General features: G+C 46.2%; 3 protein-coding genes across 6 annotated transcripts in view; 2 read left to right on the forward strand and 1 right to left on the reverse strand.

Moving 5' to 3' along the window:
- TECTB (tectorin beta) overlaps positions 1-6545 on the forward strand; it is a 14920-nt gene extending 8375 nt beyond the window's left edge. Inside the window, exons 7-10 of the mRNA XM_029200932.1 lie at positions 2475-2637; positions 4140-4212; positions 5324-5356; positions 6459-6545. Coding sequence (XP_029056765.1) covers positions 2475-2637; positions 4140-4212; positions 5324-5356; positions 6459-6508 — 319 coding nt within the window. The 3' untranslated portion in view covers positions 6509-6545. The remainder of the gene's footprint in view (positions 1-2474; positions 2638-4139; positions 4213-5323; positions 5357-6458) is intronic.
- A 4513-nt stretch (positions 6546-11058) lies between these two features.
- On the reverse strand, positions 11059-52563 carry LOC114908575 (guanylate cyclase 2G-like). Its single transcript, XM_029244823.1, is given in 26 exon segments — positions 11059-11122; positions 11124-11161; positions 12444-12467; positions 12470-12543; positions 13829-13927; positions 15084-15258; positions 17019-17214; positions 18120-18257; positions 18999-19161; positions 23847-24041; positions 25601-25769; positions 31923-31994; positions 32745-32849; positions 33479-33529; positions 33531-33563; positions 34131-34268; positions 36367-36530; positions 37245-37342; positions 38428-38563; positions 43934-44078; positions 45045-45104; positions 45571-45670; positions 48141-48290; positions 50408-50723; positions 50726-50741; positions 52180-52563. Coding segments are annotated over 26 exon segments (3303 nt in total).
- A 9198-nt stretch (positions 52564-61761) lies between these two features.
- The window catches only part of ACSL5 (acyl-CoA synthetase long chain family member 5), a 45506-nt gene continuing 35704 nt past the window's right edge, over positions 61762-71563 (forward strand). Inside the window, exon 1 of one of the 4 annotated variants that reach the window (XM_029245655.1) lies at positions 61762-61841. The gene's annotated coding sequence lies outside the window, so the exon portion shown is untranslated. Of the gene's footprint in view, positions 61842-62320; positions 62348-64041; positions 64280-71563 lie in introns of those variants that run through there. The other 3 variants (XM_029245656.1, XM_029245659.1, XM_029245658.1) reach the window with 3 other exon arrangements.

Below are 71563 nucleotides of genomic sequence, written 5' to 3' on the forward strand. Positions count from 1 at the left end.
CAGCAAGGCCCACACCTAAGCAACCCATCTTCCTGCAGAGATGGGAGCTTAGTTTGGGTCCTTATTTCATATCTATCATTGAATGATTCATTTAGGCTCTGTTGATGATGGTGCAAATCAAATGACCTCAGGGAGATTCTGAAATAAATTACTGACCTATAGGGACCTTGAAATTACCAAGAGGCACTGGGAACCTCTCTCAACCAATAGCCACACAAGGGCAAAGCCTTCTGCCACACCATGGAATCATCTCCTCAGATAGTTCTAGTGCCCCTGCACACCTAGTGGATGTGTCATATGGCAGAAAAGGGAATGCTCGTGACTTTGGGGTAGTCACTACAAGTGGTCCTCAAACTCTAGTGTGCACAGGAATTCCTTTGGGTATCTGCTACGCATGCAAACACGTTGTAACCTACAACATCAGAAGGTCCCTAGGTGAACCCTGGGACTCTGCATTTAAGCACAGCCAAATTAAAGACACCCTGACCTAGTTGCAAATACTGCCTAACTGAAATGCCCCCTTGAGGTTGGAGATAATTGCACGAAGACCAGTGTCAAAGGGGAGAATTAGAAAGGCCACTCCCATAACCTCCCAGATGGTTTTGGTTCACACCAGGCCCTTTGGAAGGAAAACCCAGTTTTCAAGAAAGCCTGGAGAGATTAGAATAGGAATTTTGATCTCAGGTGGAGAAGTGATGATGGTGTGAAAGCCTCCCCGTGGGCATTCCACAATCCCGAGATACCTGTCACGGAGGGACAGGTGCCACAGCCAGCGCCAAGAGGCAGCAGTGCCAAGGCATCTAGGCCTGCCTGTCACTTGCCTCCTTCCTGCCACCAGCAAAGCTCTGCTTTATATTGTTCCCACTGTCTGACACCATACCCGGACACTCCAGCAGCCAGGAGCTATTTTAAGGACTTAGTCTTGAGTTCGTACAAGGATCTCGGGTTTAATGACCGAATGATCCTTCAAGAGTCTTGTTTCACAGCTCAGAAAATGCCCCTAGCTCTTGTCACTACTCAGAGGCCACCACAAACAGATCCCAGCTTCTGGCCCTGGTCCAGATATAAGGTGCAGTTTTCATGGCTCGTCTCACTCACTCTTAGAGTTAACATCCCCTCTGTCCTACCTCTGATTTGGCCCCTAATGTCTGGTTCTGACGGACTGGGATGGGGGAGGGTCCACCATGAAGTTTCCCTGGGGCGACTGCACTGCTCCCTAGTGTGTGTGTTGAGTTGGAAGAACGATAGAGTCAGAGAAACACGCCAGGTGGGGCATGAACTTCGGGTTCCACTGAGGTGCTGTCCACTGGTCTTTAGCTTTCGAACCTATAGACCTCTGTTCCGAAGAGGACAGGTTCTGGAGCTCATTGTCACCTGCATACAGGCCCTCACACTCTGTGGGTCTCGCTGTACATTCCCGAGAACCACTGTGTCTGTTCCCAACCTGGCTGAATGTCTGGCACTTAAGTAGGGAATCCATATGTGCTTGGTAAATGAAAAGGTATTGTGCTTAAACCAGGCTTTCCCAATCTCGACACTGTTGACTTTTGGGGGCTGGATCATTCTTTGTTGTGGGGTCTGTCCTGTTCCCTGTAGGGCATTCTGCAGCATCCCTGGTTTCTACCCTCTAGGTGTCAGGAGTATCTTCCCCCCAGTCATGACAGCCACATGTCAAATTTGCCCTGGGGGGCAAAATGGCCCCCAGGCGAGAACAATTGGTTTCGACAAATGCCCATCTATGTCATTATTTTTTCTTTTACTGCAGTTGTACATTTGGGACTTTGAAACTTCCCAAATATTACACTCTCATTATAGAGAATTAAAAAAAAAACAACATAAAGGTGAAAGAAGAAAACAAAAACTGTCCGTAATAGCCAGTGTTAACATTTAAATGGTATCCTTCCAGCCATTTTTTTCTGTGCTCATATTAAAAATATCTTTACAAAGGTAATTATATAATAGAATAGATATAGCGCTTAAATAGTACAATGTAAATTCAAATTCCCGGTGGCAAAACCTCACAATACACACACAGCAATATGTTGGGTGTGACCTGGGCCTAGGTGGCTGTGAGAGCACTTTGGGAAATGCCGTTCCCAGCACCACCATCTTTATTTTGGACATAGGCGGGGAGTCTGTACGTATCCCAGTCCTCCAGAGGACATTGTCTGGGGGATTTCATTTCTTGGGGACAGAGATGTGGTAACTTCCAGATGTGTGGCTTCTCGTAAGTTGCTCCACCCTTGCTATACTCTATCTGTAGAACGGGGATGGTCACAGCCGTCTCATAGCTCCTCTAACTGACCCCAAAGAAATGAGGATAAGTGAGGTGCTGCCACAGTGCTTCAGAAGGATAATGTGCTGTGTAAAAGCCCAGGGGAGGCCATGCGTGACTTTGCCTCAGACGCCCTTGCTAGAGTTCATGAGATGACCTTGTCTCTCCCCCTTCCCTCCCCCGACCGCGTGTGCTCCAGCTGCCCTACGGATGAAACAGTCATCGTGTATGAGAATGGGAAAGACCACAGGGCAACCTTCCAATTCAATGCTTTCCGGTTCCAGAACATCCCCAAATTGTCCAAGGTGTGGTTACACTGTGAGACTTTCATCTGTGACAGTGAGAAGCTCTCCTGCCCAGTGGTGAGCCACCCTTCCCGGAATGAGAATATTACCTGAGGCTGTGAGGGTGAGGGGATGGTATTTGAGAAGCTGTATTTTTACCTGGGAAATTGTCAACAGACCAGTGTAGATATGTGTGAGGACATACTGGAGGAAAGGCTGCTGAGGGTAGGGGCAGACGTTCCAGGCGTGTCTGCCCTGCCACAAACAAGCTACATGGTCTGGCCCAGGTCACTTAACCCCAGAGCCTGGTTTTCTCATCTTTAAAGATAGAGTGGTGATGAGTAATGGCGGCCCTTCTCTTTTCAGAGAGCAATGTTAGGGAAAATGAAAGCAACGACAGACATGGAGATGCTTTGAAAAGGTTAACAGGACAAGGGAGATTCAAAATTCAGCTGGTAGCAATAGGCTCTGAATGGAAGTCGAAGGTAGGTATTTTTAGCTCTTGACTTACCAGCCTGAACGTCCATCTCGGAGACTTAAGATGGACAAGAGAGATGTTGCAGGAATTCGCGACGTGAGGTCACAGCTGTTCCGACCACGTGAGAGGAAGGGCCCAGCTCCCCAGACACGTTTAGTAGCTCATGCAGGAGGGTCAGCTTCTCCTCCGCTTCCTCCACCAAGAAGTAGCTGCAGAATCAGTCAACATGCGTAATGAATTCAGGTGGAAGAAAATTTTCCATTGCGACCAGGTGTGAACCTGGTCCTCAGAGCAGTGGTTCCAAAGTGTGGTCCACACTGCTTCAGTATCACCTGGGAACTTGTTAGGGATGCAAATTCTCAGCGCCCCACCCCACCCCCTGGCCCCAGACCACCTGATTCAGACACTCTGGGCAGACCCAGCAATCTGTGTTTTAACAAGCTCTTCAAGTGGCGTGCATGTTTGAGAACCACTGCTTTGAAGATCTAAAAGTGTTAAATTCCAAACTCTTACCTCCTCCAGTCTGTTTGGACCGGAGACCTCAGTGAGGAAGGACACAGTGTTTCTGAAGAGGGTACCTGCTCGCATTGCCTACAGTAACCAACAGAAATAAGATGATAATCTCTATTTCTGTTGATTCATTTAGCCAGACAGTGGTCACTTATGAGCACAAACAGAGAAAGGGAAGGGAGTAGAGAAACATTTAACTGTTCATGAAAGGATTATTATTGGCACTACATTTAAAAAAGGAAATGAAACAGAACACATTTTGCAGGTATCCACGTCTCAAATCACAGTGATGAGAGTAACTATGGGTAAAAGCCTTACTTCTCATCAAAAGAAACGGAGTCAGTTCCTCCCACATGCAATGCGGATTTGTTCCAGCTTGAAGAGTTAAGGATGGAAAGATCTCTTCCTTTTCTCAAGTTGGAGAAGCAATGAAATACATCTCTCTGGGTTATAAAAACAGTAAGGGAACTAATGTCTGAGGCCTGGGGAATTTTGACTCCGTCAACTTTGTGACTTCTTAAAAAAAATCTCTTTTCTCTCCTGTGTTTTTTTCTCATCCCACCTCTCCCCTCGGCTTCTCCTGGGTCTCCAGACTTGTGACAAACGAAAACGCCTCCTCCGGGACCAGACTGGGGGCGTCCTGGTCGTCGAGCTCTCCCTCCGTAGTAAGCTTCTCTGTTTTCCAAATGGTTGCCCTCACGCTGGGCTGCGTCCACAGGCACGGCCGGTTTGAGCATTTTAACTGAATTGCCAAACCAGTTGTGCCTGTAGACACAACCTTTACCTGCAACGCGTCTCCTCACCTTGGGGGTGGGTAACTCACGCCCGATCAAGGAGGTTTGTTAACTACCCTGAAAAGTTCGGTCTGTGGCCTCAATTCCAATGCCCCCCAGGGACTAGGAAGTGCTGAGCTGCCACACACAGTGTGCAGGTGATAATAATAAAAGAAAATGAAACGTACTGGGGCGTCCAGGGCACGTCAACAAAACTAGTAAAGGAGCTGGGTGGGCCCTGGGGTTTCAGAAATAAAGGAGATCCACACGGGCCCTGTCCTCAAGAATGTGCCATCCAGCAAGGAGGGAGATGCTAAATGCTAAGGGAAAGGGAGATTACTGTCAGTGGGCGTGGAAGAGGTAGGGTCTATGGGAATAGATGGGTAGGCAGCTCAGCGTAGTCAGGCTTAGGGAGGACCTCTGCGAGTCATCTTTAAGTCTGACCTCAAGAGTGCTGTGACATCAAAGCGGGGCAAGGCCTGGGAGCTTTAGAGGACGGTCACCCAACTCTGGTCAGGAGCCCAACCCCATCTGCTGCCTGATTTTATATGACCTGTAAGCTAAGGGCAGTTTTTCCTTTTTATGTGGTTGAAAAAAATCAAAAGAAACAATATTTCATAACACACAAAAATTATATGAAATTCAAACTTCATTGTATATACAGAAAGTTTTGTTGGAACATAGCCACACTGGTTCATTTAGGGCTTGTCTCCAGCTACTTTCGACAGTGTCAAGTAATTGCAATAGAGACCGAGTGGCCTGCGAAGCTGAATAAGTTTACCATCACCCGCCCTTTTCAGAAAGTTTACCAACCGAGATGAAAATGGTGTGAGATGAAGCCTTTGTCAACCCTGCAAGAAACTTTGTGCTAAAGACAATGGGAGCGGGTTGGTTTCATCAGGGGAGAATCCAGTCAGGTTTGTGTTTTAGGAACGCAGCTCTGAGACTTCTCCCTCTGTGATCTTTTCTTAAACCTTCTGTATTCTTTCTTTACTCACTACAGGCAGGGGATCCTCCGGTCTCTATAGCTTCTCAGGTAAGGAAAAGAGACAGCTCTGGGCAATGCTTTTAACAGGCAGATGTGTGTTTTAAAGGAGGCTTACCTTTGGCCCCAGCAAAGCCTTTACCTGAATGAGTTGGAGGGGGATCGGAGGTCAAGAGGTCTCTCTCCAACCAGCCCCTGAGCTCTGAAGGGAGGGAGGAGCTGGGGGCAAGCTGGATGAAGCAGAGCTGGTTCCCCCACCCCCCTACCAAGTCTAAGCAAAGACATCACCAGGTGGTGCCTCTTGGGTTTCTGTGTTCAGAAAACATGATTTTCAATGATCTGTTCATTCAACAAATATTTCTGAGTCCCTTCTATGACCCTGCCCCTCATGAACTGAGTGACCTTGGGCCATGACCCCACTCCTGCATTGCCCAGTTTCCTCTGTGAAATTGGGTTAATAATTGCCCATATCATACACAGAAGTTGTTGTGTGGATTAACTATTACAGCTAAGAGCACTAAACAATGCCCAGAAAGCAACAAACAACCAGTAAGGATCAGCCATGATTACTGACTCTGTACCAGGCACTTTTCTAGGCGGTGTGACTGCTGCAGTGAACAAGGCAGGCAAGGCTCCTGCCCTTCCTAATATGCGTGAAATATGGTGGGTGGGGCCGAATAATGATTTAGACAGCAGTCTGGGAAGCATCTTAGAGGAAGAAGCATTTCAGCTAAGACCCAAGGTCTCACCAAATGATGCGAGAAGATGGGTCAGGCAGTTCTATTTATAAACAAACTCACAGATGTAAGATTTGCTCTCACAATTACAGGAAACCATGCAAGCCAACTGTTTGAGACTCTAAGATGCACCATCTGGAGTCTACAGTGAAACGCACCATCACTGTATTATCGAAGTTCAGGTTCCCATCTGTCAGAGGTCCCTATCCTAGGCTTATCTGTTGGGTTCTTTGGACTGATGAAAGTGAGCTATGGAAACCCCAGAGGACGAACAAAACTATGTACAAAATGTGCAGAGTTTTATGGAAACCTACTTAACGTCTCTGAGTTGACTCATTTATGTTGAGTTGACTCTTTTGTTGAGTTCTCCTTACTCCTTGTCGAACTGTTTGTCTCCTTTCCTGTCTGGTCCACAGATGTTCTCTATCACCTCATCGTGATGCTGGGGATTTGTGCTGTGTTATAAGGGAGAGCCAGGCAGGCAGCTGCAGTTCCTCCACCCAAGACCATCTCCTCCATCAATGACAAACTCACATTTATTGTGCTGCCAAAAAGAACAAACAGAAGACCGTATTGTTGGGAAGCAGAGAACTGCGCTTTGCCAAATATGTGTTCCAGTGATTTTTGTGAATTTCAGCGATTGTTTTTCTTCGGTGCCCCACTTCCTCTTGTGACTTCTTGTGGCTCTTAGGTTCTGCCGTCCCTCCCCTGCAGCCAGCGGAGGAGGCTCCTTTTCCCATAGTCAAGTCGAGACTGCAGCGGACTCCTTTGAAAGCTATTCTAATTTTAAAAGACTAGCACACCCAACCAAGTGCAGCTGAGCATTTTGAGGAGAATGTAGGTCATAAGCACCTTTAAAGTACTGAGGACGGAATGCACAGGAACAACCAACTTTGCCGAAGGAGCCTTTGTCTTTGAGGCTGTGCAATTCCTATCTAAGGACCAGAGCTGAGCCACCAGGCGGGGGTTCTAATATTTCAAATGATGATGTGGGAATCAGAGCAGAAAACATTCGTTTGCTCAAACCTGAATAATATAAAGGAAAGTGATTCTTGAGAGCCCCCAGTGAGTGCTAACCCAACTGGTGTTTTATTATAAGTTTTCTTAAATATGTATAAACAGTATATAGGTATACACTCCTTATTTTTATAGCTGATATATACGTCTAAGATCGAAAGAAAATTACAAATTGAATAGGACTCAGGCTACAAAAGAGTAAAACTCACATTAGCATTCATTGAACATGATAATGTGGCATTGCCTAAATGAAACTGCTACCTGTAACATGCTTCAGAGGGACTGCCACGACACAGTCTCTTCAGCTTGCCAACCCCATCCTACTCGTGATGCCCAAGGCTCTCACTATTTCTATTTGCTCTGCTAAGAAATCTTCATTTGTAGAGAATGGTCTGACCTCATTTAGCCTTTACTTCAACATTCAAGCCCGTATCTTTTTTTGTCTCAGTAACCTACGACCATTCGAATAGAACCAACAAAAACTCGGAAACACAAATGCAAATAAAATGCAAACAAATGGCCAGTGAAATCACGTGGTTATTCATGCTGAGAGCACTGCCACCCCAGTGATCCAGAATATGTTGAGAGTAATGACTTACACGGTCAAGCAAATAAAAACGGAAAGAAGCAGTCCTGGTAGAGAATTGGCAGATCCCTGAAAATGCACTGAGGACCCCGGTTTGAGGCTAGAAGCTGAGATGCGCTAGGAAAAGCCTGAGCTCTAAATTCTGTTCTTTGTCTTGCATAGACTCAACTAGCGGGCTTATCATTGGAAAACATGTCAGTCTGTATCTCTGTATTTAATGTATTTGAGAAGTTTTGAGATCTGTAGTTTGATGGTTCTTTTGCAACCGTGTTAATGAACTCAGAAATTAAGCTAGACACAGAGTGCATGTTTAGCAATAGGCTCGATTAAAATGACACGTAGCTGAAACTGGTCTCAAAGCTGGTGCTCCAACCAGTTTGGGATCTCTTCTTCCTATAAATTCAGAATTTTTGTAGTCAGGAAGGACAGAAGACATATTTCATTGGTTCTAGTCAAAAACTCTTCAATAGCATACTCACAGCCATAATCATAAATCCTCGGCTGTCAGAGTAAAACAAAGCTGTGCTAGTTTTGCTTTGTTTTAGCATAATGTTTAATGATCTTGTATCTCTTGGTGGTGCTATGGAATAAATAAAATGCCTTAAAATAAATAACTTATGACTATAGCTTACAGTGTAAATATATCATGTTGGTAGCCAAATCTTCAACCCTCCCACTGGTTTCTACAACTAGAGCTTCTTAAATTCACATATATTTCACAGGCTTTCAATCATTTTATCCTACAGTTGCATTTCAGAAATTCCAGTATTGTGTTTTATAGGCAAGGAGGCAGAGCCATTTTGCATGATTAATGTCTGGGGGAAAAGTTTTTGTGGTCATCCCTGTCTCTAAGGCCCTCACGTCTGTCACCAGCAACGGCATGTGCTTCAACTCAAAGTTAACAGCCCCATGATGTTTGGTTGCATGTTTCATGTTTCACAACTTCTCTACTAAGGAATTAAGAGAAAGTCACTCTCCAAACAATCTCTCTTGCAAACGCCCATTAGTGGTAAACATAAAACAGACATTTAGAGAAGGAGGAAAGGGTACTTTCTCCTTTAGGTATCCTTGGTTGACATAGAAAAAAACCCTGAATATAGATTTTAGGAAAGTGCTCTTATCAAAATTCCTAATTATGAACCCTAGAGACATCTTCTCTCTCTCTCTCTCTCTCTCTCTCTAAACTTGAGTAATTTAAACAAAATATAGAGAGAGACATGGATATATACACACATATATACTGAGTATACACAGGCACATAAATCTCTACCAATTGATAGAGACAGCTATAGCTATAGCTGTAGAGAGATAGATATAGAGAGATTGATGTCTGTATATACTCAGTATATGTGTATATGTGCATGTATATATGTATAGGTGTGTACATGTGTATGTATATATGTGCATGTGTGTGTGTGAATGTAGGCACATGTGTATATATGTTCTATGTGCATGTGTGTGACTGGATGCCAGATGTTTATGTTACAATGTTTGATGAAAAAGGCAGAAATAACAAAGTTTTTATTATATGAACATAACTGTGTAAGCATGTGGGCTAGGGCTGGAAGGGAACAAACACACACACTCCATACAGATACAAAGATGGGATAATGATAGTTGATTGTCATATCCCACCCTATCCCTACATCTGTGTGTAATTTTCTAATTCTCTCTCAATGTAACAGTATTGGATTTCTCAGTTACTTCTGCTCTTTTGTACATACCTCTGTTAGTCCTCAATATGCTGCATTACTACTATGTTTCCTCTCTCCAGCTAAACTGAGAACTAAAGATCATAGAAAGTTTCACATTTTCTTGTGTCCCCCAGTGTGGTACCTGGCACAGAGTAAGGACTCAATAAATGCTCTTTGAATTAATGAAATGTTCATAAAGATGGATGGATGGATGGATGGATGGATGGATAGATCGGTGGGAACTGGCCAGTCTCTCTAAGGGACCCCATAGCAGAAGTTGCTTTGTTCCCTTTCATAATGGAACAAAGTGCTTAGCACCCAGAAGCCCTGATCCCAAACAAGGGAAGAAGATATGAGGCATGAGAAGATAACTTTTGGCCCACTGTCTCCATGCTAAGGTAACTCCCCTGTCCCCTTCATATAAATGCCTCTACCTTCCCTCCTTCCGAGCATCAGTCAAAAGCTTTCAATCCTTGGGGCTTCCCTGGTGGTCCAGTGGTTAAGAATCCGCCTGCCAATGCAGGGGACACGGGTTCGAGCCCTGGTCTGGGAAGACCCACATGCCGCGGAGAACTAAGCCCGTGCGCCACAACTACTGAGCCTGTGCTCTAGAGCCCGTGAGCCACAACTACTGAGCCTGTGCGCCTAGAGCCCGTGAGCCACAACTACTGAGCCTGTGCGCCTAGAGCCCGTGCGCCACAACTACTGAGCCTGTGCTCTAGAGCCCAAGAGCCACAACTACTGAGCCTGTGCTCTAGAGCCTGTGAGCCACAACTACTGAGCCCATGCGCCACAACTACTGAAGCCCGCACACCATAGAGCCCATGCTCCACAACAAGAGAAGCCACCGCAATGAGAAGCCCGCGCACCTCAATGAAGAGTAGCCCCCGCTCGCCACAACTAGAGAAAGCCCACGTGCAGCAACGAAGACCCAATGCAGCCAAAAATAAATAAATAAATAAATAAGATGAAAATGGAATCGTGTCATAGAAAATGGAGTCTGTGAAGTTCCTAGAATTCAGCTGCCCACCTCTGGGCAGAAGAAGAGTCCTGCCGATGGATAAGAAAGAAATGAAGCAATAAATTGAGAATGGGACATGATCCATTTGGAAGCTGCAGTGCTCACAGGAAGTGAGAGCTCAGGGCCAGGCCTTCCAGCCACTGACTGCAGGGGTTCTGCCTGCCTGGGACGGCCTGAACCTGTTGGATTTCAGTGATTCACCCCTCAGTTAGAGCTTTAGCCCCTGAAAACATTCCTGAGATGCCTTCTGCTGTGGGCCTCTAGGTCCTTGCAGGCCGATTAGCTGATAAAGATAATAAACACCAAAGGTTAGGGAGGAGGCACTTTGCAGAGAAAGGCAGGTCCCTGGCCCCAGGCTTCGTCCTCCAGCTTTCCCCTTTCCCAGAATAAAGTTGGACTCACTGCAAATTCGCAAGCTAATGCGCTGGAAACCTCTGGCGGGGAGGCAGGCTCGCTGGCCAGTCTGGGAGCGGCAGCCCTGGTCTCCCAGGAAATGAGTTCACTGTGTCCAGCTCATCTGACTCCACCTTTGCTCTAGGCCACAGGACTCCAGGGTGGACAGAGGAGGCCAGCTAGATGGCTCCCCCTACTGGGAGACTGACTCAATACCCCGGAACTACAACCCCTGAAGGGGATATTTAAGACACCTCATGGACTTTCCTGGGACCACACAAACACCTTTGAAGAAAATACTCACCTCAGAAGATCTCTGGGACTTCAGCGTCATCCTCAGTAAAGTCGGGGAGTGGGATCGTGAAGCCTCTTGCCCTTCACCCAGAAGGTTGTTTGCTCTCCTTTGCCCTGTGGGAAGCAAAGGAGAGCTGGTGAGTCACAGAGCAGGAGAGGTTGCCTATCAAGTGTGGTCTCTCAGCAGACAACTCAGGTCGCCCTTACTCGCTTCCTGAGAACGTTGTTTGTAGCCAGAACTGCAATCAGGCGGGAGCTGCCTTGGTGAGGGAAAAGCTTCATCATAGATGAAATCGTGATCGTATCCTTGGACTTTGCCGATAAGCCTAGATGGACAGTCAGCGATGGTCTATGGGGTGAGGGCCAGTGGAGGCTAAAGTCTGTTGCAAAGAAAATCTTTTTAAAATAATAATAAAATCTATTGAGCTCTTACTATGAGCAGGGCACCAAGTGAAACACCTCACATACAGGTTCACAACTAATCCTCACAGCCACCTTTTGAGGGCAGTATTATCACCATTCCCATTTTACAGATGATAAAACTAAGCCCCCAAATGAGACAGCTAGGAACAAGTGGGACAGGATTCAAAGCTAGGTCTACACTGCTGACATCGAGAAAAATCTTCCTCTTACCTGAAGTCCATTGATGAAATTCATCATGCCAGAGCCAGACTTAGCAAACTGTGGAATTGAAGGTACCTCCTCCCTTTCACTTCTTTCCCTGGACCCTGACACCCATTCAAACTCCCAATGTCATAGTAACCGCTCACCACTCCCACTGTGAGCATCTCCAAGACACTCCTGAGAACATCTCAAGAGGAGTACCGCCACCCCCAGAAAGGGCAATGCTTATCAGAAAGATGAGAAGGTATCATGGTATGTTTCAGTGATGGACAGGAAGCCAGGATGGAAAGGAAGGCAGAGAGAAAGGGAAGAGATATTTAAATGTGTAGAGATGAGGTCCAAGTGCCCCCAAACCAATGGGCTTCCATCCCCTCCACCTGGGCACTTTAGACTCAGGAGAAGGGAAATAGAAGAATGTGGACATTATAATTCCTGGGCTTATATTTGCTGTTGCTTATGTGGGAGACTAGACTGGGGTGTTCAAGCAGAAGCCAGGAGACCAGTGTAGCAAAGAGAAAGGAGGCATCACACAAGAGGTTGGTCTAGGTTGGAGCCAAAGTCACAGATTCCATGTTTGACCACTTAAGGGAATTGTACAGTCCTCTTTGGAGGAAGATAACCTCACAGTCATGAGAGCCTCCACATGGACCTTAGTGGTCTCCACGAACCACGGCATGGAGATTCACTCATCCCATCAAGTTCCTCAATATCTCCTTCAGGGACCGAAATGGGGTGGGGGGGTGGGGTGGGCACGCATTTGGTCCAGTCTTACCTTGACTGGAATGGTGCCTCTCTTTTTCTCTTTTGCAAATCACACCCTCCCAATGCCAGCAGGGCGCCTGCAGTTCTCTGAGAGACCTGAATCCCGAGAGCTGCCAGAAACCAGTTTTAGCCTAGTCATCACCTTGGTTGTGAATTTCATATGGATGTCAGTGGGGCAAGGGCTGCTGTGGGGAGGGAACACTACACTCATGGCTCAAGTTCTTGGACTGCTAGCACCTCTCACTAAACAAATCACAGACAACCTCTCTCACGTCTAGGACACGTGGACTGGTATCACCAACCATTCAGGCATTGCTCAGATGCTGCTGGGTGTTGCTCAAGCTTTAACACATTCGGTTTAGAAACAGAAGATGGAATGGAGTCCATATGCAAGTTGGTGTTCCTGATGGATGAGGGCAGCTGGGGTCCTCAGGCTCCCTGGGATAGTACCAGAGCTGGGATGTACCACTGAAAATGTCCTCTGTAACCAGAACTGCAGCTAAAGTCAGGTGTGGAGTCTACATCAGCATTTCCAATTTCATATTTTGTCCTTGAGCTCTTTACTTACAAGCTAAGAGAGATGTTTAAATCTGGATTTGAGACTCAGTTGATTAACTTAGACAACAAAGTAATCACAGGGGAAAAGATTTTTTGTGTGTTTTTATATACTGTGGCAGATTTACAAATTCAAAAGAATGTTAACCTAAACTTTTCAAAACTTAAATCACTGAGTAATTATTTTTTCCAGCTGATAAATGTCTCAGCTGATAAATGGCATATATGTGTCTAGTAATAATCAATACAATAAAATTATTGTAATGCAAAAGAATTTGATGTCCCCAGGAGTTCCTGGCCATAGATTTCTTTGGCATCGCCAAAACTATACAGCAGGATTGGCACATTACCACCTACAAGCCAAATCCTGCCCACCACCTGTGTTTGCAAAATAAAGTTTTATTGGAACATAAACACACCCAATATTTTTACATGTTGCAAATTGCTGCTTTCACACAACAACAGCAGTTACATAGTTGCAGCAGAGGCTATAGCCCCCAAAGCCTAAAATATTTACTGTCTGGCCCCGTTTAGAAAAAGCCTGCCAACTGCTGCTCCTTATTTAAATGATCTTACTATATGTGTACCTGACTGTTTAGGATGGAAAGTCTTGGAAGGAGATGTCATGTGTGTTTACATGGCTCCATCGAGAACACAGTGCAAAAACCCATCTACAAAGCTTGTGACCAGTGTTGTCTGAATTGGATAATGATCTTATCTTCCAGATGGAAAAGAGTAGACAAAATGCAAATGGGTCTTCTAAAAATACTCTCTGGTTAAAGATAGGGGACAGGAGGGACAGCGATCGTGTGTTTGCAAAGTGCTGTAAACGATACCCACGCAAACTGCTACTTTCCATTCTGGAGGCCATGTTCACAGAGTCTCCAAACAGACAGTATCTGGGCCTGGTGATTCCTACCACGCCAGCCACCACGGGACCTGCAAAGGGAAGGACAGAGGCGCATGACCAGTCTGCATTTCCCAAGTGTGGGACTCCACAGTGCAAATCAGGTCAACAAAAGCAAGTCAATAAATATTCGTGAAGTAGCCTCTGGGGGCAAAGCCTGGAAATAGACCTCAGGGTTTACAATGAGGCAAACTACAGAACCCATAGAGTTTTGGTGGAAAGCAACATAATCAACTGTTATGGATTGAGTGTTTGTGTGTCCCACCCCAGTTCACATGCTGAAGCTCTAACCTCGATATGATGAGGAGGTGGGGCCTTTAGGAGGTAATTAGGTTTGGAGAGGTCGTGAGAGGGAAGGATCTCATGATAGGACCAGTGTCCTTATAAGAAGAGACAGAGACACGAGAGCTCTCTCTCTTCCTGCACCGTGAGGACGTAGCCGGAGGGCAGCCCTCTGCAAGCAGGGAAGAGGGCTTCCCCAGAATCCCCCAGGGTAGAATCCTGACCTTAGGCTTTCCAGCCCCCAGAACTGTCATAAATGCGGGCTGTTTAAGCCACCCAGTCTATGGTAGTTTGTTACAACAACCAAACTAAGACAGAAATTAATGACAGTGTTATTCATGCACTGGAGATGTAAACAAAGCATCAGTGGCACAAACATGGGAGTAATTCATCCTGGTTAGGAGTCAGGTTTTATTTTAGTTAAGCTGTGGAGGGTAAGTAAGAGCAGGTCTGGCTACATCGTTTGCAGTGCCCAGTCTCAAATGACAATAAGGGATCTTCCACTCAAAAATTATCAAGAATTTCAAGACGGTAACAGAATGGCATTAAACCAAGTACAGGTCACTTCTGCACAAGTCACAAGCCCATGAGTTTGACAAAAACAGAACATATCAAAGGGCATTTGATGCAGAGGCATGGAGGGAAAGCAGCCCAAATAAATGTCCTGGTTCGGGGGCTCCTCCTAATTTGGGTTCAACGCCTTGGAGTCTTTGTTTGTCCTTGTTACCAAGCAATCTGACTAACTAGAAATACACATGCAAAGAGAATTCAATCTTTTCTTTCCCCTGAAGATGCTACCATTTGCTCTCAGGGTTCCTAAATTAAGCTTCAGACCTAGGATGCGAATTTAGAACTACCTGCTGCTGTATCTGGACCACAAGGCCACCTGCCCTCAGTGCTGTCTACCGGTGTGGAGGCCAGTCCAGAGCTTAACCTTATCCTCAGGCATGTGCCCAATCTGGAAGCGGATGGTGGCACTGAGGAAGTGCAAGGACGTCGTGGCAATCTCGTCCACGTGTTGGGTACCATTCCGGACGGGAAGTCCCCTAGCCACCATGTATGCATCTCCAATGGTTTCAACCTGAAAATAAAGCAAGAAAGTGGCCTTGTGTTCATCATGAGGGAGGCTGGGGGTGACGGTGGGGTCAGAGACAAGGCCCCTCATTGCTGATCCTGTTTGAGGCCACATCCTTTGAAGGGTCATACTCCCTGACCTTCATTCCATCCAAGTCCCAGCATTTCCTCGAGTTCCTACTCTTGTCCTGGCTCCTACAAAGCCTTCCTTCCCCCACCCTCTTCCCCATAGTCTCTGCTTTCTTCTCTGAAATCTGAGAGTGCTGGTGATTATATTTCCCCAATCCTAGTTCCAAACCAGTTAGACAGGCAGCAATATACTGATGGAGTAGATCTTGAAGGATCACATGGATCCATCAAGTGCAATCCATCTTATCCAAGATGAACTGTCTTCACTCCACACAAGGGCTCTTAGATACAATTATACATATGCTTATACTATACAAAATATGTATAAATGTATGTACCTGCCTGATCTGTCCTCTTTTTCCCCAATCCTCCTAATAAAATCATCTTTCAGATCCTTCATTCACCACAGAGAATAAACGACAAGTGTAAGCATAAAGTTACAGCCCCTTCCAGATACATTTGCTTTTCAGCAGAATCCAAAGATGATGTGGAAAATGTGGAATTTCAGGCCTTAGCCAGGCAATAAGACCACGTCTGCTTCCTGGTGACCCTAAAATTACCCAAAGCCAACAAGTACACAAGTCTAACTGCTTCTAGGCTACCTCTCCCCACCATGGGTACATCCTTTAGCAATATAAACTGATTTTAGCATTAGTTCATGCAAAACGTAGCTAAGAAGAAAACACTGAGAGGAAATCCCAGAGGAGGCTCGTCTAAGCAGAGCAGCTTCCATTTTTGTTGGGTGAATGTGATCTGCTCTTTGTGATTACCTGTACCATCTTTCCTTCTGCTCTTGACCAGAGGCAACATCTTTGGGGAATTTGGGGGGATAACCATTGAGGATGTGTTGCCAGGGGACATGATTGCACTGTCCCAAGTCTTCCTGATTCCAGGACCACAGGCAGAGTCCTGCAATCATGGTCAGAGCTGGTAAACTAGTGGCTGCCCACCAGGTGCGTGTGAACATGGGCACCTTGGAGTCATGATCTGGCCCCATCTGAACAGCCAGAAAGCACATAAAGTGGCCTCATCGTCACCACCAGTGAACGAAGCCAAATTATTATGTTGCTCTCCTCCCCTGCAAGATTCATTGTTCACTCTAGGTGACCCTGTTCATACATCCCCAGTGTAGCACTAGGCGGGTGGTTGCTGTCTGACCTTTAGCCGTGAGTCTCATAGTCTAAGCTTGGGGGTCTATCTTCACCTGAATTGCTAAGGGCACAGTAACAGAAGTGAGACTCACGACAGATCCAAAGACAATCTTTAAAGGAGAGTAAATGTGAGCCTCTCTGAATGTGGAAAAAATATATTCAGGAGGGAACTGGAGGAATTAGCCAGAAGAAGGTCAATGCCTGTTTTAGAAATGTGTTTACTGTGAGATAAAATAATGGAAGGAAACAGAGGGAACAACTGATGATTCTTGACAAGCACCTACATCTGTGATGAATCAAGCCCTTTTCCAAGAAAACAAACAGGAGTCAAATATTGAGTTTCTGCCATGAATTGAGATAGACTGCCAGCCTGAAATAGAACCTTCCTCCTGGCTGAGGTCTAGGGCTGGATTAATCCTCACTCATGCCCGGAGACAGCCTACAAGGGTCATGTGTGTCTCCACAACCCAGGAACCAGGTGTCTCACCTTATACACATCATAAGTTTTAATGATGTGATCGAATAAACTGTACAGGTCCTTAAGGAGCTGCGCAAGTTGCAGTGGGGAGCTGAGAGAACAGAGTTTTGTGAATCCAACAATGTCAGAGAAAAAGATTGTCATGGACTGTAAATGCTCTGGTTCCACAGCTCTTCCAGCTATGAGCTGTTCTCCAATGAAGCTGAAACCAGAGAATAGGATCGTTTTTGAACAGTAGCATTCATCTTGTCTCCTATAGACCCCTACAAAGTCTCCCTGGTAGATCTTTTTCTTCGGTGGGTTAGATTTTGGGGTCACAAAAATCCATCATCTAGAGGGATTCTTTTGACACTCATTTCTCTGCCTGCATTTTCTCTAAAGAGATATTTGAATTGGTGGGTATAAATTCAGGGAGGGGTGAGAAGCAGTTCACATAAATGCCTTTTCAAAAAGATTTTCTCCCTGAGGGAATTTCATTTGCCCCAATTGGTCATAGAATTTGATTTTAACGACTCAGTCTACAGATGTGGAAGCAAATGTAAACATTCATCGATCCACAAATTAACATTTCTGCTTCTATCAATCAATCTCACATTGACACATTCAAATCCACAACCCCATTTCTTTGTCAAGACAAATAAGAAGGGTGCTGGAATTTTAACAGCAGATGCTCTTCTAAGTGTTTAGAGAGTGCACAGGTGATAACAGAGCCCAAAATAAGCAAGTTTTGAACCTGAAGTTATTGGTGCCTATTGTACTGTGCAAAGCATTTGGGCAGACGTAAAATCTGAATATGCTGAGGGTAGTAATTAATTGGACTCCTGAAACTAGAGCGCCATCTAGTGGTCGCTTCCTCTTGCTGCATCCCCTATATTCCATCTTTTACAGACCTGCCTTCTCTAATTCCTGTGGATTCCAGGGCCTTGCCTCTATCTCCCTTTACAAGGTGTACCAAATTACACACAAAATGCTTGACGCATTTTAGAAGAGACTAACATTCTCTTAGAAAAAGAACACAGGAAATAGTCTCTCCGTGTGAGGTCTCCTTAAATAGCGATGGTGTTGCTTCCTGGTTCTTTTGTCAAGGCCCCTGCTACTTTGGAATCCCTGGGCAGCATTGTACACAGCAGTTGATCCACTTTCCTCTTCTCGGCCATCAGCTAGTTGGTCCTCTCTTCCACCACCTCCTCCAGGTGATTGGTGTACACTCTCAGCTTGCTCACCATACTGTTCAGTACATTCACGCGGCTTTAAAAGAACCCAGAGATTTAAGTCTTTTTCCAAGAACTTTAGGGCCACAGTGGAGCACAACTTCCAAGTATACATTCCAAGACAACATGTCTCGCCCTTAAGGTTTCCTACTTAAGGGTTGCCGATGGACAGCAGTGAAATGACAATGGCCAAAAGGCCGCCTGGCAGGACAGAGCCTGTCCTTTACCAGCCCTGTGAGCTTGAGGGGCACCCTCTGAGCCTCAGTTTCTTCATCTGGGAAATGACGATAATAATACATACCTCACAGGGTCACTCTGTAGATTCAGGGAGATAATGAGTACTAAGGCTGTGTCTGGTACCCAGTGGGCACTCAACAAACAGTAGCCTTCACTGCCCTCCCCATCACCCCCACTTCCCGACATGCTCCATGCCAATCGTCATAGTCATGCAGAAATGTAGATTTCAGGATGGGTCATTCTTTTCTTTTCAGACGGCAACACCAGATGTTTTCTTTTCAGATGACAGATGTAAGGGGCATTTCTAGATCCTATAGGCTCTTGTTTTACATTTTTTTTTTTTTCTTTTTTGCGGTACGCAGGCCTCTCACTGTTGTGACCTCTCCCGTTGCGGAGCACAGGCTCCGGACGCGCAGGCTCAGCGGCCATGGCTCACGGGCCCAGCCGCTCCGCGGCATGTGGGATCTTCCCGGACCGGGGCACGATCCCGCGTCCCCTGCATCGGCAGGCGGACTCTCAACCACTGTGCCACCAGGGAAGCCCCCATAACATTTTCTTGATAGAAGGGAAAGTGGGCCTTTTCTCTGGAGATTCATCCCAACATGCCTTCACCATGACCACCATCTTTTCATTTCCCTTCTCTTCTGACAGGGAAGGTCGAGGCGGCACTGACGCCCTGGGGTCCTTGATTTGGCTGATGATTTCTGAAATCCATTTGGGGTTTAAGTAGCTAAATGTCTGAGCTTTGTGCCATTCAGGACACTTCACTTTAAACAGACACGTTTTTAAATTTGTAAATTGAGTTTTTAAGTAAACTGAACAGATTAGAATTTCAGAGAAATCTGAATATTTTACAAGAAATATTAGGAATCCTCCTGGAAAATGAGGACTCTAAAACATATAAGCACACCCTAATTAATCTTTTTTTTGATTAATTTTCTTTCTAATAGAACTTTTCTTGAAATGAAGCATATCTCCATGTGATTTCAGGAGCGTATACGCATTTGGTATTAGAAATCCGCAGTGTGCTTTACGCAATTTGCATTCCATACAAAATGTTACATAAAAGTTATTTTAACAAACAATAAATGTTAACTACTATGTCCCACCTCTGTGTCCCACTTTGTAAACCTACTTTCTTTCACTTCCTCATTGGCTTTTACCGACATTTATTAAACATTCTGCTTAACCAGGTTTTGTAGAGGAAATAATATTTTGAGAACAATGTATTTGTGTTTTGGTAAAAAAAACACTGTGGTGTAACAAAATGAATGAATCTTAAATGTATTACTAAGTATAAGAAGCCAGTCTGAAAAAGTATGACTGAAGTCATATAGTCATACTGTATGATTCTGTTTATATGACATTCTAGAAAAGGCAAAATTATGGAGCCAGAAAATAGCTCAGAGGCTGCCAGGAGTTTGGGGGAGGAGATGAAGTTGATTAGGGGAAGCACAGGGGATTTTTTTAGGGTCATAAAATTATTCTGCACGATATTGCATTGGTGCATCGTGACACTACATATTTGCCAAAAGCTATAGGACTTTACAGCACAAAGAGTGAACCTTAAAGAATGCAAATTAAAAAAAATATCAGTTGGGAGATTGGACAACTGCAAGACAGAATGCAGACTGTGACAAAAGAATCTGTTTTACAAATGTGTGACCTAATCTCATTGAAGGGGATGGGGGTAAAGTGCCGACGTAAGTAACTTCTGAAACAACTAGAGACGGTGAGACTAAAGTCAAAAGGAACTACTCAAAACCACTATACTCCAGTTGGTAGAATCACCTCTCAGGGAGGTACAGATGAAGAACGCTGAAACTACTGTACGCAAATACTGGGATTGAACAAATAAGTAAATGGATGGCAGATCGTGGGAGCCAGGATTCTCGCTGTTGGAAAGGGAGGTTATGGATCAGTGATGGAGATAGAGATATGAATGTGTGTATACATATGGGTTAGTATATACCCACATATTATCTTCCTCTGTCCATGAGAGGGGCTAGAAGCAACAGCATCCCAGTAGCAACAAGCACATCTAGTGTCCAGGTGTTCATTCTCCAATACAGGAGCCAGGGCTTCTTAAGAGAAGCAGCTGAGGGGCTTCCCTGGTGGCGCAGTGGTTGAGAGTCCGCCTGCCGATGCAGGGGACACGGGTTCATGCCCCGGTCCCGGAAGATCCCACATGCCGCGGAGCGGCTGGGCCCGTGAGCCATGGCCGCTGAGCCTGCGCGTCCAGAGCCTGTGCTCCGCAGCGGGAGAGGCCACAACAGTGAGAGGCCCGCGTACCGGGAAAAAAAAAAAAAGAGAGAGAGAGAGAAGCAGCTGATTCCTAGTATTGGAGCAGGAAAAATACAAGATGAGGCTAAAGCATCTTATACACCAGAAACTAAGAAAGCACAAAACAAAACACTGCAATGAGTGTATGTCAAAGTACACAGAAGCCAACTGAAATTAAATGGTCAAAGATAAAACAATTTGAGCCACAAAATAAATAAAAAAGTATTAGATTATAACTCAAAATATAAAATTACTATATAATATAATAAATTATATTTAAATATCATAAATGAAATATAATAGGTAATTGAACGGATAAATAAATGGGAGAGAATAGACAAACCTGTAGAAATAAATTCCAAATAATTTATGTAGATATTTCTCCATTCAAGGTGGTGGAGCAAACACCCCCATCCTTAGGTGAAGATTTCACATCGTGACCTGTTTCTTACGGGGACAGTATAGGAAGAGGGGAAATCAAGTCTCAAATGTTAGTGGGCATCAGAATCACCTGGGGAGCTAATTAGACACAGACCCTGGGCCCACGCCTCACTCCACCCCCACCCCCAGTTTCCAGTTCAGAAGGTCTGCAGTAAGGCCTGAAACGTGATTTTCTAACAGGTTCCCAGATGATCTGCTCTTACTGGTCGAGGGGCCACGCTAGGCCAGTGCTCCGCAGACTGTGGATCTTCAACATCACCTGGGATCTTGATAGAAAAGCAAATTCTCAGGCCTGACCCCAGACCTACTGAGTCAGGAACCCTGAGGATGGGACCCAGCAATTCTGTTTGAACATGCCCTCCAGGTGATTCTGATGCCCATCAAAACGTTTGAGAACCATTGGTCTAGTGTGCGCAGAGAATCCGTACTGTTTCCAGTACCAGGACTGTTGGCAGGGGTGTATGAGAAGTTAATGGAAGGGTGTGTTTCTCCATAAATTAGGTGCACGTTGTACTTTTCCTGGTTGTGGTCCTGTGTATCTATCGTCCCCTGTGACCAGCTCTCATTTACCCTGGTGAGCAGAGGACTACAATGAGGGGGAAATATACAGATTGTTCACAGCATTCCCACACCTTCCCCACCCCCCCCACCCCCCGTTGGCACAATCACATGGCAGCTGAGCTTAGCAAGTGTAGGTGGGCTCCTGCCTGGGTTCAGCGGAGGGAAGATGTGTCTAGCTGCTGGGTTCCAAATTCAGATGCCCCTGGATCTGAGATTAACCTTTTAGGATGAGTCTCACATCTGCTTCATTCAGCCACAGATTAGGATCAGAATCTGCTTTCAAAGCAACTAGCACACTCAGAAAGCCTCCTGACTTGAAAACGTCTCCAGGGAATGCATGATGATCTCAAGATGAGAGTTGGGATAGGCCACTGGGGATGGGCTAGAAATGGTAGGCAAGGCAATAAAAAAGAAATGACGGGAAAAAAAATCAAGAGAGAAGAGTGGGCTGGGTTTACACAGAAACACACACACGCGCGCGCGCGCACACACACACACACACACACACACACACACTTCCATATCCTCTCTCCAAGATAGTGGTTCCCCACCTGAACTGCATGTTAGAATCACCTGGGGAACTTTAAAAACCCGGATGCCCAGGCCATACCCCAAACGAATGACATCAGATTCTCTGAGTCTAAGATCCAGGCCTCAGCAGCTTTTAAAGTTTCCCAGGAAATTCCAATGTGCAGCCAAAGCAGAAATTAAAAGTGCCAGGGGGTTCCACCTGCTATACATTTTCTTATCAATTTTGATCAAATTTTGCTTCACCTCCCATTGCTTTTGCCCTTAATTCCCTCATGGAATGTGTTAAGAGACAACCTGGCCAAAAAAACAAAAAAACCCAAACCTGAATATATCCTTTGTAAGTAGAAAATTGGACACCATTTATCAAAAATTTTAAATATGTTTAAAATACATTTACCTTGGGCTTCTCTGGTGGCGCAGTGGTTGAGAGTCCTCCTGCCGATGCAGGGGACACGGGTTCGTGCCCCGGTCCGGGAAGATCCCACATGCCGCGGAGCCGCTGGGCCCGTGAGCCATGGCTGCTGGGCCTGAGCGTCTGGAGCCTGTGCTCCGCAACGGGAGAGGCCACAACAGTGAGAGGCCCGCGTATCGAGAAAAAAAAAAAAAAAAAGTGAATAAAATACATTTACCTCTTCAATTTCATGAACAGAAATCTATCCTGAAGGAACATTCACACATGCCCACAAAGATACAAGACTGCTCATCGCAGTAATTTGGAACAGCAAAAAATGGAAAACAGTCAAAATGTCTATCAATAGATAATATACGACAGAGCCTTACAATGACAAATTTTGTTGTCCTTAAGAAAGAATGAGGCAAATTTGCATATACGAATATGAGGTAAGAGATACCCAGACAGAGGCCACAGCATGAGATCTTCTTGAGTTATCTGGGTGGGTCGTAATCCAAGGACAAGTGTCCTCATGGGAGACATACAGAAGAGACCCATACAGAGAAGGCAGCAATGTGAAGATGGTTCTACATAGACCTACATGGCCACAAACCCAGGGACGCTGGGGCAGCCACCTTGGAAGAGGCAAAGAATGGATCTTCCCTAGAGCTTCTAGAGGGAGCTCAGACCTGCTGAACCTTGATTTTGAACTTCTAGCCTCTAGAACTGTGAGAGAATAAATTTCTGCTGTTTCAAGCCAGCAGGCTTGGGGTTGTTTGTTACGGCAGCCCTAGGACACTAATATAAGTCATAGAGGCCCCATCAGAGGCCTCCAGTGATCTTCCAGGCTATTGTAAGGACTTAGTTTTCACTCCCCAAATGGGAAGTCAAGGGAGGATTTTGAGTAGAGAAGTGACACAATCTGACTCATTTTCTAACAGAACTGTTCGGGCTGCTCTTCTTGAATAAATTATATAGTTCTGAGTTTCTTGATTATTATTATTATTTTTTTGGTAACCAAACTTCAATTTGTCTTCTAATTATTTAAAAAAATATGAATGTTAAAAATAAAAGAATGGAATAGATTCTAAATTAATAAACATTTAACAAAACAATAAAAACAAGCACTTAAAAGCTAGCCCGAATGACCAAAGCCGGCCAAGGAGTCTCTCCCAGCTTTACCCTCTGGTGCCAGGTTTAGATCATCAAAATGTTCGCGGTCCTGGTGGTGGATCAGCTCCCTCATCAGGATGGCAAAGCTGTAAACGTCTCCCTTCAGGGTGTCTGAAAGGGGCACCTTTGGGAGCCGTCCAGCAGAGCTCTGCAAAGCCGAGGATGTCAGCTGCCGGGTGGAACTGGAAAAGCCGCTCCTTTTTTCTCGGGGAAGCACAGGAGCAGTGAAAGCATCCAGCCCCTGAGAAGTCAGCCCTGATGGTTCTAGACTTTCTCCATATTCACACACTTGGGGGTCCGTGTGTGTGAATAGGGAGGAAATAATCAGGATGATCCTGCCCTAACATGTTAACAGCAGTTAACTCACAACGGTGCAGTCGCAGGTGGCTTTCCTTTTCCTTTTCCCTTTCTATATTGCCTACAGTAAAAAAAATGATTTAACAATTCATAGAACATAAAACTAACCACTTGAAAGCGAACAATCCAGTGGCCTTTAGTACACCGGCAATGTTGTACAACCACCACCTCTACCTAGTTCCAAAACATTTCTAACACCCCAAAGTAAGACCTTGAGCCCGTTAAGCAGTTTATCCCCATTTCCCCCACCTCCCATGTCCTGCCAACCATCAATCTGCATTCTGTCTCTACAGATGTATGTATTCTGTATATTTTATAAATCTACATTTCTTTGGCAGTGAGGTTTATAGGTTTATATCATTATAGGTTATAATCATGAAAAGAAAATATATTGGGGGATGGGGAGATAGAAGTGGCTGCTAGCAGGTTTTCAAAATTTCCCCCTTTTACCTTTCTCTGCAAGATACCATCCTGCCCCCATATTATAGAAACCTCCCGATGTACACACAGCAAAGCTGCTGGGAGTGTGCGGCTTCAGAGACAGGCAGTCAAGGTGGAGGGCACTGGGCTCGTCAGGGCCCAGGACAGTGCAAGGTGAGACTCAGGAGTGTTCAGTAACTTGGACAAGTAGGAAGAGTCGTAGAGTCTCAATTCGCGCACGTGTAAAGGAGGGTTGGACTCCAGGCGGTGGGTCTGATCTTGAGATGCCCATCAGAATCACTTGAGAGGCTTTTAGAAAACAATACGAGGACTTCCCTGGTGGTCCAGTGGCTAAGACTCCATGCTCCCAATGCAGGAGGCCCGGGGTTCGATCCCTGGTCAGGGAACTAGATCCCGCATGCATGCCTCAACTGAGAGTCCGCATGCTGCAACTAACACCCAGTGTAGCCAAATAAATAAGTAAACAAACAAATAAATAAAATACAGATGCCCAGACCCCTTCTTCATAAATTCTGATTCAGTTGGCATGGGGTGGGACCCAGCCCCTTGCATATTTTTTAAAGCTTCTCAAGTGATACCGGAGCGCGGAGAGGTTGGAGAACTACTGAGCTCACCATCTGTAAGGTGCCTGGCAGGTCGTGCCTTCTCCGCTGAGAGCACAGGAAGAAGACGCGAGGAGACACAGAAGACTGAAGAGAAGGGCAGTGACTCACTTCAGGTCACCCAGCTAAGCCAGGGTGGGAGCTAGTCTCCTAACTCAGACACCCCACCATGGACTCGTGCCACTCGTGGGCGTTATTTTTTTCTCATCTCCTTGGGTGGCTGGAATAACCACATACCATCAGCCCCAGAGGGAGGCCCACTGCAGGTAGCCGTGCACGTGAGCCTCAGAAAGCAGAGGTGGAATAAGGAGCCCTTTACCCCTCTCCTGACAGCTAGTGGGTGCAAGATCTGCCAACGGTTACCCGAGCGGTCCGTCGTTCTCTCGTTGTACCTTCTGTACGTCCGGCCATATTTGAGTTCCCTCAGCCCAAATCCTGACAGCTTCACCTGCATCCATCTGTCCACCAGGCAGCTGGAAGGCTTCAGGTTGCCAAGGGATCCCAGTGGGCTCCTGTGGAGGAACAGCAAGCCCTGGAGAGTGGAAATGAGCAAATGAATCAGAGCAGGTGCCAGCAACGCTGCTGGAAGAAAAAGAGACACAGCGGCAGATGGACAGAAACAGACAGACAGACCCATGGCAGGAGACATGCCCATCTTCATCTTTATTTGTTCAAGAGCCACTAACACAGCCCCTCGCCCAGGGGGTCACCCTGGGCAGGAACACCCAAAAAGGAGAAAACTATTTCTGGCCCCTCCATGTGGAGCCACAAACGCAAGGCCAGCTTAAAATAAATGTAGCCTCGTGGTCAGACTCCTGGGTTCAAATCCCAGCTCTACCACACAGTAGAGGGCAAGTTACTTTTCCCTGTAAGCCTCACTCTTCTTGTCAAAATGGAGATGACGATAATCCCTCTCAGGGTGGCTGTGGAGATTAAATGTAATAATACATGCGAACCACCAGACATGGTGCCTGACACAAAGTAAAGACTGCTACAATTTATAATGAAAAATTTGTATGAATATAATAAAGGATATCAACAATCTAGAAACAACACTATGCAATTAAAATATTATTTTATTACCTACATATTGAGGATTATATTCCATTACTATCTACATAGAATGGTTCTATAATAATAGAGTATTATATTTATTACATGCCCTTAAGGGTCCTGTTTGAGCACTTCACAGGGAGAGGCAATGAAATGAGGAACATTGAAAAATTCTCATGTCATTCACTGTGTTCTTGAGAGGTTACGTCAATTATTTGTATGCAGTAATGAAGCACTATTATTTATAAAGAGGACAGAACAAACTCTAGAGTCAGCAGACGTGTTCAAGTCTAGACTTTACCAGTCAGTCTCTTCAAACAAATCACCTGGGGCCTCGATTTCACCATCTGTGAAATGGGTCTGCCTTAGACGCCTGCTACTTGAAAGATGCCCCAGGGAACAGCAGCAGCAGCATCACCTGGGAGCTTGGCAGAAATACAGAATCTCAGGCGCTACCCAGACCTACTGGATCAGACTGAGCATTTTAACCCGATCCCCAGGAGATGCGTGCGCTTATTGGTCTGAGAACACCTGTCCTTGTCAATGGTTCCCAGCCTTGGCTGCACATTAAAATCAATGCTAGGGCCCAGATATAAGAACCTGTACTAGCTGCAGATTACCTCTCACACAAACCAAGCCTGCGTGCGGAGGAGGTGAATGATCAGAATGGAGGAAGAGGGCTTAATCTGAAGGCTGGTTGAGGGAGCTCCGTCCTCAAGGCAGTGATGATTCTTATTTAGCAAGGAGATGAGGGCAGGGGGTGGGGATCTCTCACAATGAAGGAACTCAGGGTTTTAAACCGCTCCCAGGGAGTGGGGACAGAGCTGGGAGACAAACCCAGGTCCAGTCGCCTTTGAAGCTCAGCCACTTCTAAACCACTAGTTTTACTGTTTCTGGTGCCCTGGGTGACTGTAAGAGGAAGGTGGGGGAGGAAGAGGGTAGGTAGAAGCATACCTATTCTTCTGGCACCACTGCCAGGTTAAATGAACCACAAGTCCAGCTTGAGTCACACGGTGTGGTTACGAGAAGTCATCGGCCCTCGGTACCCAACAAGAAGGAATGCGAGGAGGGCCCCTGAATGGACTATTGCACCCAGAGACCGGGTCCTTGGGCCTCCTGGGCACCAGCTCTGGGACTCACCTCTTCCTCCAGCAGTGACGACAGGCTGAATCATTGTCGGCTTTAGCAAGAACCCTGAGCTAATATTGCATTAGAAATACAGGCTAATACAGAAAGCAATAAGGAAACATTCAGGACAGTGGGTACACCATGCCCACCTCACCCCCTAAAAAATCAGGAGGCCGTGTTCCCTTATCAATCTGCGTATTTGTTTTTTGAGGTGATAAAGTTGAATCACATTTTGGAAACACAACTCACTTAATCAGACAGGAAGGGCCTGGGTGGGGCTCCCTCTGGAATGTTTCCAGCGAGGTTCCAACAGGCTGAGAGGTCTGGTCTTGAAATCTGGGGAGACCTGTGTCCAAGCCAGAGTTCTCTCTGACCTCACGGAGACCTTTCCATTCCACAGAAGTCTCCCTGACACACACGACTGTCCCTGCCCTTGCTAGTGCCAGGCTCACCCCTGGCATGAGACATTCTACATTCCGGTCGCTGCTGACCACCCCTGACATCTAGGTATATTAGCGGAGCTCCTTCCATTAGGACAAAAATAACATGTTTCGGGATGCTTGGAATCCTAGGAATGTAGTCCTCTGCGAGAGATGGCACACATCTCTTTGGTTTTTTTGTTTGTTTGTTTTTTGGTGGGTTTTTTTGAGGTACACGGGCCTCTCACTGTTGTGGCCTCTCCCGTTGCGGAGCACAGGCTCCGGACGCGCAGGCTCAGCGGCCATGGTTCACCGGCCCAGCCGCTCCGTGGCACGTGGGATCTTCCCGGACCGGGGCACAAACCTGTGTCCCCTGCCTCGGCAGGTGGATTCTCAACCACTGCACCACCAGGGAAGCCCCATCTCTTTGTTTTGTTCTATTATATTTTTCTATCTTGATGGAAATGTCTGACTTTATGTTGTTGTCTGAGAACAAATAGAACCATTAGAGGCTCACCATTGATGTGCCGGGTTTCATACACTGTTGGCAGTTCTATTACCTACGTGTCTGAAGCTACATTTATTTTCCTGCTGGAAAGTTGAGGCTGGCCCACAGGACTCCTACCTCTGGATCCCATATCTGTGCTCTCTGGTACTTCCAGGGAGGAAAGAATTCAGCTTTTGGAGACAGACTGGCTGGAAATCCCAATCAGCCCCTTACCGGTTGGGCTGGTTACTCCACCTCACTAAACCTCATTTTTTTCCCTTTTTGAAAAGGGAGTAAGAATTCATACTATTAATATTGGAGTTAAGGATAAATTAACAACGGAGTTAATTGCTAATTATTAAGAGCACTGTCCAATAGAAATACAATGTAAGCACATGTATAATGTTTAATTTTTAATTCAACAGGTGAAATTACTTTTAATAATATATTTTATATAATCCATTAAAAATCTTATTTTAACATGTAATCAACATGAAAGTATTAGTGAGATATTTTACATTCCTTTTTTTTTTTTAATCTTCAAAAGTTGTCATGGATTTTATACTTATAGCACATCTCAATTTGGACTAGCCACATGGTCAGTGTTCAGTAGTCACATGTGGCTGGTGGTACCATATTTGGACAGTGCAGGCTTACCCCATAAGATTGTTGGGGAATAAATAAGAAAGTGTGTGGTTTTTAGCACTAGAAATTGGGTTATCTGGGATAATAGTAATACTATACTCCTGCTAATATTAACAATTAACATTTACTAGATACCTGTTATGGAGTAGACATGGTGCTAAGCAATTTACATACCTTAGACCTCACAACCACCCCACGAGGCAGGTACTATTGTTATCTTTATTTTATACACAGGGACACTAGGGGTCAGGGTAGTTAAGGTCACCTGGTCAGTACATGGCAGAGTCAGGGTTTAAATCACCAATACAACTTGCGTGCCAGACTGTCCTTCATCCTCTGAATCTATTAAGACTTCTCTCACTTAGAAACAAAGGCCCCTCCCTAACTCAAGAAGAGTATTATACTCTCCAAAGTTCCTTCCCAAGCTGGCCCCACTGGGTTCAACTCCTTGGGGACAGGACAATAAGACTTATTCCTTTGTGCCCACCATGCCCAGAATCGGGTTTGACCCAATTAGGTGCTGAATGAACATACATTTGCTATTTTGAAAAGTCTGTGGCATCTCAGAATCTGCCTGATACCTCGTATAGAGGAGGTTCTGATCAAACAGATATCGGGACAGGAATTGTTCTTATGATCGGTATGTGATGGCCAGAAGCGCAGTCTGACCCACAGAGCTTGGCCCAGCGCCTGGGTTCACGTCAAAGTCATCCATGCCAAAGCTCCAAAATGCTGTAGCGACTCTTCTGTTACTTTTTTTTTTTTTTTTTTTTAAATTTTTGGCTGTGTTGGGTCTTCATTTCTGTACGAGGGCTTTCTCCACTTGTGGCAAGCGGGGGCCACTCTTCATCGCGGTCACGGGCCTCTCACTATCGCGGCCTCTCTTGCTGCGGAGCACAGGCTCCAGACGCACAGGCTCGGCGGCCATGGCTCACGGGCCTAGCTGCTCCGCGGCATGTGGGATCTTCCCAGACCAGGGATTGAACCCATGTCCCCTGCATTAGCAGGCAGATTCTCAACCACTGCGCCACCAGGGAAGCCCTCTTCTGTTACTCTTAGTCCCCTTTCAGCGAAGGTTGGCATTGCAGCTTCCTTATAGGATCCCATAACGTGTACACTCCATTTCAGGAGATAGCGAGCCTACCAAAGCAAGGTGTCAAGCTGTCCTCTGTCCTGGCATGGAGTGGAGGATAGATTCAGTGACCTAGAATAGCTGATGACCACCAGGGAGATTTTCCCCTTCAAAGTGTCATTCGCACCCACCCCAGCATTTCTCCAGAGAATCCTTCGAGTCAATTCTTTTTTTTTTCTTTATTCGAGTATAATTGCTTTACAATGGTGTGTTAGTTTCTGCTGTATAACAAAGTGAATCAGCTATACATATGCATATATCCCCATATCTCCTCCCTCTTGCATCTCCCTCCCACCCTCACTATCCCACCCCTCTAGGTGGTCACAAAGCACCGAGCTGATCTCCCTGTGCTATGCAGCTGCTTCCCACTAGCTAGCTATTTTATATTTGGTAGTGTATATATGTCCATGCCACTCTCTCACTTCGTCCCAGCTTACCCTTCCCCCTCCCCATGTCCTCAAGTCCATTCTCTACATCTGCATCTTTATTTCTGCCCCTAGGTTCTTCAGAACCGATTCTTTTTTTTTTTTTTTTTAGATTATATATATATATGTTTTAGCATACGGTACTTGCTAACACATATATATGGAGTCAATTCTTCTTGAAAGCAAAATGCCTCCACTGAAAAGCCTAAATCTACTAGTCATTCACACCATGGTGAGAACTTACTAGCTTTCTCTTTACATCCAATATAAATGATGCCAACTGTTTTGATTGGGTGGGAGACAGATCACCAGAGACTAGAGCACTTCCCTGGGCTTGGTGGGAAGGGAGGGAAAGTGGGTGAGGGGAAAGAGAGAGGAGCCCAGAGGAGGAAAAGATGCCAATCACATCCTCCTATTTTATAACCATTCCGCCGCCACTTAAATAATTTCTTATGTACACTTCATGACTTTTTAATTTTTTTTTCTCTAGCTTAACTTTAAGCCATTCAAAGATGGAAACAAGTCCTTCTCTTCATATGAAAGTACCCAGAGTATGACAAACCCTTAACAGACACTCAGTAAAGTTTTACTGAAATAATGAGTTGTGGCCCAGGGTTGTCGTCAGAAACCAGTCACAGAGAGGTTTCTGTTTGTTTACGTCTCCTGGTAACAATACACTGGCTTCCCACTAAGTCCTGGGAAGTCAAAGCTTAACAGGGCCGTTAAGACTCAGCTTCTTACACACAAAGAGCAATCAAATTCTTGAGGAAGAAAACTCCTTCGATGTTAATCAGGCCAACCTCATCCATTAAACCTACGAGGAGGCTGAGTAATAATAATAACAACAACAATAATAGCTAAAATATATTTGGTACTTATTTCGGCTCAGATACTTTCTAGCACTTTGTGTATATTAATTTACTTTATTCTCACAACAAAATATAAGGTAGCTCTATTATTATCCCTGTTTCACACATGGGAAATGAGTCGGGTGGGCCATATCAGTATGGACTAGCATTCTGAGGATGCTCTCCTCAGCCTGGGCTAAAATCCAGCTGCTCACCACATCTGCTGTTACCATTAGAGGGGAAGTAACTTACCACAGTCATTCAAGGAGTCACTGGCCCTAAAACCTAGGAGGGCAGAGTTTACATTTCACCCATGTATCCCTCACAGCACCCAGGCAGGGTCTTGCCCATAGGAGTCTGTCAGTTGATGGATGGGAATGTTGATTGATGGACGGACTGTTGATTGACAGTTGACAACCAGCCTTGTCCTGCTGCCATGTGTCAGAGTGAGTGACTTCCCCACCAGGACCCATTCCCAGGTCATTAGCTTGGTCCCCTCAAAAACACTAATAGCATTTGTTCTTTACACGGGTTTATGTGATACTCACGTTGACTCTGTCATATGCAAATGAGAGCTTGAATAGCCAATCAATTTCATTGCCTGAGTTTCTCAAAACATCCTAGAAAACACAATTACTTGGAACATCACCAGTGACTCAACCAGAAGCACAGTGATCTTCGCGGGTTCAGTGGATTTGATTCTAATGCTTTGGATGGTGTTGAGCAGAAATGATACAACCTGAGGCAGAGAACTCTAAATCTAGTAACCGGAACTCTTCTTGGAAGAAACCATAACCTGATTCAATATTGAGAAAGTTACGCAGTCTTGATTTGAGGTTTACAGATACTTCCTTGTTCCTGACATAAAGCTGGTGGTCACATACCACGGGAAAGATGGGCCCAGGAACAAAATTCAGATGTAGATATGACATCTTAGGAGATGAAACCAAGCTCAGACAATTTCCCAGAACAAAGAGACCAGACACTTGGCAACTGCGCTGCTAATTTCATCCCCTGCAGGCAGCCCAGCAAGATAATTCAGGTCTTGAAATTAAACCAGAGAGGAGCTGTTCTTGGATGAAGAGGCAAAAGCACTTATAAGCTTCTTTATTAGCTGCCGCTAATCAAACCTGAGGTGAGATTTACTGCACTTCCCTGGTGGCGCAGTGATTGAGAGTCCGCCTGCCGATGCAGGGGACACGGGCTCGTGTCCCGGTCCGGGATGATCCCACATGCCGCGGAGTGGCTGAGCCCGTGAGCCATGGCCGCTGAGCCTGCGCGTTCGGAGCCTGTGCTCCGCAACGGGAGAGGTCACAACAGTGAGAGGCCCGCGTACCGCAAAAAAAAAAAAGACTTACTATTTTACTTACCTTAAGGCTTCCTCTTTTGCAATATTGGGTGACAATGCACATGTTGGGTGATTCTGTGCAAATACCAAAGAAGGGAACAATGTTTTCATGCCTTAATTCATACATCTGAAAATAATAATAGCTTAGGATTATAATGTGTCTTCTGCCCTAGGGACAATGTCGTGTGGTTTACACACTTTCAGCTCTTTTTCACCAAGACCCTGTGAGATAAGAACTATGGCTGCTCCCATTTTACAGGTGAAGAAACCGATGCTCAAAAGATAAATTAATGTGTTTAAGATCACACAGCTTAGTAGTGGCAGAGCTGGGAGGTAAATCCAGGCAGTCTGCCTCCAGCAATTAAACCAGAGGCATGATCAAAGTCCCCCAAAGTAACGGGGATTAACTGAAGAAGTGGACCCCATGAACCTGACTCCCCTGCAAGGACCAGCTTCGAGGGAGACAGATACAGACACAAAGAATGAAGAGGCAGAATTAAGGCCAGGAAGAATTAAAGGCAAAGAACAGGCTAGGAGAGCTCCCAGGATGCAGGTGCCTGGGTCAGGCATAAGGGTCTGAGGTCTAAAGTCTGGGCTCTTGGCGGGTGGGGGTCATGGGCCAAGTTAAGGGAAGCAGCTTCCCACCATTGTCCTTCGGGGTGAAGGCCACCCGCACCCCAGGTGGGAACAGGGAGCTGGCAGAGGCAAGGCAGAGGGCAGCAAGGCTTTGCCGACTCCCAGGGCTGGGGGCCTCACCAGCCGGATTTCCTGCAGCACAGACGGCTTCCTGACCCAGGCTCGCGCTTGGGTCACCAACATGACAGATGGCCCCATGGTTTCCCTGGAACCGGAGACAAAGCGGAATGTTCTTTTTTACATCTTTATTGGAGTATAATTGCTTTACAATGGTGTGTTAGTTTCTGCTTTATAACAAAGTGAATCAGTTATACATATACATATGTTCCCATATCTCTTCCCTCTTGCATCTCCCTCCCTCCCACGCTCACTATCCCACCCTTCCAGGTGGTCACAAAGCACCGAGCTGATCTCCCAAAGCGGAATGTTCTTAACCCAGGCTGATCCAGAAAAAGCTACGCTCAGAAAGAGCTAGGAAGGGGGGCAGGAAGACTGGCAAGAAACCCACCTACAGAAGGGATCATGGAGCTCCTCCCTGCTCAGATCAGCCCTCGGGTGGCCCCGTGCTGTGTCCAGGCTGGCTGCTAAACGCAGCAGACCTCATTTAACAGGCAGCGCAGCCCTGCGAGGGGGGGGGGGGGGGGGGGGGGGTGATTAGCCCATTTCCAGATGGGATCCCTGAGGTTAGGGAACTAGTTCAAGGTCACACATCTGTAGGTAGTACCGCCAGAATTTGAACATCTGCATGCAGCCACTCTGCCCTCAGAATTACCCGGTAAAGCCCTACTGGGGCATAAAATAGCTCTCTGCCCTGCTGGTTCTCAACAAAGGAGCTTAAGTCCCCAGAAATCATCACACTAGATGAGTTACTGTTGTTCCCTCTCGACACAGGTGTGCCTCTCTGGGATGGCTGCGAAACAGGACACGATGCAGGAGCTCTCAGTAGGATGACCAAGTACTGATGAGACTATGCCTTTTATAGATGAGGAAAATTAGCGCCAAGGTTAATAGCAGTTAGTAAATGAGAGTCAGGACTCAAACCCTGATTTCTCTAACCCAAAGTGTGAGTGCTGAACTGCTACCCGCACCACTCTCGTGTCTGTGCCAACATCACAATGTCGTGGTTAAGACTCTGGGGTCAGGCTGCCCAAATTCAAGTGCTGGCTTTGGCCCTTAACTAGATGTGTGACCTGATGACACAGTCATTTTCCTCAATGAGCATCTAAGGAGGTGAACTCTCTGTGTAGCACTCCCAGTGCCTCCCCAGCACCTAGAGAATATATTTTAAACAGAGGAGCCCTGTTTTTCTAGAAGAGTCTTACTCGGAAGCCTAATGTAGAAAACAATAGCTCAAGGCAGAGCTGCTGTAGTTGAAGAGGAAGGCTCAGAATTCCTCCCCACCACCTCTACCGCATTCCATCATTCACCCAAGGCCAGACCAGTGAGCCCCAGAATCCCCAGGGACACTTGAAAAATAATTTACAAATGAACCCCAATCTCCTGGTCATAGCATGTTGAAGCCTCCTTGACTTGGTACCTGCCAAGTCACCTTTTTTTCTTGAAAGTCATAATTCACTTATTCAGTGAATAGTATATGCAAAGATACCAATAAAAGGAAACATACTATAAACTACAATTTTGAAAATAAAGCCAACATAACGGGAACAAAATACACGTAACGTGAGAAGAATGTTTGATTGTTGACCCATCGTGCTTTCCTTACTTTTATAATGAACCTAAATGTCTTTAGAACAAACCTGTATACCTTGGTCTAACTTGAGTGCTTTCTAACAAGCAACAACATTCTAGAACACTTTTCTTTCGCTTTGAGATATTTAAGATTCACACATTTGTTCAAAAACATAAATTCTGATTCAGTGGTTGATCTGCATATCTTGTTATTCTCTGGATATCATGAGTAACATGGATTCCTGAACAAGTACTATATGAAATTCTAAAATTCTTGATCTTTGACATAAAATTTATTTCAGTTGTGGGTTTTTAATCACTTGAGATGAAAGCAAAATTCACCCCCTCCCTCCACCCCCCCCTCCCAGGAACAAAGAGCTCTTATTAAAGTATAGAAACTTGGGTCTGTCTTTCTACTCTAAAGAACAATTCTCACCTTTCTGGGAAGGCAGTAAGTATCCCAGAATAATCAATAAATGCTTGCAAAGATTATATCAACAACAAAAGCAAAACAAAAAAGGAAAGAAAGAAAAGAGACTTCAAAACTTCAAGCTTAAGATATGCATAAAAATAGTCATGGCTATGTTTTCTGGAATTATGTAACTGTTATATACTTATCAAATAATTTCTTGCTTATTAAATGTGTGCCCAGCTTCACAGCCCTGAGAAGCCCTCAGCATACCCTGCGTTACTTCTCTCCCGGTCACCACTAGCGAACCCACTCTCCCCAGATGTCACCAGCAAACCCACTCTCCCCAGATGTCACCTCTTCTCTGAAGCCTTCATGATGCTGTGACATTCAATCCCTCTACCTGCGGGGTTTCTGCCTCAGCTTGTAGACACCTCCCAGAGCACTTACTTCCCTCGGAAGGCATCCACTTGTGGCGTGCCTTGCACTCTGCTTGGCCTGCAGTAGACAGGCAACACGTGTGTGTTGAGCAAATGAATTATATTGTCTTAGTTATCAGTAGTTTAAAGGAGTTAATGCGGTTTTGAAAATAACTAAATGCTCCCCAGGAGACAGCTTTAATATTTGAACAGGATGTATGGGTTCTTCTACCCACCAGGGACCAGGGCTGAAGGGAACTTTAGAAGCCATCTGATCATTTTTAAGTATTCAGAAACTGAGGCTCGGAAATTATGTTCCCAGCAAAAAAGTGGTAGTTCTAGAACCAGAACTCAGGGCCTAAGACTCTCCATTAAGAGCTCACTTTATAAATGAGTCAGCCTCCGCCCTCACAAGCTCCTAGATCAGGTCGCTTCCACGAATCACCAGCAGTGAGCAGGAAGGTGGATGTCAGGGCCAGGCGTGGCCTCACCTTGTTCTGGGACAGAATGGTGATGTCATCATAGTTGATTTGCCACCAAAGACCTTTATTTTGCCTCTGCAGTTTTTCCCTCTGTGTTCTTAAAATCAGACCTATGATGACAGCTCCCAGGTTGGTAATCAGGAGGGTTACGGTGAAAATCACAGCAGTCACACCTGGAGGGCATATCGTTACTCAGGCCCACCTAAGAGCACAAGTGAGCACATCCCGGCCCTGCCAAACAGATGGCTCAAAACCTGCCCAGGCACGGGTCCAAGTTAGGGCACACAGCGTCCACTCAGACCTGTCTTTTCCAGGAATCCTATTGGGCCCCAAGTGCGTGGTCTTCCCACACCCCTCTGGTTCCCGCGGCAACTGCACTCACCTCCTCCTTATATAGAAACGTCCCTTGTAGAGAAAAAAAGGATGACTTCTAAGACCATCACCACCTTTCATTCAACATTTACTATGTGCTCTCCTTACACTTGTTCTCAGTTGTGATCCACCTCATTCCAGGCCTGGGCTCCTAACCACCAGGCAACACTCCCTTGTCCAGACTCTACCTCCATAGAAATGGAATTCCTGAGACTCAAATCTCAGGAGCCAGGTTTCCCCAGGGCAGAGGTTCTCAACAGGGGAGGCCATGACGTTGCCTCTCCAGGGGATATTTGGCAATGTCTGGAGACATTTGGGGCTGTTAGAGCTAAAGGGTGCTGCTGGCATCTAGTGGGTGGAGGTGGAGGCTAGGGATGCTGCTAGGCCTCCTACAAGGCAAAGGACAGCCCCTTACACACAAAGATGATCTCGTCCTAAACATCAATGCTGTTGCCACTGCTGAGAAGCCCTGTTGTAAAGAGTCCTTTCCTGCTGCCTTCTCCAGGTGGCCACACTGATCTGCAAAAGCAGGCTCAGCTTCACAGAGCTCATTGGAAAATCCACAGCCACTTCTGTCTTCAGCAAGGGAACCGTGGAGAAATTCCCCATGGGTCTTAAAAAAAAAGAAGACAATTAAAGGTCAGTGCCAACTTGATTTATTCAACTTGTCTCTACCTCAGGTATAGCAGGGGCAACTGAAACACAAATGCCATTTGCAAAAAGCAGGCCTTGGTCTCTTCATTCAAACAGCTGCTGACCCATCCAGTTTTCCCACCTCACCAAGATTCTTCAAACCTAGCCTACAGGTAATATAATTCATGAGAGAGCAATATCTTTTTGCTAGGTAGAATAACTGACTCGATCTTTTGTTTTAAACCATGTCACTTCTGATTTAAAAGATGAAGTGTCAATTCTCCAACGTTACTGGAGTTTCCTCCCATGTTTGATACAGACAAATCTTGTTATAGAGCATCTTGACACTTTACAGACCAAAATGTCACCCCTGCCTGGAGAACGCCTGTTCCTACAATACAGAGAACCTAGCTGGCCATGGTTGTTTTATTTCTTGGGCCAACCCATTCGGGGACATTAAAATTCCATAAGAGTAGGGGAGAGAAAAGTGTCAAGTCAAATCTGAATTGTGGGTGATGGCAGTGGCAAGTAGAAATTGAATTAAGTTTTATGTTCTTGTGTAGTTGCTCATTGGTTTATAGCTGAGAGAACAGAAACAGAGATTTTTTTTTTCCCAAGGGATTTCTGGATACTGTGAGCCCAGGACAGCATCCAGGTCCTGGTGTCCCCCTGGCTGTCTGCATGAGTTGGTTTCACTGATTGTGAGCCTGACCCTGTAGGAGGCGCTGTGCTCCATCATCGCCCAGGGCCAGGGCCTCTCCCTGAGACACTGGGGCTGTGGGACCTGCCCAGCTGGAGCATATGAGGAGGCCCAGGTCCACATGGAGGTGCAGGTAGGGATGCCGTGTTATAAGTGGAACCTGAAGTGGCTGAGCCACACCCACAGTCAAGGGCAAGACCACGTTGAAGGCCCAAAGTCGATCTTTATGAGTTCAGAGAGCAGCAGACAACTTGATTATAGGAGCTGGATCCCCAGCTGGCCTCCTAGCAGAACCACCGGCCCTTCCTCTCCTCCCAGGCCTCTTCCTGTAGCATGAGCTAAGCTTGGGAAAGGCCCTGCCATACCTGATGACTTCCTGATAGCTGTCATAAAGAAGAAAAGGAAGAAAGAGGGACCCATTTGAGGATTTCTGTAGGGCATAGACCCAGTAATCCATGTGTCTTTCTCCCTGGGAGTCCACAAACACGGGGCCAGTGATTCCTGGAAAGAGAGGCACTTGCACACAGTAAAGGGAACATAGAGGAGCTTGGGGCTCAAAACGCTGGCCTGCCGAGTCATATCAGAGGAATGCCCTCCCCAGCAGTTGCTGAAAGCCACCCATGAGTCTTTTGCCCTTTCAGGGAATCTAAGATGCAGTCAAGAAGGAGAGTGGGAAAAAAAGAAGATAGTTCAGAGGTGGTACCCTGGTGGGACTCAAGGGCCACTTGGTTCTGTTAGGCCTATGCTGGGGAGGACCATCCAGCATTAAAAAAAAAAAAAAAAAAGTTAAGCAGTTTCCAACTAATTTCACATAAAACCCAAGATTTATGCTTCCCAAACAATCAGCTATGACCAATGGAGGCCGAATGACATGGCAGTGGTTGGCTGGGGCTGGGGACGCTGCCTCCTCCCAGCCGCTACCATCCTACTCGCCCCACATTCTCCACGCTGCCAGACCCTGGGACACGAGTTTGCAAGCTTTGTTCTCGGCATGGCCCTTCCTTCCCGGTTTTGGTTCGTGCTCAGGCATTGTGCTTAGACCTGGCCCAGGTGCACTCCTTGTTCTTGCTTAGGATGTGCCCTGCCCCCCACACAAAGGACACATCAGAGATCCCAGAGGAGTAAAGTACAGCAGTCCCACACCCCAAACTAGGACCCAAGGTCTGATCTAGGACTTATGATTTGTTCCCACTGGGGACAGGACAAAACATTAACATTCATAAGCTTCTGCTATGTGCCCAGCACTGAGGGCGGTAGTGATTTCACACATCTAGTCCCGGTTGACCCCCCAGAGGAGGCACCATCATCCACTCCTAATAAGCGAGCAGTGCTTGGAGGCACAGACCCCTTGGAGTTTCCAGAGCCAGGAAGACACAGGTCTGTTGGGACCCAAGTTCGTGGTCTTCCCACAGCCCTCGCTGCCTTGCTGTGCCCACTTGCTGGCATCCTGAATGTGGGGCTTGAGCACGGCTCCCTCCCGAGGTCTGCACAGGGAAAGGGCTGCAGCAAATGCAACAACCAGCGTTGAACCAGGAAATAAATTGATCTGACAGAGGGGATTAAACTGAGAGCAGGAAGACAGACCCCTCCCACTTCAGCCCCTTTTTTAAAGCAAATGCTTCAGGGTCAGGAAGAAAAGAAGAAAGGGAAGCAAGTTAATATTTCCACTTGGAAAAGGTGTGGATGGGGTCAGTGTAAACTGAATCTATGAATGCCCCAAAGAGCAGGACTTGGCTGTCCTTTCGAAAATTTAGGATGAAGTTTAAGTCTTAATTTATTAAGGGAATGATAAGCCAAAGAAAAGATAACTAGCTGCCATTTAATGAGCACATACTATGTGCCAAGCACTTCATATATTGGGTTAGCCAAAACGTTCATTTGCTTTTTTCCGTAAGATGACTCTAGTAGCACTTAGTTGTCTTTAACTTCATTCGAAACAATTTTGTTAGATTGTATGTGACAGCTGTCATATCAGCGTTCATTTAGAAAAAGACATCAAAATTGGTGAATTTTTATGTAGCCATTTGCATACTGAAGATGGGAAAAAAAGCAACATTTTTGGCATATTATGCTTTATTATTTCAAGAAAGATAAAAACGCAGCTGAAACATAAAAAAAAAGATTTGTGCAGTGTATGGAGAAGGAGCTGTGACTGATCGAACGTGTCAAAAGTGGTTTGTAAAGTTTTGTGCTGGAGGGACTTCCCTGGTGGTGCAGTGGTTAAGAATCCACCTGCCAATGCAGGGGACATGGATTCCATCCCTGGTCCGGGAAGATCCCACATGCTGTGGAGCAACTAAGCCCACGCGCCACAACTACTGAGCCTGCGCTCTAGAGCCTGTGAGCCAAAACTACTGAGTCCATGAGCCACAATTACTGAAGCCCGTGCACCGAGAGCCCATGCTCCGCAACAAGAGAAGCCACCGCAATGAGAAGCCCGCGCACCGAAACAAAGAGTAGCCCCTGCTTTCCGCAACTAGAGAAAGCCCGCGTGCAGCAACGAAGACCCAACACAGTCCAAAATAAATAAATAAATACATTTATTTAAAAAAAAAAATTTCGTCCTGGAGCTTTCTCTCTGGACGATGGTCCACGGTCGGGTAGACCAGCTGAAGTTGATAGAGATCAAATCAAGATGTTAAATCAATGTTATACCACGTGGGAGAGAGCCAACATACTCAGAATATCCCAATCAAGCATTGAAAATCATTTGCACCAGCTTGGTTATGTTCATCACTTTGATGTTTGGGTTCCACATAAGTTAAGCGAAAAAAACTTCTTGACCTTATTTCCGCATGCAATTCTCTACTTAAACGTAAAGAAAATGTTCGGTTTTTAAAATAAATTGTGATGGGCGATGAAAAGTGGATACTGTACAGTAATGTGCAACAGAAGAGATCGTGGGGCAAGTGAAATAAACCACCACCAATCACACCAAAGGCCGGTCTTCATTCAAAGAAGGTGATGTTGTGTGTATGGTGGGATTGGAAGGGAGTCCATTATTATGAGCTCCTTCCGGAAAACCAAACGATTAATTCCAACAAGTACCACTCCCAGTTAGACCAGCTGAAAGCGGCACTCGACGAAAAGCGTCCAGAATTAGTCAACAGAAAACACATAATCTTCCATCAAGATAACGCAAGACCGCGTGTTTCTTTGATAGCCAGGCAAAAACTGTTACAGCTTGCCTGGGAAGTTCTGATTCATCCGCTGTATTCACCAGACATTGCACCTTCAGATTTCCATTTATTTCGGTCTTTACAAAATTCCCTTAATGGTAAAAATTTCAATTCCCTGGAAGACTGTAAGAGCACCTGGAAAAGTTCTTTGCTCAAAAAGATTAAAAGTTTTGGGAAGATGGAACTATGAAGTTGCCTGAAAAATGGTAGAAGGTAGTGGAACAAAAGGGTGAACACGTTGTTCAGTAAAGTTCTTGGTGAAAATGAAAAATGTGTCGTTTATTTTTACTTAAAAACCAAAGGCACATTTTGTAGAGAAATGCAAATCAAAACTACAATGAGATATCATCTCACACCAGTCAGAATGGCCATCACCAAAAAAATCTAGAAACAATAAATGCTGGAGAGGGTGTGGAGAAAAGGGAACCCTCTTGCACTGTTGGTGGGAATGTAAATTGATACAGCCACTGTGGAGAACAGTATGGAGGTTCCTTAAAAAGCTACAAATAGAACTACCATATGACCCAGCAATCCCACTACTGGGCATATAACCTGAGAAGACCATAATTCAAAAAGAGTCATGTACCAAAATGTTCATTGCAGCTCTATTTACAATAGCCAGGAGATGGAAACAACCTAAGTGTCCATCATCGGATGAATGGATAAAGAAGATGTGGCACATATATACAATGGAACATTACTCAGCCATAAAAAGAAACGAAATTGAGTTATTTGTAGTGAGGTGGATGGACCTAGAGTCTGTCATACAGAGTGAAGTAAGTCAGAAAGAGAGAGACAAATACCGTATGCTAACACATATATATGGAATTTAAGAAAAAAAAATGTCATGAAAAACCTAGGGGTGAAACAGGAATAAAGACACAGACTTACTAGAGAATGGACTTGAGGCTATGGGGAGGGGGAAGGGTAAACTGTGACAAAGCGAGAGAGAGGCATGGACATATATACACTACCAAACGTAAGGTAGATAGCTAGTGGGAAGCAGCCGCATAGCACAGGGAGATCAGCTCGGTGCTTTGTGACCGCCTGGAGGGGTGGGATAGGGAGGGTGGGAGGGAGGGAGATGCAACAGGGAAGAGATATGGGGACATATGTATATGTATAGCTGATTCATTTTGTTGTGAAGCTGAAGCTAACACACCATTGTAAAGCAATTATACTCCAATAAAGATGTTAAAATGAAAAAAAAAAAACTAGCTAGGGATACCATAGGTTTTAGCTATACAGTTTCAGAAAATAAATAAATAAATAAATGATGAGCAAAGTTATGAAAAAAGGGTTGAACACAATGAAAGTGGCAAAGTAATCAAAGTACTATGCACAGAACATCGTAATAAAAGATATGGCGTCAACATAATAAGGCAGAGATAATCGGAAACATGCAAGAAGGCATCCGCTGAGTGCTCGGACAATTTGCATTACTAAACCTCTACCTGCAACAATTGGCCACCTGCCTACTTTGCCAGGGCTGAATTTGTTTATAAAAAGCCACTGACTTCTCCTTCCAGCAAACTCCACTTCTCTCTGCCCAGCCACTTCCCTGAATCTCCCCATACCCCAGCAATCTACGGGCCACCCACCAGAACATTTAAGACATTTGCTAGCAAGCAAAGGACAAGCACAAAAAGCCTGACCACCTGCAGAGGGCTACAGTGGTGTGTGTGTGTAGGAATTTCCACAGGAAGTCCCCTTCCTCTCTTCACCAGTACATCCACACCTCCTGTCTATGCCTAAGATCCGTCATGCAGTGCAGCACGGCCAAAAAAGTTTTAAAAAATTAATAAAGTGAATAGAATCTGAAAAACAAAACAAAATAAAACAAAACCAAAGGCACATTTTGGCCAACCCAATATTTTAATTACTCCCTGGTGTTACACAACAGTAAAGAACATGAGCCCTGGAGATAAAAACAGGCCTTATGTTGAATTCAGGCTCCACCACCTTGTAACTTTATGACCACGGGCAAGTATGTAAATTTTCTACCCTGGGGTTACTCACCTGTGTAGTATATTATGGATAGTAATAGCACTACCTCATCGGTGGTGTGAGGATTAAATGAGATAGTGCACAGAAGCTCTTGGCACCCAGCTTGATATAAGGTAAGCCCTCAATAGATGCTGGTTACTATTCTTAGATATGGCGGTATGTACTATCTCTGTCTCACAAAATAAGAAGCTGGAGTAGACCAAGATGACAGCCGTTGGCCAGCTCCCAGGGCGATTTCAAAACAGTTCACTTCCAAGCCTATCCTCACACCTGCAAGGAAAGTAAAATAGGATTGGCCCCATCCTTAGAGGCTGATGGTCATGATTCAGACAGGCACCGCATCAGAGAGGATGCAGGTTGTGGAGGATCATGGGAGTGATACCAGGAGGAGGGTCCCATCCTCTTGAGTTTTATTCTTGATGGGTTCGGTTTGAAAGGAGCTGTGGGAGAGACTTTTCAGGGGCGGGAAGGGACCCCAGAGGCCCCCTACCTGGTCTGGGCAGCCTTCTGGACAGAGCAGAAAGAGCAGACGGTGGCCGCTGGGAGCTTTAACCTCAACAACACTTCCCAGAGGCCGGAATCTCCGTGAGAAAGCAGAATTCTGTAATCACACGCCCAGCAACGCCAAGCCCCACGGACTCAGCTGGCCTGAGTTCGGCAAACCTACCACAGTCAAGACACTTACCCTGCAAAGCAGTCTGATTGGAGCCTTTCAGAGTGATGACGAGCTGCCGCCCATCCCAGAAATCCCTTCTGGCCGTTATCATCTCCTTCACGGCCTCAGCATACAGCAGGACTGCATCGTGAAAGTAAGCAGGGTAACGGCTCACCTTGGATGAGGGAAGCAAAGGCCGGGTAGAAAACAGGCCCATGGTGGTACTGAACTCTCTTAGCTTTTACTTGTCTGTGAAGCTCTTGATTTCTCCGTCAATAAAAATTAATTAATTTCTAAAAAGATTAAAAACAAAAAAAAGCCCATGGCCTGCTACATCACAGTCCGGGCTCAGTTAGAAGCAAGCTTTCTCCATCCTCTTAACAGTGTAACATAGCACACGTTCTCCATTATTCCACAGAGAAAGGAGGACCCTCCACGTATCCTGGCCTGTGCTGGTATACCTAGGTATCACAACTGCACTTTTCCTCTTTAGGCCTTGTTTTCTCAATTAGATTGCATGATCTTTCAGGTTGTGAACAGCTTTTTAGGCCATAGGCAGGAGGGAATATGGTTTAATTGAAAGAGGGTGGATCTTGGAGTCAGGCTGGCCCTGGTACTTACTGTGAGACTTGGGGTAAGTTCCAGAACCTCTCTGAATCTCTCTGAATCTCGGCTCATTCATTTATAAAATGCGGATAAAGCCACTATTGTGGTGAGTATAAGGATAGTTAAATGAGGCAGAATAGGTATAGTATCTATTGTACTAACTGGCACATAGTAGGTCTTCAATACTTCATTTAGTCAACAAAAATGCATGTGCCTACTAGGCGCTAGGCACTGTTCTCCCCATAGAACCAGGTACAGAGCTGACACTTAGGAGATGACTCCCCAAATATTCATTGATCCACCATCTTTCCTTGTGTGTTGGGATCCACAGTCAGCTGCCTCATTCCTAATGGAACCCTTGTCATCAGTAGCTCCTCTTCGCCTTCAGGCTCAGCTTGGCCCCGCTGTGGCAGGAGCTCCAGATCTGGCCTATGGTCTAGTTAATCAGACATTTTGCCCCATCATCCCACACATACTGGAACTACCACTGGCTGATAGGCTCTCTCCCGGCTGCCTTCTCAGAACATCTGCTTGCCTTGACCTGCCCTAGCTCCACATCTCTGACTACTCCATTCTGGTTCCTGGTCATGGCATCCTGCTGGGAAAGGAGACTGTCATGGTCTGAGCGCCCACTGGTATCTGTTCTGAACTATCTGTTCATAGTACTTCCATGTACTATGTCATTAGATACTCAAGACCACAGTCTGGAAGGCAGATGTCATTATCAGTCCCATTTTTGGGTGAAGAGACTGAGGTGTAGGGAGGTTAAACAATTCACCTCAATGTCCCGTAGGTAGTAAATAGCAGAATTAGGATGGAAGTCCAGGACTCTGACTCCAAAGGCCAACCGATCACTCATCTAGTAACCTCTGTCCTCCGTGTGGACCTGGGGTGCAGATTTCACAAGATCTCATCGGGCCACTGTTGATTTGGGGCTGTGGAAGATGAAGAAGTGTGTGTGTGTGTGTGTCTGTGTCTGTGTTAGGAGCCTGGGGAGTGGCGAAACACAGATATTCTCAAGGAAGGGAGGAGGGACCTGTGTAGGAAGACGCCCATCAGACCTGCTCCAGCATGTGGAGGGGGCCGTGGAAGGGCGGCCCCCACAGCCTTCGGAGGGCCAGCTCTCGGAAGCTTTCATCTCCAGGGCCTTCTCGCGAGGAGCTGAGGGCTGAGAATCACTGACCTGTAGAACGAGGGAAAGTGCATTACCTTCTGGTTTGTCAATACCTCCTTCCAAAAACTGTCCTGAAAAATAAAGAAATAAATGTAGCCATTCTGTAGGAAATACCCTAAGCAATAGTCAACATCAACTTTATTTATTTATTTATTTATTTATTTTTGGCTACGTTGGGTCTTCATTGCCACGTGCCGGCTTCCTCTAGTTGCCATGAGCAGGGGCTACTCTTCGTTGCTGTGCACGGGCTTCTCGTTGCGGTGGCTTCTCTTGTTGTGGAGCACAGGCTCTAGGCCCGCGGGCTTCAGTAGTTGTGGCGCCTGGGCTTAGTTGTTCCGCGGCATGTGGGATCTTCCTGGACCAGGGATCGAACCCATGACCCCAGCAATGGCAGGCAGATTCTTAACCACTGCGCCACCAGGGAAGTCCCCAACATCAAATGTGAATTTTTATTCTAATCCTTGGAAACACAATGGCTCTGGAAGACTTGCCATGTAAAGTTTATGTTTTCTAGTTAGCTTCGAAGCAGTGGGAAGGAAGCCAAAAAAATCAATCAATAAACAAGAAAAGATTACTTGGGGCATCGAGCAACTAATATGCAGAAAGCTTACCTTTTAACAATGGGCAGCAAAAACTTGAAAAACTTACAACTGTCGATTCTCAAATTTCTGCTTGTGGCTTAAGTCATTTGTTATTATCATTATTACCTACATTATTATTATTATTATTATTATTATTATGAAAGTAACACCCACTCATTGTGTGTATATATGTGAAAGACGGTAAGATCTTCCCCAATTTCCCTACAGCTCCCTCTTGTCTCCTCTGAGAGGTATCCGAATGTTCTAGACGTGTACAGAAGTGTGTGTGAGCGTATGTGCATTTTACATAAATAGTATCATGCTATAATGGTATTCTGCAACTTGATTTTTGCCAACTTCAGCCTATATTGGGAAGACTTTTAGGGAATGGATTTATGCTATTCTTTTTTTAAAGCAGCATGAATTCACTTTCATGGACGTCGTGTGGTCTATTTTTAGTCCTATATTCTTTCTGCATTTCCAGCCAATTGGAATTTGATTGTCAAGGTTTGGGGAGAACGTGACGAGGGGGTTGGCAGGGCTTCCCTGCTGATCCTGAGACTTGGTGCATCCTCTCCCCTTCTCGTCTGTCTGCAGGCAGAGGTGAGAGGACAAGTAAAGAGAAAGGGGGTGGATGGCAATGCAAAGGGAAGGTAGGAGGAGGTTCTGGAAAGCTTGGCTTACGATTAGAATTCCAACTGGCTGCCCAACGAAACCTGAGACACTTTTGGCAATCTGAAATACTTAATGATAAAAAGATAAAAGAAACCTGGAGCATTATTATGCATCTTCCTGTACTCCGTTTCGCCCCATTTCAACTTCTTATGATCATATAAAACAAGCTCATTTTAGAAAGAGAAAACTGCTGGAAAAATTACACAGTGTGTCCATAGCTAAATATCAATACAAGGGGCTTTATTTTAGAAGCCTGTTGGTGTTGTGTGGTGGTTAAATGTACAGACACTGAGGCCAGCCTACCTGGTTTGACTACTAGGTCTCCCTCATACTAGTCGTGTGGCCTTGGTTAAGTTATTTCACCTCTCAAGACCTCTGTAAAATGAGGAAAATGAAAGTATCTCCCCTTAGGGTGGTGTGAGCTGAAATGAGTGTTAGTTTATCAAGTGCTCACAGTGGGGCCTGGCACTCAGTACACACTCCACAAGGCAGAGCTGTTGGGGTCAAGGGCTCAGTCCCAGAGTCCAAAAGACCAGCTTAGGAGGTCCAAGATCTTGGATAAGTTACCCTATTTCTCTAAGCCTCAATTTTTTTCATCTGTGAGTTGGAATGCTAATAATCTGTACCTTATAAGGCTGTTGGAAATATTGAATGCAATGATGCATGTAAACAGTGCATGGACTCTCTATCTGCCTCACGGGGCTGTTGGGAAAATCTAGTGCACCGATGCAGGTATAATGTATAACTCGGTACTCATGGGAGGTACGTGGTACATGTCAGCCATCCCTATCGTTACCAAAGGAACCAAACCACCTACAGATTGCCTCATTAGACCAGAGTGTTGGTTTCTCCAGGTCATTGTTGGGGCTCAAACACAGGTGGCCACGGAAGAAAAGAAAGTGAAAGCCACTGAGTTTGAGAGCCTTTGGGGAGGTCTCAGCCACCCGGGAGGAGTGACGGTTTTTCCTCAGCTGGTGTTTGCTGATGTAGACTACAGAGGACCAGGCTCCAGAACCAGCAGCCTGGTTCAAGGCCCGGGTCCCCGTCCCAGGAACTGTGCAAACGAACTCTGGGTAGGTTCTTTCAATTCAGTCTCAGTCTCTTGATCTTAAATTGAGGACACAAGAGTAGCTGCCTCCTAGGGTTGAGTATTCAGTGAGCTAATGCATCTGGCACGTAGCAAGTGCTGCATGCTTGTTACCTCTTCCTGCGGGAGCCGTTGAGTCTCATCAGCACCCGCCTCCAGCTGCTGCGAATGATAAAGACGAATTCTCCTGTGTGGAGTCCCAGGTTCTCTGCAGCCGGCAGGATAAGTTTTGCATCTTCTGAGTTACAGATTAAGATAAGAACTGTAAGAGAAGACAGCCAGCCAGTTGCACATGTGTACACACACACACACACAGATATACACGTTTTAAAGTCTAGCCTAAAACCACTAGAAATGAGACATGAACTTTGTCTTTTCTTGAGCATGCTTTAGGAAATAGGAAGGTCTAAACTGTTCCCGGAGCGTGTCCTTCTTTAACCATGCCGGTAGCATACAAACTGGCAGCTTTCGTCTTGCGGAACTAAAGTCTTCGCTGCAGCTCTCTCCCAAAGCACGAATCGAGAAAGTTTGAGACCACTTCTGTGCTCTAGTTTCTTCGTTTAACTGACTCAGAGCAATAGATCTGGCTTGTGACTCATCATCAGGTAGGTTGCGTTGACGGAGGACCTAGAACCAGGAGCATTGAGACTGTCTGAGATGGGGTGGGGGGAAAAGGAGTAGGCCATGGTATTTTTCTTCCATCCAAACACATCAGCATGCTTTTTGAGGGAACAAAAATGAAATATTGATTTATTGTTATGTATTTATTTTTAAATTGGAGCATGCTTTTTTCTTGCTTCAGAATTTTTCTTTTTAATTGAGGTATGATAGATTTACAGTGTTGTGTTAGTTTCAGGTGTACAGCAAAGTGATTCAGATATAGATATACATATATATATATACACACACACACATATATATATTCTTTATCAGATTTTTTTCCCTTATAGGTTGTTAAAAATACTGAGTATAGTTCCCTGTGCTATACAATAGGCCCTTGTTGGTTATCTATTTTAGTGATTTATTTATTTATTTTTAATAAATTTATTTATTAAATTTTGGCTGCGCTGGGTCTTCGTTGCTGCTCTGGGGCTTTTCTCTAGTTGCGGTGAGCGGGGGCTACTCTTCGTTGTGGTGCGCGGGCTTCTCATTGCAGTGGCTTCTCTTGTTGTGGAGCAGGGGCTCTAGGCGCACGGGCTTCAGTAGTTGTGGCGCACTTGGGCTCAGTAGTTGTGGCTCACAGACTCTAGAGCGCAGGCTCAGTGGTTGTGGCGCATGGGCTGAGTTGCTCCGTGGCATGTGGCATCTTCCCAGACCAGGGCTTGAACCTGTGTCCCCTGCATTGGCAGGTGGGTTCTTAACTGCTGCGCCACCAGGGAAGTCCTTAGTGACTTATTTTTTAAATGAGATAAATTTTAATCTATTTACCTGAGCTCGAGCTAGGTGCCAGGCAATGCACTAAGCATAGGATACAACAGTGAGCAAAAGAGAAGGTCCTTGTTCTCAGGGAGCTGACATTAAGACAGACGATATACAAGTGAAGAGATTAGAGAGATCGTTCAAGATTCTGATGAATGAAGGGGGAAAAGAATGCTGTGATACTAATGTGGGGAGGGGGAATCGCTCCATGTCAAGTAGTTGGGAAAGGCCCCTCAGAGGAGATGGGATGGGCTCTGGGCTGAGTCTGGAAGGATGAGAGCAAGCTACCTATGGAAAGAACACTGGGTGGGATGAGGTGGGATTGCAGTGGAACTCCAGGCCAAGGGATACCAAGTCCCAAAGTCCCAAAGCCAGAAGGAGCTTGGTTTATTGGAAGAAGAGAAAGGAGTCCGCTACTAATTCTTGCTAGAAAGTAGAGCCTTAGAGGCACCACCACAACAATATTCACTATGGCGTGTTGATCAGTTACTATGTCCAGCACTTTACAGGCATGATCTTATTTAATCCTCACCATTCTATGAGGTAGGTAAGATGATTGTCTTTGTTTTACAGATAAGGTACCTGAGGCACAGAGAGGTTAAGCTACTTGCTCAAGAACACACAGCTAGAAAGTGTCAGAGGCGGGTTTCAAACCTAGGGATGTCTGTCTCCAGAGCCCATTCTCTGAACGAACATCCAAGTCCAAGACCCAGCCCACCTAGCAGGTGCTTCCAGAAATTACTCTGTACATCATGACACTATAGCTCGAAGATTTCACTCTAGACAAAAAAAAAGTTTTTGTTGGTTGGTAATGCTTTTATGTATCCTTAATTTTATACTCTGTTTTCATCTGCTTTTTACCCTCATAGAAAAATGAAAAATTCTTAGTTTTTTTTTTTCAATCATTTTCTTCTATTTGCCCCTCTAAACATAAGCAACAGAAGATTCTTTCCTACTTAGCCCTGGAAATCAATGACAGGCTCCTAAGATTCTCTTGAAGGAAGGCTGGATTGTTGTTGGTGTATTTCATGCTGGCGGGGATGGTGAAATGGGATTTGAGTTCATTCCCTACAACCCTCCACAACTCATCCACTCCATCTCAGGAGGAAGTCCCGGAGTGACCTCCAAACATCCCAGTGTGTTTCCAGCCCAGGTACTGGAGGCTTTTCTGGAGCACATCACCAACCCTGTGCATGCGTGGCACAGGTTTCACGTAGGTGTCATACAAGAAGTTGTTCTCCAGTTTTGCTGTTTGTCCAACAAAGTCAAACATGGGGAAGCCAGCAAACCAATAACCTTGGAAGTAACCAAAGGGATGTCTTTCCATAACTGAGTTTTGCTACACTCCAACCCCATTGTAGAATATCTGCATAAGCTTTGGATTCAGTGAGTCTATGGGTCATACTTCCCCTCTCTTTTGGAATATCGATGATAACGTCTTGGATCCAACTTAAGGATGCAAAACCTCAGAGCACAAGAGTAACAATAGCCAGCATTTATTTAGTGATTACTACGTGCCAAGCACTCGACTAAGAGCTTACATATATTATCTCAATTCTTACATTTTCTATCAGGTAGGTATTATCATCTCATCTTAGAGATGAAAACGTGGGGGCACAGAAATGTATTAATAAGTTCCAAAACTAGCAAATCGTGGAGCAGGCTTGGAATTCAGGTAATGTGGTTACAGAGTGCACACTCATAGGTACTACTCACTTTTTCTTAATTTGTTCCTTATTCATTTTCCACTAGGAGCCTGCTATTTACAGGGAACTTCAGAGACCTTCCTCTTAAAAAGATCTTGTGATCAACTATTACAGGAGTTAAGACGTGTAAAAACAGCTGTAGAGTTAAATATGCCCTTCAATATTTATAGACAATAGATTTAGAGGAGCTTACAGAAGTAAGAAATTACTTCTGATTTGGGAATTAGAGATGGGAACGATGAGGGTAGAGGGATAAAGAAACGCTCCGTGGCATTTGAGCTTGACTTCGAAGAATGGGTAGGCCTTGTTAATCAAATGGGGAATGTGTCAAATGGGGAATTCTAGGAGACACTAAGATTCAAATTCAAATCTTAACTCTGTAGCACCCACTAATGATAGTACTGCGGTATTTTTGACCGTGAGAACTGTGCTGCCTCATCTATTCAGCCTTTGCATCTATACCTCTCAGAGCACAAGATACCCAAGGATATCAACAAAGCTAATCTCATTAGCTAAACGAACACAAATCATTCACATCTCTCATTTTCTTGCCTTAGCTTATGGCAATCTGTCATACTTCATCCTTTCCCTCTTTCTTTCCCGTCACTGAATAATTTATTATACATGCCAAAGGGAAACCTACACAAACAGATGTTATTTTTCTATTTAAAGCCAAGCATTCAATTTCTTCTTAATTTTTCTGAGCCACGTGGCTGGCAATGTTAGAGTAAATGATGAGTCCGTATCCAACAGCACCAAGGCCAAGCAATCAACAAGTTTGTTAGTCAACATCAAGTTAGTGAGTGAACTAACAACTATTGATTTGAGAGGCTTTCTTTAAAGAGAGTATTCATTGTTCTAATTGCATGGTCTAATTACATCTCAAAGAAATGGTACACAAGACTTATACAGTTATTATTTATAATAATGTCATCCAAGTCAAGAGATTATTCAAGTCTATACCATCATCTTTAAGACCACCCTTTCCAATGGAAACACAGAGTTTCTTAGAAGGCTGTATACTCTACCTCTGCTGCTTCTGGGCATGCTGGTCCAAACAGGGCAGAAATTTCTTCTTTCTGGACCTGGTTGATGAAAAGAGCAAGAGACTCCTTGGCGCTGCAGGTTGAGTTGGTGTAAGTAAACTCCCAGCTGAAACTTCCGAAGTCTGCCAGCTCAGAGTTGATCTTGTCCATGGCAGTCTGGAGTCCGGCACCCAGCCTCTGCACATTGAATGGATGAGAGATGTTCCAGGGGGCCTGGAACCCCCCAGTGAGTTTAGCAGCCTCAAGCCACATCACCAGGACACTGACAAAGAGCATCAGAACTAAGGTTGGGTGGCCAGCTTGGCATTCAACCCCCAAACAGAGCCCAGATCCGAGTGGGGCCTCAGCACCTGTCCTGGGAGCCATGGATGGAGTCTAACACCTGGATCACTGCAGAACCCTGAGAGGCTTAGCCTCCTGACCACCTGTGCCCAGAGCTTAAATGATAGTGCGCAGTTCCCTGAGGACCACAGCTTGCTTTCTCTTCAGTGCTGTTAACTAACCGAAACCTTCCCTTTCCAGAGTCTGTCCTAACACATCTATAAGCAGAAATGTGTGGAAGGAGGCTGGGACAGGGAGCCAGCAAGGCCCTGGTAATTGATCCAGTGGCACCACTGTCAAACTCCATGGTCCTTGGCAAGCCACATAACCCCCACTCCCTCTCCACCCCCCAGATCCCTCTCCACTAGTAAAATAAGAATCATGGGAACCACTCAAGTGTAGACAGATGGCCTAGGCTGGAATTCTGACTCCATCACGTATTAGTGGTGTAACCTAGGGCATGTTACTTTCCCTCTCTATTTTTCCCTCTCTAATTTTTTTCAAAAACTAGGCACAACCCCCATGCTCAATAGTAGGGGCCTAGATGAGTAACGTGGAGTGAATCCATGTGACTGAGGAGGGTAGTCATTAAAAATGATATATTAAATGTGCACGTACTGGCTTAGAAAAATAGTCACAATTATTAAGGGAGGAGGCACGCTTTCAAACGACATGAATAGTATTCCATTTTTTGTTGTGTTTTTAAAAAGCACATAAAGTTGCATAACAAACATTATACACACCAAACGAATAAAAACTCTGGGCGATAGGAGTTATGGGTGTTTTTTCTTCTCTGCTTAATTCTCATATTTTTATCTTCATGTCTTCGCAATAAGGAAGAAAAGTGAAAGTTTTAATTGAAAATAAACCCTACAGACTTGTATTTGCAGAGTGAAATCACAGGGAGTTAAACTCACGCTGTCTGAATTCCTGGGTCAGGAGCACGTCACGTTGGTCTGGACCCTCACACTTCTATGCACTTGGCTTATTCTCTGCTGAACTAAGCCCCTTCCAAGTCTCCACTGCCCTCAGAGGGAGAGGGAGACAGAGATGCAGGTGGCCTAGGTAATGGCGATCATCGTCTGGAAACCACTGCCATGGTAACAGGCCCACCCACTTTGTACGAAGTGCTTGATTGGCTGGAGTGGCGAGGCCTGAGGTTAAAACCAGCGAGATTGGTAGGGACTGTGGCTGCTGGAGGGGGCACACTGTTCTCCACTTTGCTTCTCCAGCCCTGCTCTCTTCTAGGAGATTCTTATGCCTGCAAGTTACCAGTGGTGGTAGATGGGGGAGGCCATGTTGTTTTATCCCACCATGTTTTGGAACAAAAGTAATCTGTGCTTGGCCCCCAGAGATGCAGAGCTTGGTTCCCTATGTTAGCATTTTGATTCCTAGATATGTTACCTCATCTCTGTTTCCTGAAAAGATTATTACAGAGGGAGGATTCTCTTTTCCTAATTTATAGTGTCCTCACTGCTGACCAGCGGGGCCATAAATCAGATATAGGGCCAGCTGTCCAGCATACAAAACCAGATGAGATTAGCTGTATCCAGGGTGATGGGACTAGCTTTTTTCTACCTGTCCTTCCTCCCCTCCCGTTTGTCCCTCCCTCCCTTCAATTTGTAAATCTGTGGACTCATCACGTTTAGAGAAAACGGAAAGGTTTGAAATGATGTGGGTTGGAACTTCTCCAGAAGGTGAGAAAGAGAAACAGGTGTTTGGCTCACTTGGAATACAATAAAGTCAGGCTGGAGCTTCCCACCTGGAGGGAAAGACCAAGGGAGAGGCAGCCATCACTTCTGCCCTCACTCTTTCTCCCCCCTCACGGTGTGTTCTGGGAAGAGGCAACACCCTCAGGCTTCCAGAGTCTATAAGACTGCATCTGAGCCTCCATTTTCTGATCTGTGAAGTGGGCAGAGGGAATGGCAGAGGGCTGAGACTTCTGACCTTACCAGCTTCTTGCCCTAAAACCCTAGGACCCTGGTGGATTCATAACTAACCAAGTACTCCATGCTCGGTGATGGCTGCAGTTTCTTTCCAGGTCTTGCTTACAGGTTCCTAAAGGGAGCATTCCTGAAGGTCTAGCATACCTTGTACCAAGCATCCTACAAGTAAGCGCAAGTCAAAAGTGGCTATTACCTACCGGGTACGAACTTCAAACTTCCCTCTTGTGTCCTCAGCACTTGCCAATAGTTGTGATGCAGTCAAGTAAAAAGAATCTCCTGGTAAGTAAATGTCTAAAGAGCCGTAGGAGAGCGGAGTAAAGGTTGAACTTGCGTAAAGGGGAGATTGTGTTTCTTAGATCTGCAACAAAAGGCAATTCCTTGAATCCAAAAGCCACTCCTTTAGGTAACTGTGCGCAGACTACTCCCAGAAAGCCGAGGATGGGGCACCGGCCTTGGCTTTCTGATGAGGACATGCTGATTGTTTCTGAAAAGGTTGATGTGAGGGAGGAGAATCCTCCCTCCTGGGGACGCTGCCTGTCTCATCTGTACTTCAAACTCTCGCTATTCGTCCTGTGCTACTGAAATAGACTCTTCCTCTGGCCTGTAATGTGTTGCTCTTTCTCGTGCCCATTTTTACCGGGAATGGGTTTTTGATGCCTGAGTAGTTGCTTTTGACAACCTGGAGCTTCTAATCAATACTTTCAAGTTTTCTTCTGGCTACAGATCTAATCGGCAGTTCAGCAGATTGATCCAGCCTAAATGCCAGATTTCCGATCTGAAGATTTATTCTGTGTTTTTTGATTCTGCCTCCCAGATTACTGTCCCCAACCCCTAATTAGTCTTAGCATGAAGAGCAAAACCTTCTAGAAACTAGTAGGGAGGAGGGGCAGCTATCTGCTCAGTAATCAAGATACTAAATATTTAGCAGTGATGGAATGACTTTCCATAAAATTTTAAGTGTTCCAAGAACACCTTTGTTGTCACAGTGTCCAAACACTGAGCAAATAAAGAATGTGTCCTTGCCTTAACGCATCTTCCTCTGGGGCTTATACACTTTTGACCCATTAAAAGGACATGCTTCTCCATCCAAGCCAATAGGAGACCTGGGTAGCACCAGGCTTGTCATCTGGGTGGCGTCTCTCTGGTGCGTAGCTATATAAAGCCAGGCAGGATGTCCCTCTGGCTCCTCCACCCTTTTCAGCTTCTGGTCTACAGAGACCAGTACCCTCCCACTTCCTGGTGTTTCCGCTCTGCTCGTGTTAAAAGCTCCCAAATTGCTCCCTAGCCAGGCACTCAGTGATGTTCCCCCATGTTGCGAGCCCAGGGAACCGAGGCTGCAAAGCAGAGGACAATGTCCTTAAAGGCTTGGCAAGGGGGGAGGTGTGAGCGTGGCACCCCCAAAGTACTGATGCTCCTGTCTGAAATTTCTCCCACACTTCCCTGTAAGAGGCAGCGTAGCAGAAGGGTGGGGCGCACGGATTTGGAATGAGACTGAAGCTGTGGCTGGGACAAGTTTTCACACAGCATAGTGCCTGGCCCAGAACAACAGTCAGTGAACAGTAGCAGCTCTATAATAAGGAACTATTGCTTCCGTCAAGAAGATCTTAACCTCTGTTGAATGGAGGTATGTAAACCCAAAGGAACAAACTGTTACTGCTACAGAACCCAGAGGAACAGGTCAAAGACCTCATTGTTTTCAAGTTCACCCAGAGCAGTTATAACATGCTGACACTGGGTAACACCACCTTTCACGTGTGTCCTATAGGCATTAAGACAGAGGATCTTTGGTCTAAATCAGTGTTGTCCATGAAAAATAGAGTGTGAGCCACTTAGGTAATGTTAAAATTCCCGGCAGACAGATTTGAAGATTAAAAGAAACAAGTAGAAATACTTAGCTAGTTTATCTGAAATATTATCATTTCAACATGTAATCCATATTTTAAAAATTGAGAGTTTATGTTATTTTCTTCATACTAAGTCTCCAAAATTTGGCATGTGCATTTTTTCTGTTTTTTGTTTTGTTTTGTTTTGTTTTGCAGTACGCGGGCCTCTCACTGGTGTGGCCTCTCCCATTGCGGAGCACAGGCTCCGGACGCGCAGGCTCAGCGGCCATGGCTCACGGGCCCAACCGCTCCGCAGCACATGGGATCTTCCCGGACCGGGGCACGAACCCGTGTCCCCTGCATCGGCAGTCGGACTCTCAACCACTGCGCCACCAGGGAAGCCCTGGCTTGTGTTTTGTACTTAAACAAGTCTTAGTGCAGACTTTCTTCGTTTCAAGTGCTCAGTTGCTACATGTAGCTACTGGTCACAGTATTGGACAGCGTACGTCTAAATCTTTGCTCTGAGCTACGCTTCTAACCAGCTGGGAAATAGTGATGTTTCCTATGGGGTTGTTGAAAGTTCTGGGAATTTAGAGCTGCCGCCTCTCTGAGGACCTTCACCCTTTCCATCTGATTCTTAAATGTTCTTGGGATGCTCTTGCTGATAAAGGTGCAAGTTGCCTGTGTCGCTGCATTGCAACCTCGTTGACATCGTGACCCTGAGAATAATAGTATTTATACGACACACTGAATGCCCTAGGTGGGGCTGGCCGTGCGCACACCCAGCACTGTGAGGGCTGAGGCATCAGTATGTCTTGGCCCACCAGTGTCCCATGGCTCGCCAGTTGGGAAGCTCAGGTCCAAGCCTGCAAGGCAATCTGCGCTATGAGTGTTATCTGGGGGAGGGGAGGCACAGGGGGAGTATCTGGGGTTGGGGGAAGCTGTTTATTGCAATCTGTGCAAACACCATTCTTGTCAATCAAGTGCTCATGCTTAAGTAACACTTCCTTCCCACAAAGAATGAGCAAGTGGCCTCAAGAGCTCAGGTGCCCAAGCTGTTTACTGTCAGCGGCCCGAGTTGAGCAAAACAAGCTGCTCCAGACACTGAGCTGTGGGGTCAGCTTCTCCCGTGTGGCTAACACGGGGGCCTAGAATAGCACAGTGGCCGCTCCCAGCACAGCAGACAACAAAGCAGAAAGAGCTGGGGATCGCACAGCTGAAAGATGCGGTACACTGCCCCCCGCCCCCCAGCCCGCCTTCAACTGCGGGAAGCAAGGCTCTCAGTGTCAGGAAGGATGTCCAGGCAGGTGGGAAGCCCTTCTGAGGAGGGGAAAGGGAGCTGTTGTTCCACCCTGGGCATCAGGTTCCCGTGGCTGGCACTGGGCTCTCCTTCCTCCAGGGCAATGGCTCTTAATTCTCTTTGAGATACCAGTCAGAGTTCCCAAGGGAAATATATAAACACACGGGGTTTATATATCGCATGCGGTTCATGGGATGAGTCATCCTTAATCATAGACATGTACTTGGGCTCTGGACTCAGGATGACCTGAGCTCAAAAAAGACTCTGCCAACTGTTAGCCACGTGCCTTGGGCAAGTAAACTTGACCTCTCTCAGCCTTTCCTCTTCTGCAAAATGACAATAACTTCTTCATAGGGCTGCTCTGAGGTTAAATGGGGTATTGCAGAGAGCTCAGCGCAGTGGGGCCACATGGGAAGTGCTCGACAATATTCACGATCATCTCGAAGGCCTTCAGAATGGAGCTGACCTGGGAACCTAAGATTGCTCCTCGGTAAGGTGTACTTTGAGCGCCATTAGCCTTTTGAAACATCAGATAACCAAGGAAAGGGTGGGTATGGAATGGTCGGTTAGGGCATCTTGTTAAGCGTTTAGGGAACTTTGCCCCTTTCTTTTCACATCTCAGTGGAAGGCTAAACTTCAAAGTCAGCTCTGCCATGTGGGAAGCTAAAGGTCAGTCCATCACAGCTCTCATTTTGCCCACTTTGCGCCATCACACCCTCTGCCCTGCTGTACAGCTGACTCTAGGGAAGGACATGGCATTCTGATTCATCACTACTGAGTCAACATGAAGAGATTCAGCCTATAGCTCTAGGACTCTGCTTCTCTTTCTTCTTGGGTCATGTCGCCTGACTTCTAAAGACTTGGATTAGCAGTCAAAACAGCCTCAGATCCTTCCTAAATAAGTGTCCAGCGGACCCCACCCGTCCCAGCTACTCCACACACCTTGTGCCGCCCCTTCTCATCTCCAGCTTCCTTCTCTGCCCTCCCTCGGAATGCCGACAGTGAACGTTGTTGAGTAGCTAGTCCACAATCTGAATCCAGTGAAGCATGCTAGAGCAGACGAGCCGGAGGTACAAGATGAATCATCTGGATTCTGAGGGCAGAGGTTTTACTGAAAGGAGAAATTCCACTTTCCTCTAGAGGGACTTCATGAAGGTTCAGTGATGTCTGGAATCTGGAAACACCCCAAAGACCTTTAAATAATATTTGGTTCCCTGACTGATTCACACCTCCCAACCTGCTCTAAAATCTGCCTTGCCACCAATTCTGCTCCCGAATAAAGGTCTCCTTTTCAGGAACAAGCTGCGAATCACCTGGCTTTGCAAAATAGCGTGAAATTATTATTTTTTAAATGCTTGGCCTCACCGTCATCATCACCTTCTCAGGAAGGTAACGTACCTGCTCGGAGCCTCCATCTTTTCACCCACACAAATCATAACTACCTGGAAGATTTACTGTGAGGGCCAAACGAAGTCCTTGTCACGGAGCCTGGCTCCTGGCAGCCACTGGAGGTGTTAAAGGTGTTGTCCCCACTTATACCTCGCAGGTTTGTTAAGAGTTAGTTTGGAGGTGTTTTGTAAGTTAGGAGGAGCTGTACAAATGCACAGTGACGCTATGTAAAGTTGGCCTACTGAGAAGGTCTGGCTTTCCCTGCTTTCAAAAATAGGGGAAACCTGGTTTCTGCTTCCAAAGAGCTGCCAGCCCTATGGTGAGAGGTATCTTGGCTGTTTCCAGGCTGTGTTACAAAACTCTGGAATGTTGGCTTCTGGTCTTCTCGAACTGTTGTAAATGAGATGTGTGGTTCCCTTGTCCCTACGAAAGGGGAAGGAGTGAAGGAGTGTATACTGCTCCCCCCCAATACCTCCCCCAACCTCCTGACCGGAGCAGAGAGTACGCGTGTCAGAACTACAGCTATTGGGTCAGACTCCTCACCTCAGGCGCCTCACCTGTGAATGACATGTAACAATGAAGGTTTGCACTTTTTAGAGGACATGGGATGCCTGGACAGGAAAGGAATTTGCTTTTTATTGATTTCTCAATGCATATGGCTGTGGGAAGGGAGAGAGAAGCAGAGGGTGTTGCAAAGCCTTATCAAACATGTGTTTTTTTGAAGGGAGATGTTATAGGAAACCATGGTTGATCAGGAGACAGTGTGGCCTGCTAGGGCAATGGAGGCCTGGGTTCTGGACTTCCCTCTCCTACTAAGTTGATGCCTCACCCTAGCCGGCTGCTGCACCTTTTGGGGTCTCAGGTGCCCTTGAGAATAAAGTGAAGGTTATTAGATCGGGTGATGCCCCCTCCACACCCACACTCATACCCACATGGGTCGTCTAGCTGGGATGCTGTCAGCACTGACTTACACTTACCTAAAGGGGAAGAGTGAGTGGCGATAACTCCTGCTGTTGTCGAAGCACCCTCCCTGGGTCTTGGCCCTCTTGCTGGTCTTCTTGAGCAACACCTCTCTCCTAGAACATATCATGAGTTCCAATCTGTGTTAAGTTGTCCTCCCAATGGCAGGATCACCAGAGCCAAAACGACCCCATGCAGAGTTCCTTTGAACAGTTCAGTAGTTGAGCCCGTGGAAGGCAGGGTGGCTGCTTGGAGCAGTGGGGGGTCCAAGAGTGTCCCCAAACCAGCAGCCTCCACATCAACTGGAATTGTGAGAAATGCAGATTCTCAGGCCCTGACCCAGGCCCACCGTATCAGAAACTACAGCATGGGCCCAGCAATCAGTATAACAAGCTCTCCAGGAGACTGTCATGCTCACTGGAGTTTGGGAACAACTGGCTTGGAGCATCTTGCTCTCTGGCTAGTGTGGTGTCAGCAGGTGTTCGGTGGGCCCCCAGTTCCCATTGAACTGTATCTTCTTTAGCCACCTCTGAGAAGCCTTTTCTTTCTGGTCCTACGGTAGGACTAGGGCTCCATGGCAAGAAGTGAGCTTACAGAGTCAATGCGCCTACGACCTGGATAAGAATCTGGCCAAATAAGACCTCTATGTCAGTGAGGTAGCCACTCCCCCATACAGAGTCAGCAGGAAGTGGTATTGGTTTCTGATTTTGATATTAGCCGCCCAACCAAATACAGTGAGAAGAAAGCTAATGCAGCATTTCCATGAATTTCTGCAGGCCTGATACTCAGAAAACGTTCAAGTATTTGAGGTCTGCTAGCGGTGAAATGAACACTTAGCAACAAAGCAGCACCATACGGGGGCAAAGGCACTGCGGTGGTTGTCTGTGGGCCTGGGTCAGGCCTTACCTTGACTACTAACTGACTGCATGATTCTGAGTGATTTCTTTCACCTGAAAAGGCCTCATTGGCCTCACCTATAAAAGAGAGATCACAAATGATCTCCAGAGCCGCTTGCATCTCCATCCAGCGTTTTTGTTTGGTGATGATGCCTTGCAGTCTTAAAGATTTTGGACTCGAGAATGGTGACTAGTGACTTTAAAATGGAAAGACAGAGGAGGATAGGCTGGACCGCGATGCAACAGCAACCCTGCTTCTTCCAGAGCTCGCTGAGCCGTGGGTGGTGTAGGCTGTGTCCATGATTCTGCATTCTAAACCCCACCCGGCTATGCCTGTCCTTCTGTCTCGATTCTAGAGTGATTTGCCTTATTTGATTGTCTTGGAGACATTGTGATTCTGTAGGGGTCACTGGCCCCTTCTAGAAGAAGGCTCATCTCTAAAATGCAGGCCTCTGCTTATCTGAATCTTAAAGCTAGAGGCAGTTAGAGTGGTGTCTCATTTTTCTCTCCCCGCTAAACTCAAGGAGCACTTTTTTCCTCTTCCTGTCACAATCTCAAGGATTCTGCCCAAAAAGCAGGTGCAAAGCCCTGTCTAACCCCTCCAGTTTCCCTGAGGTATGGGCTTTATACAATGTTTTGCTTGTTAAACGTTAGCTTTCTGAGCTGACGACTCTCTCTCTTTTTTTTCTTCCTCTAAAGCCCATTGCATAACATTCTCCTGTTTTAAACTTTTGCCAAATCCTACACTTCTCACTGTCGGAGGTTACCACAAGTGTTTGAACAGGTAACTTCTACCTTTGAACTTCTATTGCAACAGGTTCAAAGGTTCCAGGAGAGCTGGTTAGCCACTCTCATTGGCTTCAGGTGTGGTCCTGACTCGGGCGCTGAGGAAAGGCATCATCACTAAAGGAAACGTCCGGACTCAGGAGCTGAATGTGGTGCTGAACGAGTACCGCCAGCTGTGAGGGCCGCATTTCCTGGACCCCGGAAGCGAGAGTATTCTTACAAGGTAAGCTGCAATAACGCTACCTGCTCCATAGCTTATATGCTTATGGGAGAGCAGAGGTAGGGGTGGTTGGGGAGAAGACAGTGGGCCGTGTGTCTATTCTCAGCCTAAGGCTCTTTCACAACATGAAATAACATTTGGTTGAATAGTAATCTCAGCTGACTTGCGTGGGAGGCAAAGAAAAAATCAATTGAAAAGGGGGTGGAAACATGGAAGGGGCTCTGAATGTTGGCAGGAGATGGACTTGGAAGAGAGAGTTGTTAATTTCACTAAATGCAAATAAAACAGACTTAAAAGCTTTAAAGGTTATAACCAAAGCCAGGACGTGGGTCTCCTTCTCTTCCATTTAGAAATGTCTGTATCAGTATGATTAGAAAGGCTGCTGCGGACAGCCCTTCCCATTTGGAAGGGGGCAGGGAAGGGAATTCTTAACAGACTTTCTATCCCATGCTGGTGCTGTACAAGATATGTGACGTGCACGACCTCATTGGCTCGTTACCTCCTGTAAGGTAGGTGGTGTGGTTCTCATATAACAGATGAATGATGTGCCTCTGGGCTGTTAAACAGAGCAGCCTGGGCTGCATAGCTAAGAGGAGGTGGGGCAGGAATTTGAGTCCCGGTCAGTATGTCACTACAGCTTTTTGCTGCATGATGCAGAATGCTTGCGGGCTGTGAAGACCTTCCATCATCCCCTCACATCTTGGGGGTGTCCCTCATGCATGTAGGATTGAACAGGAATGCACCTCTAGATGCTAGAGCTTTAGAATGACCCAGACTCTTCTGTACTTGAGGATTTGATCCTGGAGGAAACCATCTTCTCCCGGCCCTAAGCTCTTCGTCGGGTTGGTAAAAGAAGACAGCACCCAGGGAAGAGCCCAGTAGCATTATAATGGCTGAGACTTGACACCCACTCTGCCATCCTCTGCTCGTCGCTGAAGGGAGCTGCCCCTATGGGAGGTGAGCTTGGAAACTAAGCAAAGCCAAGTGTTCCTCCAGCCATGACATGAACCTGAAGATGGAAAGGCAGAGGGGGCACCCTCATCTTCCCATACTTCATCGTTCTCCCATGTCTAAAGTGGGCTCCCGTGAGGCCAAGGGACCAGCTCTTATGTTCCCTGAGATTGGGGCACAGCTCACTTTGGTTTTTATGGTTGGAGGCTTTTAGGCCCTCCTCTGTGTAGAGAAGGAATCCCAATCTAACTCTAGTAAAGAACTGAGCTCATGCTGGATTTACCTTGATCCTTCTTAAAGGAACCAAGACTGGGGAAAGTGCTGCTTAATTCTGGGGTGTCTGAGAGGTGGTGGGGAGGGGTGGGGGCAGGAAGGGGCAGGAGAACTTGTTCTTTCTGCCTTCAAATCTGAGAATGGAAGCTCCCATGCCCTTCTGTGGCCACAGCCGTAGATGAATCCATTGAGACTACTGCAGGTACTGAGGCCCTGTAGACCAATCCCCAAGACTCTTTCAGGGCATCTGCACATTCAAAGCAATTTTTGTAATAATACCAAGAAGTAATTTGTCTTTGCCACTGTCGTTGTCTCACGAGTATACAGTGGAGTTTTACAGAGGCTCCAAGATGCAGGATCAATCTGACAGCTAACAGCGTGTGTGCTTGTGGATTCCTGATTTTAAAATTTCCCAGTTGTAATCTGGGAGGTGAGGGAGGCAGCAAATTTGAGGTACGAAAATGATGTGTCAGAGGAAAGGAACAGATCTCCGTGGCTGTCCCTGTCGTTCCTGACATGCTCGTTTTCTTGGCTTTATCAGCACTGCTTCGGGGACTGAGGCAGGCTCACTGGGGACTGGAGAGTGGGTGACACAGTGCATGGCTGGCCAGCAATGCTGGCCAGGCCAGGCTGGCCTCCAGGTGTCCCCACAGTCTTGGGAAGGCTGCGAGGGCTACGGTGCCCTGTGGCTGGACCTCCCTGTCCTGGGAACCCAGGGAGGGGGTCCCACCTCTCAGACACTGGTGGTCAGCAGGGGGCACCTCAGTCATCTCCGTCTGGTTTTTGTTCTTGGTTTAGCGGTAGTCAGACAAACAGGGAGAGCGTGAGTTGCGTGGATGCAGGCTGGCTTCTGTGTCAGCCCTTAGGGACTGATGGTAAAGGCTTTGAAACCGAGCCAGGAGAGCTTTAGCGGCTTTTCTCCTTCTGGTCAGAATGCTTCCACTTTCAGTTGTGAAAGAAAAACCAGGAAGTGAAGTCCCCGAGCACGTTAGAAGCCGGCCATGGCCTGACTCCTGACACGGGGCAGCTCAGACAGGGGCCTGACGGCTCAGACGGCTCAGAACTGGGGACCCTCAGCCTGCAGAGATGCTCTGAAGCCCCTGTGACCCTGGAGGAACCGGGGGTGAGGGGAGAGGCCAGGGACTCGTGCCACGAGGAACTCAGAGCCAGGAGGCCCCATTCACTGGAAGCACCAAGAGATGCGGCCCCCTCGCAGGGTAAGGGGGCAGCTGGAGGGGGTATTTAGTAAGGGGTCTTGTGGGCATGGGGCAGAAGCCCCAGTGGCATCCTGACCCCCAGCTCTGGCGAATCTGCAGCTTGCTGTGTCACAGGCACGTGTCAGTGCTCACTTTCTCCCTGGTCTCTAAGGGACTTCTTTAAACCCTCCTCGGGCTTCCCTGGTGGCGCAGTGGTTGAGAGTCTGCCTGCCGATGCAGGGGACGCGGGTTCGTGTCCCGGTCTGGGAAGATCCCACATGCCGCGGAGCGGCTGGGCCCATGAGCCATGGCCGCTGGGCCTGCGCGTCCGGAGCCTGTGTTCCACAACGGGAGAGGCCACAACAGTGAGAGGCCCGCGTACCGCAAAAAAAAAAAAACAAAAAAAAAACCCAAAACCCTCCCCATCAGGAGGGTGGAGGAGAAGGCAGATTGTGGAGGAGTCCTTTCTCCTGCCTCTCTTGGGGAAGGGGAACCACAACCCGGAACCCATTTTGTGGGCCTGAGCCTCTGCCTATAGCCCGCCTGTGCTGCACTGGGGGTTGTCCTCAATTCTCCTGACGGATTTTCAGTCCTTCTGAGGGGAAGAGCTGTCCGATGCATGACTAATGGAATGGTTTCTGGATGAAGTTGGATCTGTTGTAAGGAGTAGGGCCACAAGCTGAATCTAAGATGAACTTGACCTTCAAGGAGTGAGTGTTGGAAAGGGACTCCATAGTTGGGGCTTACTACCTTCTGTGGGTATCCATCTTGTTGGTGATTTGAAAAGTAGGATTGGATCTATAGCTCCTGTTTGTAGGTAATTGGTATTCTCTAACAGAGGCAGTCTTAAAAAATAATAGAATTAAATTGAACTAAATTTAATTTAATTTAAAAATAAAAGATTGGTTCAGTTAAAAAAAAAAGGAATAATTGGTTTTGGTGATCCCTCCCTCTGTATTCCAGGGTGAGAGTTACTTTATGGTTGTCCCCTCCAATGGACAAGTATTTGAGGTGAACACAGAAGAATCTTGGAAGAGACTTGGTATAAACTCTTGTAGGCATCACTTTTACGCTTGGCACAACAAAAGGGACAAAAACTGAAATAAAACAAGAGTCACAAATACTTATAGAAGAGGCAGGCAATAGAGCTAAGTAAAGTAGGTGATATGTAACAAGATGCAGGTGAGAGGCAAAAGGCAAGGCAGGTGCACCCAGATAAACATACTCCAACTTGACGGGTTTTTTTCAAACATTATCCAGACCAAACAATGCTTCAGCCGAGCATTTGTTGAGGTCCTGACCTGAAATAGTCTTTTCTCCCAACTTTTATTCTAACTCTCTGGGGGCAATGACACCTAAAATAATATCAGTGTATCATTGAGTGCCTAGGCCCTAAACCCACAGATGCTAGAGGGAGGCTGTGGGTCCAGAAAGGAGAAAGGAAGGAAACTATGGGGGAGGGGGAAGAGGAAGCCAGTTACGCACCAGCTCATAGTGGGTACTCTGACATTTCATTAAGACAGTATTAGGAGATGGGTGGTTAAGAGAGGTGAAGCCACCTTCCCAAGATCGCAAAGCAGCCAGCTGTCAACTGGAAGAGAAGCTGCAGTTGGTGTGATGTTAAAAACCATGTTCCGTCCACTCCTGTGTAGAATTAACCTCTCTCTGGATTTCCTAGAAATTTTCATTTTTAAAAAGATTCTTATGTATGGTGACCCGGGAAGATATTGACTTCACATATTTATTAGAGACTTTGCAGGTTGACATTTTTCTAGAATGTAAATATTACAGCTACCATTCTTTGAATATTTACTGTGGGGCAGTGCTGTGCTTACCGTTTGTTTTAATTTATTTATTTAATTTATTTATTTTTGGCTGCATTGGGCCCTCGTTGCGTGTGGGCTTTCTCTAGTTGCAGCGAGCAGGGGCTACTCTTTGTCGTGATGCGCGGGCTTCTCATTGCAATGGCTTCTCTTATTGCGGAGCACTGGCTTCAGTAGTTGTGGCTTGCGGGCTCAGTAGTTGTGGCTCGTGGGCTCTAGAGCCCAGGCTCAGTAGTTGTGGCGCACGGGCTTAGTTGCTCCGTGGCATGTGGGACTTTCCCGGGCCAGGGCCCCAACCCATGTCCCCTGCATTGGCAGGTGGATTCTTAACCACTGCACCTCCAGCGAAGCCCCTGTGCTTACTCATTTATGGGGCTTTTATCTTTTGATCTTCAAAGCAGTCCTATGAGGTAGGTATGTTTTTTTGTAGACAGGGGAACCAAGACTTAGAAATAAACTGGACACAGTATGAAGAGATTGCAGCTGGCATTTGAACTCTGGCTCATTTAGTTCTGAAGGCAAACTCTGCCTCCATTTTTGATGAGTCTAGTTTAGTGCATGGACCAGAGAATTAGAAACTGGGAGAAACTTTTTTCTTGCAAATCCTCCCACTTTCAAATCCATAGAAATGGAAAGCAGATCCATCCTTGGTTGCCAGGGATTGGGAGGAAAGAGGAATGGGGAGTAGCTGCTTAATGGCTACAGGATTTCCTCTGGGGATGATGAAAGTGTTTTGAAACTAGATAGAGGTGGTGGTTGTACAACATTGTGAATGTACCAAATGCCGCTGAATTGTTCACTTTAAAGTGGTTAATTTTATGTTACGTGAATTGCACCTCAGAGGAAAAAAAACCCCTCCCACCTCTAGGCAGGTGAATTCCTAAACGAGGACTTGGAGATATTTTTAGAAATCAGGAAGGAGGTTTCTGTTTCTGTCTGTCTCATATGCCTGGCCAGCAGATGAACTGACCCTCATTTGGAGTGTGACCTCAGGTGACTCGTGTCCGGAGGCACCCTACGAGGGTGACATGTCCCCAGCAGCCCTGAGGTCAGCCGTCGCTGCTCTCGCCGCACTCTGCTATAAACACATCCCGGTCTCTTTCTCCCCCGTGTGACCATGCACCATGAGATCAGAAATGTACTCTCTCGTTCTTCGCCTGGCACAGAGCCTGGTATTTTCCAGGCTCTTAATTCATGTCATTAGAATAAATACGAGTTTTGGAGTTTGGAAGGTCAGGCAACCCTTGTACTGCTGTGGCGAGGCCATGGTACCAACCCTCTGTGGGGAAGCTTGTTGTAGATCTCTGGGTCTCCATGGGTCACTCTACTCTAAGAGTTGTGAGGTTGTGAGTGGCTTGTGGGAGGATGCAGGCGTGAGGTAGGGCTGAGGGAGATGGCAGGGTCAGAGCTCAGAGGTGGACCATGTGATCCCCAGCTAGAAATCCTCTGTTTACAAAATAGAAATGAGGAGTTGTTAAGACCTTTGTATGTAAGTCGAAGGGCAGTTATACTACAAAGATCATGACCATCTCTTCTCTTTGGGGACATCTCGAAACAGAACATCTGATATTGACAAGGAGTTAGAAACTGACTTAAGTGGAAGAGGGAAAAAGAGAGCTCATCCTCACTGAGGGCTTCCTATGTGCTGGACAGCATAGTGGAAAGTCTACCCATAGTATCCCTTTTAAGTAGAGATGATTACCTACCCCTTGTGGTGTGCAGTGGAGGGAAACTCATGCTCAGTGACATTAAGTAACTGTCCCAGGGCCACATATCTGGTAAGTGGTAGTTCTGTTGCTCTGGTACCTGGAAAGGCAATGGCCTTAAATGTTTGCCCCTGGAAATGAGACTATTGGGAATAAAGCTGCTTGTTTACACACTGCATCTGGTGACCCCTGACTTGCCCGACCAGGTAGTGAGTGGGCTCATTCTGCAGAGACCTCTTTCACAGCCTCCTGCATCAGCCTGTCTTTATCCTGGCCTGGGTGATGGGGTCCTAGCACTTTGTCCAGCCTATCTTTATACAGGCTCTTATCAACTCCAGCGGATTGTACTGGTTCTCCTGACCTCAGCACTCTCGTGATTCACTTGGTCAGCAATAGGCTTGGAAGGCCTTTGGGAATGTTTACTGAGACAAGAGCTTCCTCAGGGCAGAGCTGCTGGACTCTGACTTGTTGGAAGTCCAGTAGTACATCAAGGTTGGCTAAGTCGATCTAAGATCCAGTGGGACTTGTCACTGCCTGTCACCAGCCTATGAGTGGCTCAGCAGCTATCCTGTGTGATCTTCATGGACTGAGTTAAGAGGATTTTGGCATTTGACTTAATGAAGCCTTTCCTGATAAATCCCACCCCACCAAGGCCTGGCACCCCAAGGCTCTCTGGTGTTTGTGAACCAAATGACTCCAGTGGTGTAGTGTCTATACCAGGCCCCAGACACTGACTTACTCAGCCATTTGGAAACTTTGTCTTTTTTCCCTTTCAACTAAAATTGGTCCTCTATCTCCATCAGACATGTCTCTTCACCATTTCCCTTCACGCTTCTCCCACTTTGGTGCCTCTAACCGTGCTGCACCTCTCACCCCACGGCCGGGTATTGCTCTTCCTCTCTTCTACTTAGGCTTATCCAACCTAATATGGTGACTGCTGTCTCCATGGAAAAGTAGATGGAGAGACACAGACAACAATGGAGAAAGGTAGTTTGGTGACAGTGACCCTGGTTGGAATCATAGTTGGGGTCTTACCAGCCATTGGCTTGGTGGGGTGGTCATCCTTGATTGACCCTGGACATAAGACTATTGTCAATACAGCCAGGGGATCAAGGACCACACGTCCTTGAGGGTCCAGTGCTCCTTAGACCACCTCCACCTACTCCAGTCTACGCTGGTCTCTCCCGTCTTCATATTCATTAGCTCATCTTGCATGCTGAATCCTTGTATAGGTGATTTTAGTGTTCGATGGACCCATAAGTCCCCAGAGGGCAGGAGCTGTGCCTTCTAAGTGTTTGGTCCTTTGCACACAGCACAGTGCTGGGCATACGCTGAGTCTAAGATCTTGGTTTGCCTTATTCAAAGGAAATTATACGTAAATTTAAAGTGCAGAGGGTAAATGTATCTCTTGCCACATACATACTTTCTCCAGTATGTATGGAGCAGATGCTCCCAAAGCTGGGGTACATTCCACAGAGCATTTGTTTCCTGCCTGGGGAATTGGCTTTATCCCCTACTGGACTATGGACTCTGAGTGTAGTTTCCCCATGCTGGACACACTGCCCGGCACATAGTAGGTGCTCATATATTCAAATGCTTGTAGGATGAGTGAACCTTGACCTCACTCGGGTCGGGTTGCTTAGTGTTGCCCTTGCTATAGCAGGAAGTCCAGCTGTGGCATTTCTGAGGAGGGCTCAGCGGCTCTCCCCACCCCCCCGACCCCCCACTGTGTCTAGGCGCACATCGTGTCATCGCGGGATTGAGTTTTGCAACCTGTTTCCTCAGTAGACTCCCCTCCCTCGGTGCCTTTCTCTGATCTTGTGCTAATGGTGAGCGAAAGGGGAGGGTGACTTGATGGCACTCGGTGGGTTCCCACCGTATCCCGGGCACAGTGCTGCATTAAGATAGCCTCTGCCTGGGAGTGCTCACAACTCAAGTTGTCAGCTGAGCCCCAGGAACCCCCGAGACCCAAACCCAAGGAAAGAGCTGATCCGACTCCTACAGCTTTTCCTGTGCTATTCGGTAGCAAAGATATCACCAGTGGATAAGCATCGAAACCCTGAGGATTTATTTACGGTTATGTTTGCTGGTGGGTCAGGGAACTTTCCCAAGCCTCACCCTCACCTTCTCTCTGCCAGCCGCCTGACAAACTGGAACTGTTGGGTGTGGCCTAGGAATTGGGCTAGGAAAAACAAAATGTGGGAGATTAGTATCTCTTCCCTGTTTTTTTGGCTTTTATTTTTAAAGATTTTTTGATGTGGACCATTTCTAAAGACTTTTTTGAATTTGTTACCATATTGCTTCTGTTTTATGTTTTGTTTTTTTGGCCCTGAGGCCTGTGAGATCTTAGCTCCCTGACCAGGAATTGAACCTGCACCCCCTGCATTGGAAGGTGAAGTCTTAACAACTAGACTGCCAGGGAAGTCCCTCTGTTTCCTGTTTTAGTTACTGAAGCACTCACACAATCTTTCTGGGGTGTGGAAATGACTGCTTCGCCACCCTTGGGGTTTTAACAGGGATCCCCTTTGATAATGCTGTCTTCCTGCTTGGCCACACGTGAATGACCCCGTGGAGGTGACAAGGAGGCCCTTTCCCATCTGCCTGGGGACATGCCATGGGGTGTGTGCTTCAGAGCATGCTGGGTGCCAGGCCTCCAGGGGAGGAGAGCCACTCAGGCCTGGGAACCCGGCCCTGCTTGGTGGAGAAGGCTAGTGCCAGGCGGTGGCCTGAGCACCCAGGCGCTGGTGGGTGGCTGAGAAGTTATCTGTAGGCTCGTAGGTTGGGTTGTTACACCAACCTCTGTTCTCAGCAACTGCTGAGAATGTTGAAAGATGAACTGTCGGGTCCCCTTTGGCCCCATGACTCAACCTTCACCTTTGGTTTCTTATCCACTAAGGGAATGAATGAAAAACGTTTCCACCCTCAGAGCTGCCATCCAGACTGGCCGGTAACGTGAGTGCAGGAAAAAGGCTACTGATGGAATGTAGCTTTAGTGGTGGGAGAGCTGCACTTCTAGAAATGAGGGTGAGGCTGTATTCTCAGGTGTAGTCACATGAAATGCCACCAACCAAGGTGGTAGAACTTTCTAAGTCAGCTGCCTTAGTCAGAAGTGGGATAATTCAGAGTTGTTCATTTTACGTTTTTTTTTTTAAAAAGCATACATATTACAGATTAAACGATATATCCTCTCAAGTGTTACTGTCCCAATGATGCCTACTGTAACCTCCCTAATTAAAATTCACCCCCTGCTGTACACTCAATCCTCTTTCCCTAATATAGTTTTTATTCCACAGTATTCTATAATCTAGTTCTTGTTCAGGCTTGTCACCAAACTCCCAATAAAATCCAACCCCACAAGAGCAGGGTTTCACTGCTATATCCCAGCGCCTGGAATGATACTGATGGTACACAGTCAAGCCCTTAAATATCTTTGGCTGAATGACTGAATACCCAAAACTTCTGGACAATCCATTCATAATTTCTCCTCTTCAGTCTGTCTTTTCCTATGAGGATTATTCTTTCAGAAACACAAAAGCATACACTATACTGTCCAAGCGGTTTCTCCCTTTCTACTTGGTAATATTTCACATAGTTCTTTCCTTATCAGACCTGCTTAATTCTCCTTACTACCTGCCAAGAATTCCATTGTGTGGAAGTGCTGTAATTTGTCTGGTTACTCTCCTATCAAGGAAGGCTTTCCTGGTTTCTGACATTATCAGCAATCGTATAGACTAATGATGATGAACAGAATAGCTCATACCTGAGCCCATGCGTCA

Source organism: Monodon monoceros, unplaced genomic scaffold (genome assembly GCF_005190385.1).
Source record: "Monodon monoceros isolate NGI ecotype Baffin Bay Population unplaced genomic scaffold, NGI_Narwhal_1 Super_Scaffold_4, whole genome shotgun sequence".
Classification (NCBI taxonomy): domain Eukaryota; kingdom Metazoa; phylum Chordata; class Mammalia; order Artiodactyla; family Monodontidae; genus Monodon; species Monodon monoceros.